The sequence below is a fragment of the Scardinius erythrophthalmus genome (genome assembly GCF_964197995.2).
Source record: "Scardinius erythrophthalmus genome assembly, chromosome: 10".
Lineage (NCBI taxonomy): Eukaryota > Metazoa > Chordata > Actinopteri > Cypriniformes > Leuciscidae > Scardinius > Scardinius erythrophthalmus.
In genome coordinates, this window is record NC_138230.1 from 8020586 (window position 1) to 8092674 (window position 72089).

The 72089-nt window shown below is 37.2% G+C and overlaps 2 protein-coding genes across 6 annotated transcripts; one reads left to right on the forward strand and one right to left on the reverse strand.

Annotated features, from left to right (window-relative positions):
* Positions 1–831: 831 nt before the first annotated feature.
* LOC308697503 (histone deacetylase 9-B) lies at positions 832–31697 on the forward strand. Of its 5 annotated transcripts, XR_014030946.1 has the most exons (12): positions 1043–1370; positions 6910–7121; positions 11345–11513; positions 12421–12541; positions 12671–12792; positions 21614–21745; positions 21924–22030; positions 24149–24271; positions 27624–27768; positions 28483–28700; positions 29433–29775; positions 30571–30881. XR_014030946.1 is itself a non-coding variant. In XM_081376801.1 (11 exons), exons 1-11 carry the CDS (start codon positions 1280–1282, stop codon positions 30880–30882), a joined length of 1752 nt encoding a protein of 583 aa, XP_081232927.1. In that variant the 5' UTR covers positions 832–1279; the 3' UTR covers positions 30883–31697. The 5 variants fall into 5 exon arrangements, 4 of the variants coding, with proteins under 4 accessions (XP_081232927.1, XP_081232929.1, XP_081232926.1 ...); XM_081376801.1 differs by lacking the exon at positions 29433–29775 and having other exon boundaries at positions 832–1370; positions 30571–31697; XM_081376803.1 differs by having other exon boundaries at positions 29433–30881.
* A 37841-nt stretch (positions 31698–69538) lies between these two features.
* On the reverse strand, positions 69539–71253 carry twist1a (twist family bHLH transcription factor 1a). Its single transcript, XM_081376425.1, has 2 exons — positions 70596–71253; positions 69539–69971 (listed from the first exon to the last, which is right to left on the reverse strand). The coding sequence occupies exon 1, from the start codon at positions 71148–71150 to the stop codon at positions 70626–70628; it is 525 nt and encodes a 174-aa protein (XP_081232551.1). The 5' UTR covers positions 71151–71253; the 3' UTR covers positions 69539–69971; positions 70596–70625.
* Between the last annotated feature and the right edge of the window lie 836 nt (positions 71254–72089).

Sequence of the window (72089 nt, forward strand, 5' to 3'; positions counted from 1 at the left end):
AAAGAAAGAAATCAAGAAATTTAATAAAATTCTAATTCAAAATAAGACAATTATATATATATATATATATATATATATATTGCAATGTGACATTATTGTGACAGCTAACCATATTTCTTCACAAATGATCATTTTCATTACTATTGCTTCTATTATAAAGTACAAAATATGTATTAAATTTATTTTGATTGATTTTAATTACACTAATAAAATAAAATGAATTAAAATACAAAAAGTTAAATTTCATTAATATTTATAATATTACAATTGATTTAATTTGAATATTTTTTAACAAATTACAGTTATGAGAATGAGAATTTTCATTGCTCCAATATCAGAAAATTGAATATATATATACAGTATATATATATATATATATATATATATATATATATATATATATATATATATATATATATATGGCTTCAATCATAAAGTACAAAAATGTGTACTGAATTTAATTCATGTTAAATTACAATAATAAAATAAAATAAATTACAATATAATTCATATTTTTCATTTAATTTTATTTTATTTACTGTAAAATAGATTACAATACTGATCAATTTTCTTGTTGAAGCAAAAAAAAAAGAAGCTATTTTTGCATTAAAGTAATGAGAGTCTCAACATTTCTCATGTTACACCAGTAATATTTTTTCACAGTCACAGTCATGAGAATTTAGTAGGATGAAATGTGCTTAATTTCCTTCCAGGCTTCCTTTTCTTGACGTTAAACCTAGTTGCCTGGTCCTTTCTTTTGGTTTTGTGGTGAAATACGAGCTGGTCGTTTTCTTCATGCGACTCACCCATGCAGAGATAAATGAAAGGAGAGAGAGAGAGTGCGCAGGGAAGAGATGAAGGCAGACAGCTGTGTTTTTGTGTTGCTATTTTGAGCGTCTGGCCGCTGCTCTACTCCCCTGGTCTGGCCCGGCCTATTTCTGTCCTGGGCTGGTCCTGCTGCTATTCTTGGCACCTAAGCGAGAGAAAGAGAGAGAGAGAGAGAGAGAGAGAGAGAGAGCGCGCGGTTAGGAAGAGTAACAGAGAGAGAAAGCGTGAGACAGACAGAGAGAGAGTTTCCTGTACAGAGGTTGAGAGGCAGGAACAGAGCTGACGTTCTCACCTGTGACGTCTCCTCACTGATCTACCTGATGAAACTCAGCAGGGACGGCTAGAAGAAACCACAGAAGAGACCCGGAAACAGCAGAACCCCTCTGCAAGAGAGAGACGGATCAAAGGAGAGGAAGCCGGGACGCTGAGACCGAGGTCTGAAGCTCAAGTTATGCTGCAGACCATTTATGAAGCTGACTCCAGCATCACTGCAGAGTGGAGGAGGAGAAGCCTGGACACACACGCCGCTGCCATCGGGTCAGGTACGACACCTGAACACACGTCCCAGAGCACGCTTACCTACATGAGCAACATAATCTCAGATGTTTCTCTGAGAATTCCATCATTAGAACTTTAAATCGATGTTTCTCTACAAGAGACATTATGTGTTGTTGATGTTCAGTATCGAGCTATTTTGTCAAGTGAAAACCTCAGACGCACGTGGTTAGTCTTCATTTGCTCTCCATTAGATCTGTCTATAATGCAAATTATTTGCTTAGTAATTTTACTGATGTTTTTAATTTTTAAAAAAGTATTTTTTTTACTTGAGAAGCAAAATTACAAAAGATTTAAGTCTTTTTTTCTGAGAAATTTATAATAATTTTGTGAGTTTATGCTTAAAACAACAACAAATATCTGCCAGTGGGGTAAGAAAAGTAAAACCAGTTTTCACCAGTTTGACACCATTGGCAGATATTTGTTCTTGTTTTAAATGGGCTATATGTAATAAGTTTCATGCATTAATCGTTTTTTTTTTTTTATTGACAATGTGTGAACAGCTTGAAATGAAACTTAAAAAAGAGACATCTTGTGACTCGGGACGTTTTTGCCGGGAAAATCAAAAGGATGTGAGCCTCTCTCCCATTATGTGCCACATGAAACGAATGCTTATCCAATGTTCAGATCAGGATAATGAAAGAGCCATTCTGTACTGTAATGTCAAAGTGCCATGTTTCATTACCTCATCTGTCGACATGATGCCTGTGAACTGCAGAACTGGAGCAAACATGTCCACATCGCAGATGCTCTTTGCTGTTTTCTCACCGCTGTCATTTTTGTTGTGTTTATTTTTGTCACTGAGAGGAAAGATCTCAGAATGTATTCACATAGGCTACTCATCTAAACACCGCTGTCAGCAGCGTGGACGGCGTCAGGGTGTTCGTTAACAGTAGGCCTGTATTGCTGCAAAGGTATTTCCAACTTATTTTTACTAATAAAGCCAAGAACGAAAAATAACTTCGCCGTTACGCGAGTATATCAGGGCTTGTGCGCGTTCACGAGCAGTAAGTGGCTGTCTGCAGTTCACTTAACGGCCACCAGTGTCGCTAATAACGACATAAGGGTTTCTGAATTCTACAACCGAATTCGCTTTTCCCCCCTTTTAATTATCAAGTAAATGTGTCTTAATTAAAGAAATGTTTAGATAATTATCCGTAATACTAAGTAATACAGTCATTTTCTGCAGTGTACCAGAAACAATTGAGATATTAAGGAGATGATCAGGTATGCCTGTCTGTCACATGTGAGGAGGAGCTCAGGTAGCCTAAATTGTGCTGCTCAAATGTTGCTACACACAAATAGTTGTCATATAGTAAGAGTATAGAGCTTTAAAATGAATGTGAAAAGCAGCTCAGGTCATGTGCTCTTGGGAGAAGTCGATGAGAAGTGTTTGAGTTCATATCGAGATCTCTGCAGTATTCAGTTTTTTCTATCTTGTGATGAGAGTTACTGAGAGTTTCACATCAGACTATTCGTAGATTCAACAGCTCTTGACCAGGTCAAATCTATATTGAGATGTCAGATAGTTTCATATGTCACATAATAATCAATTGTTTCATTTAACAAAAGCAAATGACTCACATCAAATGATTCGCATCATGTTTCCTCATGATGGTGTTGTATATAAACACCAGACACTCATCCGTTAGTCAGGCCCTTTACAGCTAAAATCCAGCAGCAGGTTGCAGATCTCTGATCAATAGTATCCTCATTTATTTCATGAAGATAGACTAAAAAAAGTCATTTTTGCTTATGTTTCTTACTAAATACTGTGCAGTATACTGCATTTTGCCTATGCGTTGCGTAATTTAAAAAAGTAGAATGAATCGTGCAATGATAAACATTTTAATCAGTTGCATGCTAAAGTGTTGTCACAATTATTTGCACATTGAGTCCCATCCAGCATTTTTATTCCAAGTATTTATGCAAAATCTTACTCAACATGTTTGTCTTGTTTCCCAGTACAAATATCTAACATTCCTAAATCAAGATTTACTTGAGAATCAAAATGGCTTAAGATATTAATATATTAGCCTATGTAATTTTCCTTCTCAAGTAAATCTTGATTCAATAATTTTTAGATATTTTTACTGGAAAACAAGACAAAAAAATAAAAAATTAAATTTGCGGTGAGAGCAGTACAGTATGCTTCCAAACAGAGTTATTAATCTACCAGGTTGGTAACTCTATGAGTTAGCAGTGTAAGAGTTCAACAGTGCAACTCCTGTTTTTAGCATGTGTGTCGACTGTGAGGAGAATGTTTCTCTTAGACACCTGAAGTCGTTCTGCAGGGAATAAGAGCTTGTCCAAGTGCGTGCCATTTAGCATATTTAGGCTATACTATGCACTAAATGTATGTACTTGGCTGGTGATGAGAAAGTACACACAAAGAAGGTAAAATTGATAGCACAACCCCCATTGTCACACACTGTTTGCATACGCATAAAAGTGCAAACGTCTAACCAAATTCATTCCTTTTGAACTTGCATTGCAAAGCTGGATTTTCAGCATCATTACTCCCTCCAGTCTTCAGTGTCACATGATCCTTCAGAAATCATTCTAATATGTTGATTTGATGCTCACGAAACATTTGATAAATATTTAGTTGTGCTACTTCATATTTTTTTGTGCAAACTGCTACCTTTTCAAAGGATTTTTTGAATAAATAGAAAGTTCAAAAGAACAGCATTTATTCGAAATAGAAATCTTTTGTAACATTCTTTACTCTCACTTACTGAAGAATAGTGAATATCAATAGATTTTCCAAGCAGAATCTAATGCTGTCAAGTGAAATCAGTGTTTAGCAGGTGGATGCGTGTTTACTTCATGCTTGATTTGTCGTTTCTGGGAACATCTTTTGACAGTGTTGTGTTGTGCTCAGGTGTGTTTGTGAGCGGCGTCCCGCTTTAGGAATGGCGTGAGAGGGCAGTTATTTACCCCTCTGCTCTCCCTTGCTGCCCGCGGCTGCATGGTGAATGTTCTGGCCTCTTGACTTCAAGCCTGACTATTCTTAGCCACCGTATTTTGGGCTTAAGGCATTAGGATGCTAAGATTAGGCCTGGTTATCGTTCCGTCTGAGTTAACTCCTCACGTAACTACATACCGGAAGGCTTTATTTATAACGCACGCTGTTTTTTTAATAACAGCAGGAGAAACAAACGATGAGATGTTTCTGAAGTGAAGGTTTTGAGAGTCGTCACATGGGTGTCTTTTATTGCGTTCAGAGGCACATGCCGCAGTATTTTTGGTGTCGATTGACACCTTTGGCCAGTGTTGTGGTTCTGTTTTGGTGGCCTGTGCTTTTTGTGGTTTGTGTATTCTGGGCAGGGGGCCCGGTGGAGTCTCTGTGGCAAGAGATGGTTTCACAACGAGGCGGTTTTTATTTCATCGCCAGAACGTGGACGTGATACTGATATTCTGAGTCGAATGCAACCGTCGCCTATTGCATGGTTACCCCCATAACCACCATCAAAGAATAACTGTGTGTGACCAGAGGGAGGTTTTATTGCACCGAAGTATAGAGTATTTAGAGTATAGAGCTACAGTGCAGTATCAAATGAATGTGGAGAGCAGCTCATATTGTTTGATCATTGAAGATTGAGTTCATATTAAGATCCCAGACTTTGATATCTTGTCAAACCCCAGCACATCATTGAGATCTCTTATAGAAGTCCAATTTCAGCCACATAAAAAAAACAAAAACCTTTATTTCGATGGTCCACTTTAGTCATTCTGCTAGCTACTAACACCCAACCCTAACCTAACAGTTTACTAGAGTCTAGTAGTACTATAATGACTGCTAGGTAACGTGTGGTTTCAAAGTTACGTACAGTTAGTAGAATGTCTAAAGTGGACCATCAAAATAAAATGTAACCAAAAAAGAATCATAATTATGACATAAAAAGTCAATTTTGACATACTAAAATTATAAGATAAAAAGTCAGAATTATGACATAAGTAAACATTATGAAATAGGCCTAAATGTCAAATTTATGACACACTTAAATCATAATCATGACATGAGATATAGTCGAAATTGTCATACTAAGTCATAACTATGAAATTAAGTCATATGACATCAAAATCATGAGAGACAGTAATAATAATGATAAAAAGGTAATAATTATGGCATAAAAATGAAAAGAATATGAGATAAAAGTCACAGTTGTGGCATAGTCACAATTGAGATAAAATCGAATGTATGACTAAGTCAATTATCACATAAAGTTATGGCATAAAAATGAGATAACAGTCACAATTGTGACATACTAAGTTACACAATTGTGACATACTAAGATAGTTGTGACAATAAGTCACAACTATCACATACAAAGTCAAAATTATGACATAATAAGTCATAATTATGAGGAAATAATGGCATACAAGTCATAACTATCACATAAAAGTCATAATAGCGAAAACAAAAAAATTATGACATAAAAAGACAAAATTATGACACTAAATCAAAATGTATGCACAAAATGTCAAAATTATGACATAATTTTAAATTATGAGATACTAAGTCATAATGAGATAAAAAGTCATAATTGTGGCATAAAAAGTATAAATTATGAGATACTAAATCGTAATTATGACATTAAGAAACATGTCATTTTTTTTTTCTTATTGTCTCGTAATAACTTATGTCATAATGACTCGGTATGTCATCATTTCGACTTTTTCATGTCATAATTTTAATCTTATAACCATAATTTCCCAAAGCATATTTGTCCTCATGTGCTGAAATGAGCTTCCATACATCTGAAACTCAGGAGGAGACATCGAAGAAACTATTTGAGATACTGTATATACTGAAACTGAAAGTCTATCTCATTGTTGTCTCATGCTTATGGTTGTGTCTGTGTGCTTTATAAAGAAAACAGCTCATGCAGTAATAGGTTTATTAGTGAGGAGATTGGAGCAGCAGATTAAGGTCATGTTTACGAGCGCATTTTTACAGCGCAGCTTTTTTAGGGCATGAGACCAGATCATTCTCTCTCTAAACACACACATATACTACACCGAACGCCTTTCCTTTTTTCACCTGTGTAAAAATACATTAAGTGCCTCTCAAACATGACAGTCACACGGTGTCTCGCTTTAGATTGAGCTCAAATAAGATTTCGGCCTCGAACGGGAGGGTTGTTGAAATACCTCTGTGTTTACGCACAAGGCATTTGAAACAGACCCCATAAAAAGACCCTCCCTGTAGATTATGCCTGTAATTGCCCTTGGGTTTATTTAAAGACCGTAAAGAAGGGTTTTAATTTGTCATTTTCATGCAGCTAACACTGCAATCCTTCACAAATGAGCTAGTCTCAGAAATAAGTTTGCGATCTGTAAAACTGAGGCATTTAAACTGTACTTGTCCACAAACCATTTGGCTGAAATGAATCAAACTTGGGCAAAGTAGCATGTTACTGGAAAAGCTAAACAGTTATCTAATCTCAAGTGTGGCTTTATTGCATTAAATCTAGTTTGACACTCTTTGCTGAGAGTATTTGCGCTGTCTCTCTCTCTCAGATTCAGAGGGGTTGTCCGCGTCGGGCACATCTGAGGTCAGCATGTTGGACTGGGACCGTGATTCGGATGACTGGGAGAAGCAGTTACAGCGCGAGCTGCTTCTGATCCAGAGACAGCAGCAGATCCAGAAACAGCTGCTCATCTCTGAGTTCCAGAAACAGCACCAGAACCTGCTGAGACAGCATCAGGCCCAGCTCGAGGAGCACATCAAGGTACAACCATCTAACAGGGAAGCTTCCCACAACTTTGTCACGGTTCTCTCAAAGGTATTATTAAGACATTGTTCAAGGCACTTTTTTTTTTGTCTTTCTGAACAGTTTTACCTGAATATTTTACTAACATTTTTTACTACTTGCTTCAGAATGTTCATTGAACATTGTTTGTGAAATGATAAAATGTAATGTTCCCAATGACGGGGACCCATTATGCTATATATATAAACACATGTTCATCTTTCTGTGTAATGTTGCTGTTTGAGCATGAAAAAAGTCTGCAAAAAAGAGTTAGTCTCTATATCCGTGTCAGTAGGCGCATTTCCATTACAGATTTGCACAAAACTTTTGCGATTTTTTTCTAAATGTCGACAAAAAAACGATGTTATGCGACTAAAACTTCTTTTTTCCTCTCGTGATAAGTCATTCCAAAAATCATGGCAACAGACGTTGGTAGGTTTATGTTTATCCCAGACACTGCACTGGCCATTGTTATTAATGGAAGGAGACGTATGTGTGTTATCCAATCATTAATGGCAAGGAAAGACCCTTATACTTGAGAGCGGCTCATATGATGTGTTTCTGGGTGTTTCTCACTCAGTTCTGCTTCGAGGTCTTGATTGTTGCATTTCTTTGTGGTTTAGAATCCAGTATTCCCGTAATTATTTTATCTTATATGAATTTAATAAAGAACTCTGTCTCGTATTCTGTCCAAACATGCCGCATCATCTACGTCAGGTGACCTGTAAATGCGCAAAAACTGTTTCTATTGCAGTTTCTAAAAACTGTTTCCATTGTGAAATATTTATTTTTCGAATTGCCTGAAAAACCACCTCATGCGAGCGTTTTTTTTTTTTTTGCGAAATTGACGTGTTTCCATTGGGCGTATTTTCAATTCGCAATTTCAATTTGGGCAATTTGAAGGGTAATGGAAACGCGCCTACTGTTTCTGAACTCCCTGAAACGCCTCCATTGTAGTCTTGAGTTTACTTCCGGGAACAAACACGTCACAGTATTCCTCATTTAAATAATTATACGCAGAATAAAGGGGCGGGGCCTGGTTGAGTTAGTTAGTAGTGTGTTGAAACTGGCGGTTATGGTAAGGGGCGTTGACCAATGGTTGACCAGTCACAACACACTGGTTCATCCGACCAATCAGAGCACATTGAGCTTTTCAGAAGGAGGGGCTTCATAGAGACAGGAACTAAACAGAGCGTTACTGGCAGACTGGGAAGAGAGGGGCTGCAACAATGGAGAATATGGGAAAATAATGTGTTTTTTGATCATTCAAGCATGTAAACCTATTCTAGTAGAGCCCAAAAACAAAATCAAGACCATGAGAAAGGACATATGGCCTCTTTAACATTTTTTTTAAAAAACATTTGAAAAACTGAACATTTTGAACGTTCAGAGAAAATGTTCAAATAACGTTTTCATAACTTAATGGGAACGTTCACAAAACGTTCTTTGAACATAATTTGGTTACACTTCATTTTAAGGTGACTGAACTAGTTACATTGTGCCCACTCAAATAATGAGTAATATTAATTAAATACATGTACTTACTGTAGAGTTACGGTTAGGGTTAGGGTTAGGTTTAGGGTTAGTTGCTTGTAATTATGCATAATTAACTGTTATTACTATGTAGTAACGTGTAACTACGCCACCTTAAAATAGTGTTACACATAATTTTGTTAGATGGGAATCAGCCTTTATTTACTGTGACCCCAGATGGAAAAACCACACACTGCAAATAAATATGCAAACTTTGCAGTTATCATACTGTTTAGAAAGGATAATCATAAATGGTTAAACAAAAGTGATAGAAAAATCACCAACCCTGAAAAACTTATTTTCTCACTTGGTATTTTTATGTACTTTTATGTTTTCCAGTATAAATATCTAAACATACATTTACTTGAGATGCAACATTTCTTAAGATATTATGTCCTGTTGTGAAAAAATGTATCAAAATGAAGTGATTTTATGCTTAAAATAAGAACAAATATCAATCAGTAGGGTGAGAGAAATAAATAAATGTAATTCAGTTCATTTTTCTGACCCTATTGGCAGATATTTGTGCTTGTCTTCAGCAAAAAAAAGAGACTTTTTACACATTTTACATAATTTTGTATCTCGAGTAAATGATTGTAAATGATAAATCTTGATTTAAGAATGTTTAGATATTTGTAGTGGACGAATTTTGCTGAGGAAGAAAATAATTTTGCAGTGTGTGCAAGTTTATCCCTGCTAAAAATACTAGTAAATACTGGTTACTTGTTATCTGTGTGAGGATACCAGGAAGTTACATGCAATGACGACAATGTGACGTATCTGTATAAAGCTCTGTTTTCATTAGAGCAAACTCCACCCACTGAAATGATGCCGTTAGTCCGTTCATTAGTCAAATCAAGACTCTGTTTGTGTCAGATATTTGTAGATCGGATGAAGCTGATCTTCCTTTCTGAAGCAGGTCAGTGGGGTTTAAGGTCACTTGTCTGACCTGCAGGAAACCAATCGATTTAGTCAGAGATGCTCAGCTGATCTCATTACCTCAGTGTGTGTGTGTGAAGCTTTGAATGAGTGCGTACATGCAGAATAGTTCAAATTGGACCACAAAAGTAAGTCACAAAATATTAAAAGTAATGGTTATCTGCACTATTTCATTTTCAGTGACTTTTAATCTTAATCTTTAAAAGTTTTGCATGTTTAGTTTGAAAAGTATGTTTTCTGATAAATTAGATTTAGATTGAGTCAATGTGCAGAGTACAGTACAAAGCCAATGAAGTACAGAAGCATCTAGCCAGAAGTGCAAATAGCAATAAGAGCCAAAACATTATGACCGGTCACAGGTGACATCTCCTAACAAGGCCATATATTAAAGTCCCCCTGTAGTCAATAATTTGATCTCTTAAAACCCCCCTTTGATCACCAATATGACATATTCAAAAGTTTTTTCCTTAAAATAGCTTGAATGTAACTCGACACCCTTGCCTCATTTAGTATATGCGGTTCTATGAATATGCAAATGAGCCCCGCCTCCACTCACTCACTCAGCTCAGAGATCCACTCGTTGTGGATCACACTTTAATCTGAAACACTAGCGATTTCAAAGCGTGTTTTTGAGACTGTCTTTGGTTCACTGCAGTTTTAAGGAGAAAATACTCAAGCAAACAATCAGTTTTCATAATCAATGTGTTGGAAATGGGCAGGAATAAAGAAATGAGACACCCTGATGAAGGCTTATTGGCATTTTAAAATCTAAGTCGTGAAATAATAAAGGCTTTTTATATTTTTCTAAAAGCTAATACTCGAGTGCTTTGGATTGTTTTTTCTTATGAAAGATATGAGACATTTTGATAAGGGCCAGATTATAGCAAGGCGACTGGGTCAGAGTATCTCTGAAACGACAAGACTTGTGTGTTGCTCCCAATCAGCAGTGTTGAGAATTTACCTACAGTGTCCAAGGAGGGACAAACCTCAAACCGGCGACCGTGTGTTGGGCATGTGGTCGTAATGTTTTGGCTCATCAGTGTATATGCACAGATTAAAGTTAAAGTACATTTAAGATGCAGTGCATTAAGATGCAGATGGGAGTCAGTGCAAATAATGCTCTGGTTGTGATGTGAAGGAGATGGGAGATGATGGTCACAATGCAAAAAAAATAATATTTTTTTGGGTTCATATTCATATTTGTTATTTAATACTACATTAATACATTGAGTGTGCACTAAATGTCCAAATACTTCTTGGGGACACTGTATACACTGCAAAAATGCTTTTCTTACTTAGTATTTTTGACTTGTTTCCATGCAGTCCAAATATCTACAAATCAAGAAGCATTTGCTAGAGAAGTAAAATGACATAGAAAAATGATATCTTAATTCCAATGGAAAACAAGAAGAATAATCTTAATTCAAATGGGAATGGGGTTTCTGCTTACCCCATTGGCAGATCATTTTAAGCAAAAACTCACTTGATTTAGATTTTTTGCCCCAGAAAACAAAATATAATTTCTTGTCATTTTACTTCTTACTTCAGTAAATGCTTCTTGATTTAAGAATTTTTAGATATTTGGACTTGAAACAAAGATTCTAAGTAAGAAAAGCATTTTTGCAGTGTATCGCCAGTATATCAAATCTGAAGTCAGTTTGATCTCTAAATATCAGCATCAGCCATGTTCTTTAACCCTGTGCACATGTCGGGTTCATCTGTGTTTTCAGCTCCAGCAAGCTCTGTTAACTCTACGGCAGCAGCAGGAGGTGTTCGCTGAGGAGCGTCGGCTGGTGTGTGAGGAGGAGAGAGAGGAGGTGCGAGAGGACGAGAAGGAGCTGCACAGGAGAGAAACACACAAACTCCAGCACCACAGACGGAAGGAGCGATCTAAAGAGAGTGAGCAAACGCTAGCAGAACAACCCTTCCCTGACAGTCGCGCTCAGTCTTTCCCACTTTCAGTTCAGAATTCCCCAAATTGCCCCTATAGTTTTTTCTTTAGGCTATACACTTGCAAATGAATAATGACTACTGTTTGTTATGTCCAGAAACTATTGGAAAATGGTTTGATTCACCACTAGGTGACGCTGTTTCTGCACATGTCTCTCCTTTCTGAGTTGCACATGTAACTTGAGTGGAGTGAGAAAATCAAATAATAAAAATGCACTGAATTCATTATATACAAATATTATGGCTTATATTAAGACACCTGAACAAAACTTTTAACAATATCAAATTTTATTTTCAAGCATACTTAGAATAGAGATAGCACGCAAAAAAATGAGATCTTTTAAATTACTGAATTGCAAGGAAAACTATTAGACTAATATATATTAAATAAATGTTTAATTAATACATTTTAATAATATAACTATATCATATTCAATCTTCTTTATTATATTAATAATAGAATAATTATTTAAATATTATATTTAAATTATAAAAATAATTAATAGATATATTTATATATTAAAATGTAAAATTATAGAAAATTACTGTTTGCTTGAGTTAATGAGATATTTGAAAGGGCTTGATTACAAGAATAAATATATATTTTTTTTTTAAATAAAACAGAAATATGAACAATTAAATTGAAAATACATACTTTTATTTGAATATATATTAAATACATATATAAAAGAAAATGAATTATACATTTATTTAATTATTTAAAAATAAATATTAGGTAGCTACATATATAAAAAAAGGAAATTTCACATCAGTTCCATATTAATTATATATCCATTACATATTAAGAGTCACATATAGGCTGACTTTAATTAAGTTTCTAACATGTTTTCCGCAGGTGCGATGGCAAGTACTGAAGTCCGTCAGAAACTGCACGACTTTCTGATGAGTAAATCGGCTAAAGACCCGTCTGTGTCCGGCGCCGGTTACCCTCTCAGCCGCTCTAAACTGTGGTACAGGTACATCATCACCCTCCTTATTCTGCACTTTAGACTTCTTTTCCATGTGAGTGTTTAACAAAATAGAATAGAATGTGAGTGGAATCAAAAGTATGAAAAGTGTAACGCGCTCTCATGATGTCACCACAGCTCCGCCCACCCGGGTCCGGCAGAACAGAGCTCCCCTCCTCTAGGAGAGACTCCGCCCACCTTCAAATACCCTCTGACCTCTGGCCTGGACTACAGAGAGGACTTCCCTCTCAGGAAGACTGGTAGGTCAGAGTTCAGAGGTCACGCTGAAGAATCCTGTCCTATGATCCTTACCAAATCAGTATAATCTGAGACACGTTTGGAGGCCTTCAGGTTTGGGTCTCTGATGGGAAGTGTGTGTGGTTTTGTCACAACTAATGCTTCTTAAATTTGATTTTATTCTGAAGGCTTAAATACTGTAAGTCGATGTGTTTTGTATATTATTGCTAACGGCTCAGTTTGATTATAGTGAGCTGCCTTGCTGTTTACTACCTACATAGGCAGCATGTAGAATGTTTGCCATTAGCGTTCTTGCTTAACTAACAATGCAATGTTATATATACTGTATATAATGGACCTAAACACATTCATTTGTCTTGTTTTCCAGTACAAATATCTAAACATTCTTAAATCAAAATACTTGAGAAGCAAAATTACTTAAGTCTTATTTTCTGAGGAATATATCAAAATTAAGTGAATTTATGGTTAATAATATGGTATAATATGGTGAGTTTATGGTAAATTAAGTGAGTTTATGGTAAATTAAGTGAGTTTATGGTTAATAATATCGTATAATATGGTGAGTTTATGGTAAATTAAGTGAGTTTATGGTTAATATGGTATAATATGGTGAGTTTATGGTAAATTAAGTGAGTTTGTGGTTAATAATATGGTATAATATGGTGAGTTTATGGTTAATATGGTATAATATGGTGAGTTTATGGTAAATTAAGTGAGTTTATGGTTAATAATATGGTATAATATGGTGAGTTTATGGTTAATAATATGGTATAATATGGTGAGTTTATGGTAAATTAAGTGAGTTTATGGTTAATAATATGGTATAATATGGTGAGTTTATGGTTAATAATATGGTATAATATGGTGAGTTTATGGTAAATTAAGTGAGTTTATGGTTAATAATATGGTATAATATGGTGAGTTTATGGATAATATGGTATAATATGGTGAGTTTATGGTTAATATGGTATAATATGGTGAGTTTATGGTTAATATGGTATAATATGGTGAGTTTATGGTAAATTAAGTGAGTTTGTGGTTAATAATATGGTATAATATGGTGAGTTTATGGTAAATTAAGTGAGTTTATGGTTAATATGGTATAATATGGTGAGTTTATGGTAAATTAAGTGAGTTTATGGTTAATATGGTATAATATGGTGAGTTTATGGTAAATTAAGTGAGTTTATGGTTAATAATATGGTATAATATGGTGAGTTTATGGTTAATAATATGGTATAATATGGTGAGTTTATGGTAAATTAAGTGAGTTTATGGTTAATAATATGGTATAATATGGTGAGTTTATGGTTAATAATATGGTTAATAATATGGTATAATATGGTGAGTTTATGGTAAATTAAGTGAGTTTATGGTTAATAATATGGTATAATATGGTGAGTTTATGGATAATATGGTATAATATGGTGAGTTTATGGTAAATTAAGTGAGTTTATGGTTAATAATATGGTATAATATGGTGAGTTTATGGTTAATAATATGGTTAATAATATGGTATAATATGGTGAGTTTATGGTAAATTAAGTGAGTTTATGGTTAATAATATGGTATAATATGGTGAGTTTATGGATAATATGGTATAATATGGTGAGTTTATGGTTAATATGGTATAATATGGTGAGTTTATGGTAAATTAAGTGAGTTTGTGGTTAATAATATGGTATAATATGGTGAGTTTATGGTAAATTAAGTAAGTTTATGGTTAATAATATGGTATAATATGGTGAGTTTATGGTAAATTAAGTGAGTTTATGGTTAATAATATGGTATAATATGGTGAGTTTATGGTTAATATGGTATAATATGGTGAGTTTATGGTTAATATGGTATAATATGGTGAGTTTATGGTAAATTAAGTGAGTTTGTGGTTAATAATATGGTATAATATGGTGAGTTTATGGTTAATATGGTATAATATGGTGAGTTTATGGTTAATATGGTATAATATGGTGAGTTTATGGTAAATTAAGTGAGTTTATGGTTAATAATATGGTATAATATGGTGAGTTTATGGTTAATATGGTATAATATGGTGAGTTTATGGTAAATTAAGTGAGTTTGTGGTTAATAATATGGTATAATATGGTGAGTTTATGGTAAATTAAGTGAGTTTATGGTTGATAATATCGTATAATATGGTGAGTTTATGGTAAACTAAGTGAGTTTATGGTTAATAATATGGTATAATATGGTGAGTTTATGGTAAATTAAGTGAGTTTGTGGTTAATAATATGGTATAATATGGTGAGTTTATGGTAAATTAAGTGAGTTTATGGTTAATAATATGGTATAATATGGTGAGTTTATGGTAAATTAAGTGAGTTTATGGTTAATCTGCCAGTGGGGTTAGAAAAAATACACTTAATTCAATGAGAAAACGATTATTTTTCTTACCCCACTGACAGATATATTTTTCATATTTTTAGCATAAACTCACTTAATTTTGATGTTTTCCTTCTCAAGTAAATGCATCTTGATTTAAGATTTTTAAATATTTGTAATGGAAAACAGCGCAAAAATACTTTTTTTGCAGTGCAAACTTTCTCAACGTTATGAACAAACGTCCAGTAACGTTAACAGAACGTTCGTTCAAAGTGATCTGGTCTTTAATGAAGTGTCCATAAAACCTTTGTTCCTAAAACCCTTTGTGCATCATTAGTTTGTTTGACCAAATGGATGGATGTTTTTAGTTTGTTTGCCGTAAATGCAGCATAATTTCGCTGCTGTCTAGGTAGGGTGCCGATTGTGTTTTGTAACAGAGCTCAGTGCCCTGATGTGTGTTCTTGCTCCGAGCTCGTGCAGAATCTGACAGCATTGCAGGAGTGTCACGGGGGCTCGGCGGAGGTGACACTGCCTAAATGTTTGCAGATGAATCTGGCCGATATTTAATCACTGGGGTCAAGGGTCAACTGAGCATGTCACTGAGCCCGGTGGCCTGTGGGCAGAGCTGAATGGGGCCGGTGAGTGACCCTGTTTAGCTTTAGGGTCAGTATGGTGAGAATGACCACGCTTGTGCCCGCTGTGTCCCCCGGGGCGGCCGGTGCGAAGGTTTGCAAACAATTACCCAGCGGAGGGGTTGTAGAGAAGAGATCCGGGCCGGACCGAGGGGTTCCTCAGGACGGGACGGCTCTCGGGCCCCTAATCAGAACAGAGGTTAACTCGTCCTGGGGGCGTAGGTGGCTTTGGGTCGCATGGTTGCGAATGTTCAGGATGGTCGTTGTGCGCATTTGACCTTTCAATTGTTTTTGCATGTTTTACTGTCGGACAGGTTAAAAAGTCTGAGTGCTTAATGTTTCAAAAGTTTGGGGTTAGCAGAAATATTACGATTATATTTGGGGGGGGGGGGGTATGTTTATGCTCACCAAAGCTGCATTTATTTGATCAAAAATACAGTAAAAATGACAATATTGTGAAATATTATTACAATTCAAAATGGCAATTTATTCAATTTATTTATTATATAAATGTATAATTTTCAGCATCATTACTCCAGTCTTCAGTGTCACATGATCCTTCAGAAATCAGTATAATATGATGATTTGCTGCTGAAGACACATTTCTGATTATTATCAATGCTGAAAACAGTCGTGCTGTTCATATTGTTCATATTTTTGTGGAAACTGTGATGCATTTTTTAGGATTCTTTGATAAATAGAAAGTTCACATGAACAGCATTTACATTATACATGTCTCTACTGTCACTTTTGATCAATTTCAAAAGAAAACAAAAGTCTTTTAAACGGTAAAAAGTAAAAGTGATGCTTGTCTTTGCAAACACCAGAAAAAAAGTACAACATGCTCACTTTTCCGGGAACTCGCATTTGAGTCAACATGATCTTCAACCTCGGATATTTTCTGCATATTTCGGCGTCTCGTAGCGAGGCTGATTCCGAGATGAGTTTGCAGAGGAAGGTGATACGCCTGACTCGATGATAAGACTGAAACCCTTTTCAAAGGAAATGTAAATATAGACCTGGTTTTCATCCAGGCACTGTTTTCACGGAATTTCCAGCATGGCCTGAAAACTGGGAAAGGGGGTCCTGAGGCTCAACGGGCCGGAATACCGCAAACCTCCTGGGAGATTTCTCCTGAGCGCAGGGGTTTGCGCCGCATCGAAGATCACGAAACCGTGGGCCGTCTTTTCATCCCCTCTCAATAACTCAGGTAACAGCTTTTAAAAAGAGGCCCGTCCGGTACATTAGGGGGGATACAAAAACAAAGACGCAAAAGCTGAAAAAACGGGAAGAAAAACAGCCTGCTTTTTTGTCAATGGAATAATTTGTCTACGCTGACAAGACAGTCTGCAGGGCCACTTCCCGTGGCTCCGGTTTCAGGCCGTAGATCAGAACGAGCAGAGATAGAGCAGGAGCGGCCAATTAAAACACAAAACACCTCCCTGTGCCTGAACAGAATGATTTTTATGACTGTAATCACTCCCACAACGAGAAGCTTTGCATCCAACATTCTAGATGTTTAAGCACGGCTAGTAAAAGATGTTTGAATTGAAATATCAAACATCCTGTATGTGGACTCTCCTTGATGTTCCGAGGCCTCATTCCCGGTAGATTCCCGCTCAGATTCGGCCAGGCGGGGTGATCATGAAGGTAGCGTTTGTTCTTTGCCCTGGTCAGGACCTTCACGGCTGAATGATTGACAGGTGTGAAGGGGGGGTGGCGGGATGCTGAGTGGTCATGATGTGCAGGCGACAGATCTGTTTGTGTAAGAGAACAGCGGGAGAGACACTGGAAACTGCCAGTGCAACTATGACTTACAACTAGTGATTTGGACAAACTCTTAATGCCATGTATTCATGTTTAGCGTTTACTACTTTACTAAGTGATTAGACGCACCATTTTCAGCAAAAAATAAATATGTTCAGATATACATTTTAAATATACTTCAAAAATGGTCAAAACATATATTATATATATTTTTTTGATTAATTAACTTATATTTCCTCATGTGTTGATATATTTTTTTCAATGTAAATATATTTATATTGTCCAAAATGTATTTTAAACAAATAGATTTTGTGCATTTACATTAAATTGAAATGTATTTTTTTATCCTTAAAATACATAGCCTAATACATTTAGCCATTTGATGGTTTAAATATATAAACATATTAAATATATTTTCTTAAACCATGCTGTTCACAACATTTATGTATCTTATACAGTATATTCTACATTTTTTGGCAAGAAATTGTTTTTTTGGCGTATAGAAAGGAGGGAACTGAGTCTAGAGACAGAGCTGTTAAACATCCACCTAGCAACAACCCAGAATATCCATGCAACCACATAGCAACACCCTGGCAACCACCAATAACATCATAGTAACCTCATAGCAACATGCTGTAAACAACTTAGAATGTTCTGTGTGGTTGCAGTTGCTAATGTGTTCTAACAACCACCCAAGAATGTGCTAAAAACTGAATAACACTTTAGCAACCACATCGCAACACCCTGGCAACCATCAAGAACATCATAGTAACCTCATAGCAACATGCTATAAACCACTCAGAACACCTTAGCAACTGCATAGCAACCACACAAAACATTCTAGCAACCACCCAGGAATGTGCTTAAACGGCTAAAGAACACTTTAGCAAACCACATAGCAACACCATGGCAACCATCTAAAACACCATAGTAACTTCATAGCAACATGCTTTAAACCACTCAGAATCCTAGCAACTTCTTAGAAACCACACAGAACATTCTAGCAACCACACAGGAATGTGCTTAAACAGCTAAAAAACACTTTAGCAAACCACATAGCAACACCCTGGCAACCATCTAGAATACCATAGTAACCTCATAGCAACTGTAAACCACTTAGAATACTTAGCAACCGCATAGCAACCACACAGAACATTCTAACAATGACCCAGGAATGAAAATACTGAAGAACACTTTAGCAAGCCTCTTAGCAACACCCTGGAAACTATCTAGAACACCATAGCAACACCCTGGCAACCATCATAGCATCATGGCAGTAAGTTTTGCATGGAAAAGAACCACTTACATTTTATTAATTTTTTTTTAAAACATTACTAAAATTAACTCAGTATCAGCCACCAGTGACTTTAAATTAAATACACTGTTTTAATGGAGATCCTTACGATTTCAGAATCGGAGCAATAACTGTAGTGACTAGGGTATTTTGGTGGGATCTGTAGTTCACATGGATTGAGTGCTCTGTTGTGAGGTGTTGCGGGTAACAGGGTGTGCTGGTTTATTAGCACTGGTAATGTATGCAGTGTGTATGTTCTCATTCCTCCCGCCATATGGAACTGGTCAGCCGCAGCTCAACAAGCCTCACAGGTGCACATGAGTTCGGTGGACGGACCCCTCCAGCCGTCACCCGCTCATGCCTTGTAACCCCCGTCCCACAGGTGTTTGTTTAAGGAAGCTTGAGTCGGGCAACACTGAAAATCCCCTTTAATGACGCGGCCCAGCGTAAACATGCCGACCGCTCTGCGTATTTTCCCTGCGAATTAAAAATGTGTAAATCCTTCCCGCTAATTGCTGGGCAAATATTTTTGCGGTATTTTTCTAATAGCTCTTATTCATCATGTGTCAGAGAGAGTAAATTACAGTATTTCGCCATTGCCGTAATCTCTGATCTCGGCCCAGTGCTCCAGAAACTCAAAGCATCCGTTTCATTATGATCAGCCTTTTTTTTTTGTCAGCCGTCTTCCATTTTATTAATCAGTGTGGGGCTCTTAAATTGCTTGTAACATTTTTTTGCATTTACAGCCAAACATGACCTGTTGGGTTTTCCCCGCACGACAGCCGTAGGACTGTGGGGTTACAGTAGTGCTAAAAACTTTGGGAAGTCAAAACTTGAAAATCAGTTGTATCCTTGAACTATTTGCATGATTGTAAAGTCAAACACATTCAAAAGGCCTCACGTTTAAGTTGTCTGTGCGTATATGTTCACTATTTATCCCCAAAAGTATAGGCAAGTCTGACAAAACCCACAAATAATTATTCATAATTTATAATATTCAAAGGAACGTTTGTTTTTGTCAACAGTTTATCTCTTAGGGGTAGGATGTAGTCACTTTATTTTAATTATAAATACAATTATATTTAATTTCAATTATATTTAATTATTTTGTTATACATTTTTATTACAAATACAGTTATATTTAATTAAAATGTTATATTATTTTGTTATAATTTTGCATTTTATTTGAATTATAAATACAATTATATTTTATTTCTATTTTTTTAGTAAATATTTATTTCATTTTTGTTATAAATATAATTATATTTAATTAACATTTTATTATTATTCTTGTTTTTAATTTATTATAAATACAATTATATTTAATTAACATTTTATTTTATTCTTTTTTATTTTAATTTATTACAAATACAATATTTAATTTTAATTGATATTGTTATAATGTTGTATTTCATTGTCATTATAAATACAATTATATTTAATAATTGTTATATTTCTATATTATTTTGTTACAATTATTATACTGTATTTTTATTATAAATGTTTAATTTAAATTTTGTTTAATATTTTTATTTTTATTATAAATATATTTAATTTCAATTTAATAATTTTGTTATGTTTTATTTGATTGTAAATACAATTATATTGAGTTTAAATTTTATTTTATTATTTTATGTATTATTTTATTATTTATTATAAATACAATTATATTTATTTCAGTTTAATTATTTTGTTATGTTTTTTTTTATTTATTATTATTTATTATTCTCACCGATAAGTCTTTGCAATAGTGTGTGTGTGTGTGTGTGTGTTTCAAATTCCTTCTCTCGTTTCATCTCTGTCCTCAGCCCTCAGTGTGTTGTAATCATGTCGGTCTCCTGATGTGTGTATCTTTGATGCCCACTCAGCGGTCAGACGGCGGTAGGTGGCGTCTATAGGGCGGCCTGAGTAAAATCCAGGGAATTTTGGTACTTCATAGGTCATAGTGGTACAAAAAAAAGAGGATTTCCCCTTTTTTCCCAAGCCAAATCTGCCTCTGTCTGTGCCGATATCTCTGTGTTAGTTTAAACATGGCTACCGTAGAGGTTTGTGGTTGGCAGGCTGGCAGGTACTGGACTCCTACAGCCAGCGGAGAGCTGTTAGACAGATTTAATGTCCTCCAGATGAACGATAGAATTGATCTTCCAGTTCTTACCTCATTACAGCTGGGAGACATCCCAGAATTCCTCAGTGTGGCTGGACCGCGGCCACACATTCACTCAGCTGGTTCTGTGAGCTGCCTCGTCAGACCACTTGTGTATGCATGTGAAAATGAAGTGACATTGAATTTAAAGCTATTTTAAAGGTTCCTAATTTTGTTTTGGAATCTCGAATAGGTTTACATGCATGCAAGGTCAAACAACACTCATAATATACAATGCAGCATCAGCTCTTTTCTCACAGTGTCTGAAACGGTTTGATCAAGGATTCAGTTTCTCTAAGCCCCGCCTCTCCGAGAGTCTGCTCTGCTCTGATTGGTCAGAAGGCCCAGCTTGTTGTGATTGATTGGTCGACTGCTTACAGCTTGTCGGATACCAAAACGCCTTTTACATGCATAAACATCTCAATTACACACCGCATGAAAAGTAATATTTGAAAAAGCTTAATGGGGAGCTTTAAATTTGACATGTATTTATGCAAAAAAACATGTTTATTATCCACTGAGAACAGTAGATTTTAGAACTAAAACTCTTGTTAATAGCAGAAAACCTCAAAATAGCCAAATATCGGGTAATTAATCGGCCTGGCAGAAATAACTAATGTAATCTGTTTTCTCTTTCCTCTCAGCATCTGAGCCCAATCTGAAGGTCCGGTCCAGACTGAAGCAGAAGGTTTCTGAGAGAAGAAGTGGACCTATACGCCGCAGAGACGGCAGCGTTCTCGTCACGCCGATGAAAAAACGAACTTTAGAACTAACAGGTGAGCGAACAACAGTTGCTTGGGCTAAACACATCCATCTATCTGCAACCTGAAACAGATAAACTGCCCTCCTGTCAGAAAACACAGATCTGTATGATTGATGTTTGATATACAGACCAATGAGCTTCAGCTGTGGGCGGAGCTCACAGTCAGTACTTCCTGTTTTCCTCTTGTCTAGATTCTTCAGCCAATGAGAGCCCTGCAGGTTCTGGACCGAGCTCACCCATTGGCTTGTGCAGCAATGAGAACGGAGCATCATACCGGTCCAGCACCAGCCAAATTGAGGTACCAAAACTTTTTTTTTAGATTATATAAAATGAATCTTTTGAGCACTGCACAAAAGTTTTACTTTTAATGGCTTTATTATGACTAACCTCTCCACATGGGAAATGACTAACAATACTTGTAGGATGCAAGTATTAATAAAAAGGTCTGAACATCATTGCATTGGAAAACAAAGTATCAAAGCAAGTGGCAAATCTGCAATCAGATATTGATATATTGATACAGATATCAAAGCTTTTCTCAGAACTCTGAGCCGTTTTTGCAGTGCAGTGTTTTTCTGTGAAATGTTTTGCTTGTAATGAGGATTTGTGATGTTTTTCTTTTCTCTCAAAATAAATGCCATTTGCTTTGTTATATTTAATGCAATGTCATTCTCACATTTCCGTAGCAGTGCTCTCTTTAAACGAAGGTTAACACCCTTCAGCACACAGAGGCAGCTGTGGAACGGGTTTCATGCACTTGCGTGCAGTTTTGAGCCTGTGATTGCATTTTTAGGAACTGAACCATAAACCCCAAAAACTGAAACTAAATAAAATCCTCCATTAAAGTCCCGTGCCTCATTACTCTTATCAGACTGTGAGGTGAATGAGTCGGGCCCCCCGAATGATTGGTTGTTTGGAGCTGAGCGTACACAGACCCGGTCCCGGGACGCTCGTACCATCAGCCTGACAAACAAACACATGGAAACACTGCGTTTAAAACCGCATTTGAAGTTGTAGAGCTCTAAGAAGTTTGAAGGTGTGATTATGTGTGTGTGTGTGTGTGATTATGTGTGCGTATGTGTGTGTGTGAGTGTGTGTGTGTGTGATTTATATGTGCGTGTGTGTGCGTTTGTGCGTGAGTAAGTGTCTGCGTGAGTGTTTGTGTGTGTGTGTGTATGTGCGTGAGTGTGTGTGTGTGTGTGTGTGTGTGTGTGTGTGTGTGTGGCAGTGCTGTGCTGAACTAACTGTGACAGCTCTTTTCCGCTGTGGTTTCTGGCTGCGCTGGCGTTTGGGGAAGGGGGTGAGGGGCTCTGGGATGGTGAGGTTTATTTCTCCTGTGAAGTTCTTCCCAAGCATTTCCTCATGGGCAACGGGCCAGCGTACTCTCCTCCTGTAGACACACACTCTCCTCCTGTAGACACACACTCTCCTCCTGTAGACACAGCCTATTGAGTTCATCCTCACACGAGAGACGGCTAAACCTACAGCTGGCCATTAGTGAGGGTGTGTGATCATGAGATTTCACTGCTTCAGCTATGACCTAAAGATGACATCACATCATTAACACAAACACACTGTTAACTGATATTGACTGACAAGGGGCAGAAGTAAATACCCATAACACTAGAAAACACCTAGCAACACCCTAGCAACTACTACAGAACATTTAAAAAAAACTCTAGCAACCACTAGAGAACATTTAGAACACTCTAGAAACCTTCCGGAACTGCATAGAAGCACACGGAAAAATTCACAACACCCTAGCAAGCACATAGAACACCCTAGCAACACCCTAGCAACCACTAGGGAATGTTCAGAACACCCTAGCAACCACTAGAGAACATATCCGAAACAGCATTGAAGGAGACTAAAAACCATTCAAAACACCCTAGCAAGCACACAGAACACCCTAGCAACACCCTAGCAACCACCAGAAAATATGTAGAACATTCTAGCAACCATCCAGAACTGCATAGAAGGAGACTAAAAACCAGTCACAACACCCTAGCAACCCCTAGGGAATATTCAGAACAGCCTAGCAACCAGCTTTTGTCGGATCAGTGTGTTACACCTGATTGAACATCCTGAATCGAAGTTAGAATGTCTGAGAGGTGGCGTGCTGTAATCTGGTCGGCGTTGGTCTGTGTCTGTCGGTGCAGTGTGAACTGACCTTTAGAGTTGTATGTTAGAATGCATTCTGATTGGCTGTGATGGTGGAATACGCACACACACACACACACACACACACACATCCCTCTGAATGCTTACGAGAGGTTACATCATAGACACTGCAGACTGGTGGCAATGTGACAGAGGAACCTTATTCAGATTTATTTACAGCATCAGTATTGTTTCTCTGTGTGACGCTGCATTATACGAGGTGATGTAACGCAGTCTGTCTGTCTGTCTCCTCCAGCGGTGTCTGTCTCAGAGCGGCGTCCTACAGACGGATGGGTCCCTGTCCCTGTTGAATCTCTACACGTCCCCGTCTCTGCCCAACCTCACGCTGGCTCTGCACCCGGCTCACGCACACCTCTGCGTAAGTTCCTGCGCATCATAGACACGCATGAACGATGAGGTCGAACACTTCATAAGATTCCTCATTTAAATAATTCCCGCCCAAGGCATATGCAGAATAAAGGGGCGGGGCCAGGTTGAGTTAGTAGAGAAAAAAAAAACTTTCTTATTCAGTATTTTTGTCTTGTTTTCCGGTACAAATATCATACCATAACATTCTTAAATCAATACACTACACTATATGTTTACTTGAGAAGCAAAATGACTTGAGTGTTATTTTCTGAAACAAATATTTAATGCTTTTGTGCTTCAAAGAATTGAATATTTCTTTCTGCTTAAAACAAGAAAAAGTATGTCAGAGTGATCAGAAAAATAAAAGTAATTCAAAGGGAAATTTTTCTTTATTTTTCTGACTCGATTTACATATTTTTTTCTTGTTTTTAGCATAAACACTTCATTTTGAGTTGAAAACAAGACTTAATATCTTGTCATTTTCATTCTTCAGTAAATTTATCTTGATTTAAGAATTTTTAGATATTTGTGATTGAAAACAAGACAAAAATACTGAGGAAGAATATATATATATATATATATATATATATATATATATATATATATATATATATATATATATATATATATATATATATATATATATATATATATATATATATATATATATATATATATATATTGGCCAAGATACAAAAGTATGCAAGAGAGATCTCAAACATTTTTCATCAAATGATTTGCAAATTCATTTACACTGTAGCTTTGTAGGTCAACTATTGGCTCATTCAATTTAGAGGAACATCTGAGACACTGTTGATTCTTAAACGAGACAAGCTTTGAAAGAGCAGCCTCTGAGAAACTCGGCTTTCCTCTGGGAATCAACACAAAAGCAGCATCGCCGGCTCTCGTTCTGCTGCGCAACAGATATGAATAGATCTTGCAGAAAGAGCAAGGGACTGTGAGACAGTATTTTTAGGAGACAGTGAGACACAGAGTCGCATCTATTTGCGGAGAAAGCACAAAACACTGTATGAGGAATGTGACGGGTGCATTAGGAGGCAGCGATGGGACCGATCGCCTTTACAGAGCGCAGAGATCAGCCGTGTTTTGAGAGAGATGTTTGCTGTTTGCTGAAGGTTTAGGTGCAGATCTCATTATCTGCTTTCACTGAGTGCTAGTGTTCAGTCCCGGCTGGATTAATGTACAGCCCTGAGGGCTCGTGACCTCTGACCCCTGGGATCTTTAGCCCTTGGGTAAATACGGCGCTCGGTTTAGGGTTTCAGAGTTTTTAGAGTTTAGCATCTCGTTCATCACGGGCTGTTAAAAAGCTCAAGAAATTGTGTTCGGAAAGCGCGTAACATGCCAACAAATCAAAACACGGATCACTTTTACCATCCAGACGAGAATACTTTCAACACTTTCACATTTTAAAATAGTTGAATGACTCACGAGGGAGCTCTAAATGCAGCCCGGCGGTAATTACGCGCACCTTGTGGACGCCGCCGACGTGAATGCTGACTGGATGTGTTTTAAAAAGAGCACAGTTATTAATATTTCATATGCATGAGGCATTATGTAAGTCTCTCTCATGCTTGAGTGAAAATTTGTCTTTAAATGCAAAAGTAGGGGATCATGTTTTATGATTTAGAGCACATGTCGTCTTTGGCTTCCTTAGATGGAGTTTAAAAGACTCTTAATATTCAGTAATATCATTATTATTTGACTGCACTGACACTCGGATGAACTGAATTAAGGTGAATTATGACACCTCTGTGGAGCTGCTTATAGCCGAATCCAGTTTGTTTCATAACTGACTACATAATTGACCATGAATAATGTCATGTCAAGCCAAGTCATATTTATTTATATAGCGCTTTTTAGCAGCTTTACAGAGATAACAGGATAATAATGCAAAAAAGTCTGTTTCCAGAAGAAAATAGCGTCACAGTCCAGCTTAGGTAAGTTAAGTGATGTTTCATTATTTATTTATTTTTAAGTTATTAATTTAGTTCATTTATATATATATATTTAGCCGCTCTGGAGTAAACCGTGATGTTATCGTCCAGCTCAGTTCAGTTCTTGTATAATAGTGTCAATGCAGGCAGATCAATATTATTGTTGAATACTAAATTAAATGTTAAATTTAATGTCCCCAACTAAGCAAGGCAAGCCAATGGCAACAAAGTTGGAAAAAGGCGACAGTGTAGTAATTGTACCTAGACAAAAAAAAAAATTGTCTTCAATAACACTCTATGGGTCTCATTCATGAAACACGAGCAGAACGAATTTTTGTGTAAATCGTGTGTAAAGTGGTTCTGGCGTAAATTTTCGGATTCATTAAAATGTTCGTATTTTCCAAATGTTAGTCGGTACGAAAGAAATCTACACCTGCTCCAGCCACACGTAAATAGTGCGTTTAACATCCGCTCATTAATAAGGCTGCATTTTAATTCACCTTAATCGGGTACATATTTACACAGTATTTTGAAAAAATATTATATATAGTAATTACATTCAGTTTTTCTTTTTACTTTTATTATGAGAGCCCGTGATAGCATCTGCAAACGGAACACTTTAATCAAATAATTAATTGCTTTCAATAGGGCTGGGACTCTTTTCACTTCTGGGACTGTTCGATTAACAGATGAAACTCCATTAACTGCATCTGTAATATCACGCTTCCTTTTTTTTAGGACCTGATACGCCACTATGTACGCTTGAAAATAAAATGTGGCGTTTTGAACGAACTTCTGATAATAAAACTTCAATTTCTGCATCTGAGAAATTTCTCTTTTTCATTCGCTTTTGAGAAGACATGTTGAAATCCTTCGTTTGGTGACATAATATGATGCCCATATATAGTTGTCAGTCGGATTTAATGGGCGGGATTTATGGTAATTGACAATGAGCGTGCACGCGCGTCCCATTTACGACTGATTGGAATTCATTAACACACACACACATTTCACTATCACATCTGACGTTTACGAAGTATTTGTGAATCAGGAGAAGAGTTTTCGGGAAGGTCTCTTTACGCGCAAATCACTCACATGTTTACTCGTATATTTACGAATGTTTCATGAATGAGACCCTATGTGTGCTTTGATCCATTGCATCTTTACTAAACTAAAAGTTTGCATCATCGATTCTATTACTGTGAAGCTGCTTTGAAACAATCTGGGTTGCGTTTCTCAAATGAATCGTGAGCTAAGTTGATCGTAGAGCCCATCGGTGGCAACGGTTCTACGAACTACTTACAGTGCTTTTGAGAAACGCAGCACTGTGTTTAGCGCTGCATAAACAAAGGTGAGCTGATTTGACCTGGAAGATGACTAGCGTTTGCCTGACCTCTCCTCTGTTAGACGGGAACGGCGCTGAAGGACCGGAGCACAGAAGGTCTGGCCGCGTGTCCCGTCTCGCTGGAGTCTAAAGTGAGCAACGGACAGCAAGCGCTCCTGCAACACCTGCTTCTGAAGGAGCAGAGACAGCAGAGGATGATCTCGCCTGGTGAGCAGATCTCACAGAACTGCAGACATCCCTTAACTATACAGACTTTTAAAAATGTTTATAATAAAATGGCAAAAACACAACAAAATCACACACAAAAAATATACACAACAAAACTTTTTTAATACTTTATGTGATTGGCCCTTAAAGTCCCCCTGTGGTGAAAATCCAGCTTTTAATGTTGTTTATATGTCTATGTGGTGTTTTTAATATGCTTCAAGACAAAGCGTGTGTAAATTCATAAGTCGACACCATTGCTGAGTATTTCCTCCTTAAAACTGCAGTGAACCAAAGACAGTCTCAAAAACACGCTTTGAAATCGCTGGTGTTTCTGACGTCACACACTACCTTGTAACCAATCAGATCAACGTGTGATCGTCAACCAGTGGATCTCTGAGCTGAGTGAGTGAGTGGAGGCGGGGCTCATTTGCATATTCATAGAGCCGCGCATACTAAATGAGGCAATGGTGTCGAGTTACATTCAAGATATTTTAAGGCATTTTTCAATATGTAATTTTGGTGATCAACGATGAGTTTTAAGGGATACAATGATTGACTACAGGGGGACTTTTATAGCTCTTGTGTTTTTTAAAAGTTGAACTCATTTTAACTTGAGAGACGCTGCTAAAAATGCAAGTGCACCGGTTAAAGGCGTCCGTCTAGCGCGTTTACATTGAAAAACGTGTGGCTCATGTTTGATTTCTGTCTTTCCAGTCACAGGCAGCGTCCCCGTGCTGTCCTCGTCTCCTCTGGCGATGAAGGAGCGTGCGCCGGCGAGCGCTCGCGTCAGGTTACCGCGACACCGACCCCTGAACCGCACGCAGTCGGCACCGCTGCCACAGAGCACTCTGGCCCAACTCGTGCTGCAGCAACAACACCACAACTTCGTGGAGAAGCAGAAACAGTTTCACCAACAGGTTCACATCAGCCAGGTAACTTCACCAGACACCCAGAAATAATGCCTCAAACCCCACAGTAAAAGCTTTCTACAGTAAACGCTCTACATGCATGAGAAACTTTACATTTTTGTACATATTTTCACATGGACTCGAATAAAGGGGAAGCAGTGAATGCTTTAAGTATAGCCTTTATTTCCATAGCGCTTTATACAATACAGATTATTTCAAAGCAGCTTCACACTAATAAACAGGAAAATAAAATAAATTCACTCTTATGAATGTTCTTATTAGAAGCTCTTATTATATGACAGTAGTGTTATCGTTCAGCTTGAGTCGGTTCAGTGTTGATTTAGTTTATTTCAATAACAGTGTAAAGTTCATTAATTATGAAACAAGTTCATTTTAGCTATAAAGCTAAATAACAACATGTTGATGTTGCAAAAATTGGTCAGTTATAAACCTATAAAGCCGCTTTACAGAAGACGTCATCCTCTCGATTCAGTTCAGTCTGATCGTGTCAGTGCGGTCAAATCAATAATATTACTGAATATGAAGAGTTTTTTAAACGCTGGTGATTGTTTAATGGACAGTACATCGTCAAAACAAAAGCACTGTCATGATTTATCACTTTGTAATAGATTTACAGGATCTTAAATATACCAAAAAAGACTTCAGTGTTTTGTTTGAAATGTCTTTAAATGAGTTGAGGTTTTCTTAACAGTTATTTAGATAGATGGAGTTATGTTACATAAATGTGTCTTTCAGAGCTGGTGAAGGACTGCAGCATTTTCACAGGATTCCAGAGTGTCATCTGGAGTGTGTGTGTGTGTGTGTGTGTGTGTGTGTGTGTGTGTGTGTGTGTGTGTGTGTGTGTGTGTGTGTGTGTGTGTGTGTGTGTGTGTGTGTGTGTGTGTGTGTGTGTGTGTGCGTGTGTGTGTGTGTGTGTGTGTGTGTGTGTGTGTGTGTGTGTGTGTGTGTGTGAGAGACCCTGCAGTGTGTCAGTGTTCCTATTAAGAGTTTTAAGGGTCCTTTTCTCTTAAATGACTGTGTAAATGGAGCTGACTGATGCCTCGTTGAGACAGGAAGTGAGTTAATACAAGGAGAGGAAGTGAGTAAATCCCAGCAGGATGTTTTACTGCAGCTGCTTTTAACTCATTTAACATTCAGACAGTCAAACATTCAAGATTTTTTATTAGAATTATTTATGTATTTATTTATTTGTGTGTTTTATTTTATTTTGGAAAATTGTCAGTAATTCAGTGATGAAGACGGCATATTTTGCAAAGCTGGGTAGTAAAACAAACAAAAAAAAAGCTTTATTTTTACCCCAGTAATACACCCAGTTCTTTATTTTAGTCTTTCTTTCATTTCCTGAAGGCCTAGGAGAGGATTTTGCAGGCAGACGCTGGCGGCACTTTAACACACATGTATCCGCGTGTATAATTTAGCCACTTTTCATTTTACACAAAACTTTTACAGCTGCTATTTTTTCGGGGTGGTATTATTTTACCCTTTTACAGCAGGACTGAAGCCAGACCGGGCGGCGTGTTCGGCGAGCGGCAGAAGACTGAGTTTATGACGGCTCTGACCGCATTTACAAGAACATATCAAAAAGAATGAAAGAGCATGTTAATGTGTAACTTCTGATTCATTATGATGACACATAACTGAACTCAGTGCTGGAATAGCAGTTGTGACACTGTTTTCTCCATAAGAATCAGATCAATTTCCCCATTAGGTTTTAAACAGTTAGAAAATCTGGAAAAATGATACAAAACTGTGTATCTAAAGTCTTGAATGTGTATTTAATGGAATGAACTACTCATCCCATGATGCTTTGCGAATGATGCAATTGAATCAGCATTATAAAACTCCTCTGTTTCTCTCACGTGTTTTCCTGTAGGCTCTGTCTCAGTCCATCGAGCAGCTGAGGAACTCCAGCACTCATCTGGAGGAGGAGGAGGAGGACGAGGAAGAGCACAGAGAGCCAGAGATCGCATCGCCCCCTGCTGGAGTCATCCACAGCCGCAGCTTCAGACACGCACACGCCGAGCCCAGAGTGATCCGGCTGAAAACCGAGCCCGAGGATGGAGAGATCGAGGAAGGAAGAGGGGACGGGAGAGATGCAGGTGAAGAACAGAAGGAGATTTCAGCTCAGCTGAAACGAAGCGACGCCGAACGCAGTCTTGAAAACATGACGGAAACTGATGTTTGAAAAAAAAAGAGAGAAAGAAATGAAGAAAGAAAGGGCTGAATCTCATGAAAATTGTTATTATGTCCAGGTCATATTTAAAAAACAAAAACTTTTTGCTTAAAGAAAATAAAGCCTTAAGATTTTTCATTGTGACTTATTTTTAAAATGACATTTTTTTAAACTTTTAAAACTATTATATATTTTTTTTGCTTTCTGACTTTTTTTTATTACAATTTTATAACTTAATTGAAACTATTATATTTTTTTTTGTGCAAATTGATTTTAAAATTACATTTGACTAAGAAGTTGGAAGATAATTACTGTAATACAGTAAAAAAAAATATTTAAGCATAAATTAAAGGCTGCATGATGCAAAAAATATTATAATGTACCATCAGTTTTGCATTACATTAATGACATTTGTTTTGCTTTACAGTAATGAATATTTGGGAGTGATGGCTTTGCAAAAACATCTTAAATCTCCACTTACTTTAAGCAAAATGTCATTTCTCTTGAGTGTGGGGTGAAATGTGACCTGGACATTTTGGAATTGAGATTCAACCAAAGAAAAAGAGAGATAGTAAGTGGAAAGAAAGAATCAAAGTGAAGTCCGATACTGAACAGAAAGAGAAAGTCCGCAGGTATGAGAGTGAAATGTGCTCGTCTGTGTTCTGTGCGTCTGGGATGTTCCTCGTGGAAACACTCACTCGGTCGGAGTTCGCCCTGTTAGTGTGACACTGTATGTGACCTCTGACCTCTGTCTCTGCTGTGATCTTCCTTCTCGGTGGTTGTTGTTGTTGTTGTTGTGTGTGAAGCTAAATAAAGAAAAGCAATGACCGCAGAGCTTCATTTGCCCCCCACATTAAAGCAACAGTAGCACAGCAGCTGTGTTTCCAGCCGGCCTCGTGTGAAGGGTCGTCTGACTAGAGGAAATGATGCGGCCAGCTTTTCTTTTCAGCGTCTGTCTGAAGGGTGACGCGCAGAAACCGTGATAAATGACGTCTTGAGATCACTGTGTTGTGAAACCGTGTGCCAGTACATACACACACCACAGTTTAGTGAAGGCTAATGAGACTTTCAATAGCCGAAAGTAAATGAACACGATGAAAACTACTGGGTTTCTCGATTCTGGCGCCTGATTGAGACGAAATGCTCCCTGCTGTTGTCTGGAGGCCGGATTCACCAAAATCTTCTTAAGAAAGAAGTTACGAAATTCGTAGGAACGCTCCTAAGTGCAATTGTTGAGAATATGTTCGGCGCGCTCATATGTGCTGAAGCTGCCGAAAAAAATGAGGTCCCTATTTGACTCGATTTGTGGAATTTCAAATTCAGAACAAAGTCACATGATGCATAATCATTACCGATCATTGTTTATCGATTACTGGTGTTACTTTTAGAGAGCTACTCGTGCACATCCTTAGTGGTGTCAAGTTTAGTTTCAGTGAGTTGCTATTATAGGTTTCATTTATATTTTGAATTCGTTTTTTTTTTTTTTTTTTTACTTTAAAGTTGTATGGTTTTTGTTGCATTTTATTAGTTTAAATGTATCTATTGTTTTTTATTCATTTTTATTTCAGTTTCAGGTATTTAGCACAACAGAAAATTGAGAAATGTTGGCATCTTGTTGAAATAATTTAAGGTTATTTTTTAAAAAAGTACACAACAGTGGCGTTTTATGGGCTTGAAAACACAAACTTTTCAAAACGGGTTAAAAAGTGCAAGTTTTTGAAAGTGATACCGTTATTGTCTAACTACTAAAACTCAAATTAGTGAAAACTAAGTGTATAGGCGCGCGTGTGTTTCTTTACAAAAGTGACATCGCCAACTACTGGCCCGTTGTGAATATTACAGTGTTTTTACTCGTTTTCGTGGATCCGTGAGAACGACGAATTAAAAATTTTCTCAGGTTTTGTCTTTGGACAAAAATTGTAAGAACTTTGGGAATACAAAATATTCTTAACTCTATTCTTAAGTTAGAAAAGAAGAAGAATGCTTGGTGAATCCGGCTCCGGGTTTTCTGTGTGTGTTTACATGCCGTGTGCAGTTCGACCAGTCAATGATTCAGATCAGTCAGCGTTGGTGTTTCGATGTGTCTCATGTCTTGCCTGGTGTTTGATTCTTGTTTGTTAGTGAAGAAAATAAATATAATCAGTGTGAAGAGCCAACGAGAACTTGTGTCGATGACGAAACCTTTTGTCCATGTGACGTTTGTAGTAAAAACACTGATATTTCATGTCCATATCATCGAAAGTTTTCATTTTCACGATGACGCCAGCACAGATCCTCTGAGATGTATAAAGTTTTGTGAATTTGCAATATCATTTTGTGATCGTACACTGTGTTCAAGGCCTGTGAGATGTACAGCACAGATGAATTAATCGCCGTCACTAATCGCACTAATGAAATGAAAGATTGACGGTTTCTTAATCATGTGGCCACAAAAGCCTGTTTTTACTTCACTGCTATGTAAATAAAGTTTATTATCCACTGTTACGCTAGATTGAAACAATAACTGCATGAAAAACCTCGGGTCGAAGGTCATGTTTACGCTGACATTATAGTTTTAAAATAAAACTTCTCTAAACCTCCTCAGACTCGTCGCATTATTGCCATTTTGAAGGGTGGGAAGGTGATTTCTGTGCTTTCTCTGGGTTTGACCTCGCTGTCTTTGCCTCTGCCACCCTGCACATATTTCCCACACCGCCTCACGTCTCAGGGTGATGTTGAGGGAACGTTACGTTAACCTCTTGTGCTCGAGCAGAGCTCAGGGATCAGGTTGACCCTTTGAAGTGTGCTTGATCTTCTGCCTGCTATCAAGGGAATGTCTCGGTCTCAGATATACGACCATCACATCACAGACCTCTATGGGAGTAGGAATGCTGCAGGTTCAATATACGTTAAGCACTATTGACAGCATTAGTGGCACTTTTTTAAAAAGAAATGAATACTTTTATTTAGCAAGGGCGCATTAAATCAATCAAAAGTCACAATAAAAAACATTTATAATGGTACAAAAGATTCTATTTCACATTAATTCTGTTCTTTGGAACTTTCTAGTCATCAACAAATCATTAATGTATCAGGTTTTCCACAAAAATATGAAGCAGCACAACTGGTTTCAAATGTTTCTTGAGCAGCAAAATCGGGATGATTTCTGAAGGATCATGTGACACTGAAGACTGGAGTAATGATGCTGTAAATTCAGCTTTGATCACAGGAATAAATTACATTTTATATATTCATATAGAAAACCGCTATTTTAAACTGTAATAATATTTCACAATTTTACTGCTTTACTACATTTTAATGATCAAATAAATACAGCCCTGGTGAGCAAAAGACGTATATATATATATATATATATTATTTTTTATTTTTTTTACTGTAGATTAAAAAAATAATCGACTCATGCCTCAGCTTTTAAAACAAGTAAAAACCAGAAATTAACTTTTCACATCCAAACTCTAAACACTAAAAGTTCCTCGACCTTTTTTTAATAAAAGTAAAACCTGAGCTTAGCCTTTGTAGTACGATGCAGTTTATAGCAATATATGCTTATATATCATCTGATCAACGACCTGTGATGACGGCCTAGCATCTAGTAAACGAAATATGCCATATATCTTTCGTCAAATTGATATTTATTTCCCAAGCAGGTCCACAAGCCCCAGGAGATCGCCTCTTTCTGCGGCTGCAAACCGACCCCTTCCTTTGCTCTGCTTTCAGACCTGCTCGACTCAAAAAGAGTCCTGTTTTCTGCCTTGCTGCTCTTATTCTCTGGAAATTGCTGTGGTCAGACCTCCATTTGACATCAGATCTCCATTTCAGCAAGGGGCCATTTGGTTCTCCACAAATAAAAGCAAACATCATTCATATATAGATTAGGAAATGCCTCAAAATAGAGGAATTATCCACCCGCCCCCCAATTAGAGAGCCTTCCACCTTCCCGCAGAGGTATGCCATTCATCTTAGGGCTCACCGGGGTTTCCCACCGGCAGCAAACAAGCCCACCTGCATCCCGAAGCCAGCTGTGAAAGCAGACTCCAGCGTTGCAGTTTAAAAGCTGCATGCCCTGCTTCAGTCTGCGGATATTCTGGCGGTTCCAGGTACAACATGTTAGGCCTTGCAGAACCAGGTCATGTTCACTTCAGTGCCAATACCAAAGACTTTATATACAAAGACGGTGCACTCATGAAGAGAGAGTGCAACGCACAATATGGCGGAATAAGTCCCGCCTTCTAAATAAAACAGACAATCATCAATCAATAAAGTCCATGCGTCACTGCAGCAGAGACGTAGCCTGGAAATCCAGACCTAAATCTGAAAGATTAATGGTCTGGCATCGACTAATGAAACTCGGCCAGCTCGAGGGGCGGCACCAAGCATGCATTTGAAAATCTCACTGCACGCAATTGGATAACACTACGACCAATCACAACAAGCCCCATACGCTTAGCCATCTTGCAATGTTTACTAATGATTTTGACGTCGCAACGCTGTCGTCATCTGTTTAGCTCGCCTCTGCCCCGCCTATATCAGATAACCCGATGTGATTGGTGCAGCTCGGATACAAGGGCATATTTAATGAGCATTATTACTCGACACCAGAGTAACTCGCTGAGCAAATTCAACTTGTGCTTTCGCAAGAACTCTGGATTTCCAAGGTAGCTGAGACACGCTTATGACTGCACATGCGCATCCAGCCTGAAAAATGCATTTTTTTTGTCATGATTTGAGTGTTTAGAAATAAAATGTCAGATTTCATTGGTGATTTTAAATATGAAATTTAATTGTAAGCTTGGTGAACAGCTTTGGAGAATTTAATGTTTCCCCATCCGAAGAGATAGGAGCTGTACTTGCATGACTGGAAACGCTGCCCGAGAGGCGTTTCAAAGATGGCAAAGATGATGTAAAATTCACTTTTATATTGTTTTTGAACATATGTATGTGTCTGCAGTCAGTGTGTGTACACAACCACCCTATTGTGATAAAAAAAGTCCATCCACTCCGTTTGATAAATCTAAAAAATGTCTCAAAATGAGCCGTTCAGGAATGTGCTCCAACGTGACATCACATATGCTTAGGCCCCGCCCACAACTGGCGACGGACTCCACCCTATTAGCTTAGCACCTCCCCTCAGTGAGCTGTACACAGTCCGCCATGTTTATCTCCTCGCCAGAGCATTTAACAGCAATATTCAAGTAAGAAATGTGTTCTTATTAAAAGTACTAAAGTTATTCACTCAAGAGCAGTGAGTGATTTTCTGTTTTTCTTTTGTTGTTTGGTTCATGTTAACAGCATATACTATTATGCTCTCCTGTCACTTTAATACACAGATCTAATATACACTTGTGATTTCTTTCCCTGCAGGTTCACAGACATAACGACTATGTTTGTGAACTTTGTTCACTCTAGTTTTAAAATAACCTTGTGTGTATTTGACAGTTTAAGTGCATTAAGACGTAGAGGAGAACTTAGTTTAATACTCACACGACACGCCGTCTAACAGGCAGTTTTCTGTGCGTGCGCTTCAGATGTTTAGACTTTAAAATGCATGCAAAATAAAAAATGTTAATGATGACAAAGAACTGCAACGTCATGTAAGCATGACTGCGATAGATAATCAAAACCAAACAGATGTTTTGTTAGATTTTGACAGCGTATCTGAACTGAGACACTGTACAGGCTCCGCCCTCTTCAGGGCAGCCGCTCATTTGCATTTAAAGATACATACCCGAAAACAATATGTTTTTCCTTCCACTCAAAAATGGTATTTACAACATGGCATAATAAATGATCTGTGGGGGATTTTGAGCTGAATCTTTACAGACACATTCTGGACACATCTTGTAAAAAGGGGCATAATAGGTCCCCTTTAAAGGGACTTTAAACTGAGTGGTAGAAACAACTGAAACTGAGGTTATTTTCACTTCACTTACAGTGTGAATTCAGAAAAAAATGCTTTCTAAACCTATTAGTCATCACTTTATTTATATAAGAACTACAGAGGCCAAACTGTACGCAAAATATTTAACATGACAGAGAGCAAATTTAATATTTTACAAATGCGTAAACATCAGCAGAAACGCTTGGAGTGCTTGGTTTCTAAACATCGGTTGAAGGTTTGGTTCCATGCTTTCAGCAGTCAATAATTCACCTCGCATTGCGATCAACACAAGCCATGTTTATCCTAGTCTGGGTTGTATTTATTTGTACCTTGTGTAGTTTTGTTCATGCTTTTGGAGGATGAGGACATTGACAAAGAGAACTGAGAAGTGTTTTCCTCACTTTTAAGTGACTGAAAGTGTGTGCTGGATCTAACAAGCACTGGACTGGAGCACATGCATGGCCTGGATTGACAAACAAACTGCCAATATTTTTTCTTTCCGGATGGTTTGGGACTATTTCAAGCCTTCATGATGTGTGTGGTCGAGGTTCCTGAAGAGAAACTTCCTGTCATTTAGTTTAATGATGTTGCTCATGCACACGGATCGACTCTGGCGGAGAAACAAAAACAATGTCACTCACCATGGAGAGACTCCACAGTCTGAGTAAACCTTAGAGGAACATAATATCACAAAATGACACACTTGTGTCAATTGTAATTGCAGTGTAAATGGATTTTGATGAAGTAAGATGGATTTTGTTAATACTGATTTCTTTTAAATAAACGATGATCAACAATATGTAACTTATCTTTTTATAAATATTTTATTTTTCACTTGAGCACCTGCCCCCAAAATGTCTGTGCACGGCCCTGAACCAGAGTATATCTGTGGAGAAAAGGGAGGCACATGAACCATAAACACAGGTTTTTGGAGACCGTACCCCCCTCCACCAGGCAAGTCCTCATGACAAACTGCCCGTGTTCGGTTTATGTGCACCTCGCAATTATCCTGGTTAATCTCGAAATGCCGTGGAGCTGATCATTAAACAAACAAAACATTTATCCCTGTTATTGCATTGACACTGAGGTCCCACGCAAAGTTTATTATCCCCTTCTTTTACTCAAGACGCCAGAGAGAGAAGAAAAAAACAAAAAGCAATGCACATTCTTGCAGCATGACCTATATGCTGCAGAGAAACCCTGGTGTGAAAGATAATAAATTTGTGTTGTGCATAAAATATGTGACATCAACACGTTCGGAAAGCTCAAAGACTCACCTTGCGGAGCGCGAGATGCTGCGTTAAGAGCTGCGCTGCCATAAAATACTGTAAAATGCATAAAACAGTTTGCTTTTATGCTTTGAAATAGGACCGAATCACTTAAATGACCTCATCCGAAAGCCCATGTCGAGAATTATGTGCCCCTAAAGATTCATAATGCAAGAAACAAATCCTGCATCACGGGCCACAGGGAAATATATTTAAGACTGATGAACCCTACCGCTGAGTCACTGAATGTTTGAAAATATTTCAAGCTCTTTTATAACAAGAAAAAAAAAGGTCTAGAACAGTGGTTCTTAAGGTTTGTTCTGTCAGTAGGGAAAAATAATGCTTAACGCAACTGATAAACTACAAATAAATGCATCTAACTACAATTGTGCATAGTTAGGACAAAGAGAATTAATAGGCTAAAAGTTGACATGTTCTATTTTCTAAATGTATCAATGCATCTGTGGATACATTAATTTTTTTAAAAAGTTTGTCTCTGTAATATTTAATCAGAATATCATAACTGGATCTTCCGGTGAAAATGACAGACTTCTCTCTGATGATGTGTGCAGGACTTCTCCAATCATTTAGTCCGCTTAAACCCCGCCCCTTTTGAAAGCCACACCCACATCTCAACATCCAATCAACAGACGATGCATATAACTCCCCTCCCTAATTTTTTAAATAATCAATTATACTCAGATACATTGCATAATAAAAAAATGTTCAGTCATGCTAAAAGTAAGGACAAAAATAGCCTATAATGTGTCGCATATATTTTCCTACAACAGATTAAAGATTTAAAGCTCTCAAAACTGATAAAACTACTTTTATGATGTTTTTTGTCCTGTTAGGAATGTGACAGACATGGTCACTGGTCTATACTGTCATTGAATAGAAAATATATTGTGGCATAGGGAAAAAAGCTGCATATCTGGAATGATATAAGGGCTTTAAAAATATATCTTTTTTTGGGGTGAGCTGTTAATTTAAGATACATCTGTTGGTTCCCCACGTGATGTCCAAAGTATAAGCAAAACCAGTTGCACCATTTAAAAGAGAAAAAAAAGGCGGGATTTTTACGTAGTCCACCTGTTGGCAGGAATTTTGCACAAAGTACTAGGACAGACTTCTGAAAGATGACGGGGTGTGTGTGAATCTGGTTTATTATTCTTCTTCCAGCGTTCCTGTGTGCGCAGGCGTTCGGGTATGAAGCGGTAATGTATCGTGGCTGTTATTCTTTCCGTACATTATTCCCGCATGGGCGGTGTGGGACAGCATTGGCAGCGGGATAAAGAGAAAGACTCGATGCGTGAGAGTATAAAACAGACCACCCTGGACTCAAACACAGGCCTGATGAAGCTTTTCATGGCGGTGTGCGTTTCTTAGTTTTGTCTGGTTTCTTGGTGCCGTCCGATTGTTCATGCAGTCCAAATGCTGGGAGAGACCCGTCTACTATAATACGTGGCTTTGTTCGGTTAGGCAACAGTTATGGCTTCAACACTGACGGAGAAAATTGAGTTTTACAGGATAAATGACGCAATAATCCGTGCGCTCGGGGCAGACCACCGCAAACTTTTGCTCCCCGTTTCATTTTTTTTGCAATGACTGACAGAACTGAAAATACTCGTAATGAAGTCTAACAGGTTCATTCTTTAAAAAGTCAGCATGAGTTTTTATCACTGTGAATTTTAAAGGCTATAATAACATAGCTGCAGCCACTAGACGAGTAATCAAAACATTTCGCTGTTTATAAATGAAAAAGGAAAAAACTTATGATCGTTGCTCTCGGGTACAGCTGTCAAAAGTCTCGTATTAAAGCTGGGAATCAGTGAATGTGAACCAAGAAAGGTTTTCTTGTGGTTTTGAGCGAGAGCAGGTGCAAATAACACCAGGATTTTAAAGGGATAGTTCACCCAAAAATGAAAATTCTGTCATCATTTACTCACACTCAAAGTCAACCCGTAAGACTTTCGTTCATCTTCGGAACACAAATGCAGACATTTTTAATGAAATCTGAGAGATTTCGGTCCTTCCATTGACAGCTACACAACTACCAATTTGACGTTTCATAAAAAGTTCATAAAACAAACCTCATTGGTTCTTGCTGAAGCTCAAACGTGCTGCGTAACGCGCAATGAATCTAGAGATTGCTTCAAAATATTTGTTCATTTGTGCAGATTATCAATGATGACTAAAACGTGTAAGAATCATAAACTTTGGTTGTTCACAGAGTTTATTTTCTGCAATAATCCAGAAGCCTATGGAAAAATCCTATTGGATTTTTAGTCGAGGAAACCACGTCATCTCCACAGCTCTCTATATACAAGTTATATTGGCTACTATTTGTCATTTTTAAGCTTGACAGCCTTGCCTTGACATGTTTTGGTATAGCAGAGCTGTGCGAAGATCTTCAAGAATTCTCCTCCACGGAATAATATATTAGCATACAGGTATGGAGTGACATGAGGATGAGTAAATGATGACAGAAATAAAATGATTGCTTTTAAGTTATAAATGTCCTGCACCGTGGAATTCAGTCAACCAGCATGCACACTCACGGCTCATGTATAGAAAGATGAATGAGCCTTTAGTGGAGCTGGTTTATGAGTTTGTCAGGCGGATTGCTCTTACGGTCCGCGCTGTTATCTCAACCCCTCTGAGGGATCAGCACTCCCTCTCAAGTTATGGGAGATAAGACCCCTGGAGGAGGGGGAACTCACTCCTGGAGTTCAAAAGACTAAAGTTTTATCTGCAGGCTGATGGAGAGACGCTTTGTGGATGGGAGGCAGACTCCAGATCTTCATCCATTCAGCTCTGATGAAGGTTTAGGTCACTTTCACCTCCCCCACTCCATCAAAAACACATCCTCGGTCTCTAGGCCAATGGCACGATTGCATCTCATCAATGTAGATCCGTCTTAAATGCAATGCAAGATTAGTGCATCCAAAGTGTTGAATATGCTAACTGTGCATGGTAAGGATTCACTTCATAAAACTCCCACTAAAGCTGCTTTGTGAATCCAAATTATTGCAAAATTACAGCTATTGCAACACATTTCTTGCTCATTTTGTCAATTTTTATTACATGCAATCCATTTAAATTTGAAAACTGGAAGTTTTCTTAATGCATGAATCATTTTTGTTGGCATAACTTGGCTAGGGAATTGCAGTTCCCAGTGTGCTTTGCATGGGACATGATGGGGAGAGTAAATGTTGAAATTAAGTCTTATTTTTAGCATTTTTGGACAAGATGGAAAAAAAGAGGGAGCATTTATAGTGTTTAATATCCAGTATTGTTGGGATTTCGAAAAGTTTCTGTTATGTTGCTTCATACAGTGGTGAAAAGTGAAAAAGAGGAAAAAATAGCACATATTTGCATGCTAATAGTAAATGCTCATTGAGTAAAGTAGCATTAAGCTCACTTTTTTACTAGCTGGTAAAATAAAAATATATATAATTAAGTTATGTGACAAAAATGATGAAATTAATTATTTTAGGGACACATGTAAAATCACATTGATTCCATTTAATTGGCTCACTTTCTCGTGTTTTAATACATTTTCAGTAAACATTTTTCTCACGCTTGTCTTCCTTTCTTTAAAAATGAAACACGTCCCGTATCATACAGTCTCCCATTTCTTATGTTTAAAAAAACCCAGGAGGGAGGAATTCAGTTTACAAAAATATTGTTGAAACTCCCTATAATTTAATAAAAGGCCTAAAAAAATGGAATGAATCTAATTATGCACATATCTCTTGGAATCAACTCTGCTCTGCCCTCTGTAATACAGCCATGTTTGTTTTTCTTCATTGAAGAGCCACATCAAAAAATGAGTTTTTTTCTGGTATGCCGAGGCTAAAGAGGTTATACTTAACTTACTTACTAACACAAATAGCCCACAGCAAGGTAGCGTTTCACTGGCTCGCTCTCGGCCCGTCCCGCTCTCATTCTTTGAGATGCTTTTTAGATTGTGTCCCTCTTTATTGGAAGCAGATACAGCTTATGTAATCTTTACTTATCTCTGTTAGTTGTCAATTTGTCACTGTGATCAAGACGATGGCCATTGAACATTTGTAAGTGTGTCTGCAAAGGCGAGTATCACTATTCCTGTGGTGTTTTGAGTGCTTTTTAACCTTGTTGATACTGAATGTGGTTGCTAGGGTATTCTAAGTGGTTGCTAGGTGCATTCTTAAGAGTCCAGATGTTTCACACACCCTGTTCAATATGATAGTCTACATAGCAGGAGTATAAGATGTTGCAGTAGATCACAATTCAAATAAAAGTTGCAATATTTATCAAAATAATGACAATATGACTTATTTTTTGGCCAAATCATGCAGTCTTAATACTATCCGCTATAGGCCACGTCTCCGTCTAATTTGTTTCTGCTTAAGAGTCATAGAGCAATGACACGCTCACATTCACCAAGATAATCCATCCTGTCACTGCTAGAACAATGACTAATTCATCTCACTTTTCATTCAGGCGTTTTCATCCAAGGAACGGTCACATCCATGAACTTGAAGACTCAAATCAGTGGCGTTATCAGGCAGTGATGTCACTAAAGCTTTATTTAAAGGAATTCTGGGAATCTTCCTGCTCTGGTATCCTACTGAGATGAGGATTCAGCGTCTGTTTTCTTTTTTTTTTACACACTGTGGTTTTAATCAGAAACTCGATCTGCTCTTCTAATCAGTGCATTGATTTCCCTCCTGCTAACGTGGGTCAGACAGAGCAGATCTGCTTTCAAACGTGACCACAAATCAAGCGCCGAAGAACAAATCCCCTCTGTGTGTGTATGTGTGTGTGAGAGCAAACGGAAAGCCCTTCCTCAGACCGTCGCTTTGCTTTTTGATCAGGCGCTCAGGACGGTTGCTATTGCAGTCTAGCATTTGATTATAGCGGAAAGCTCTTTTTTTTTCAGTGTCAGATGAAGTTTTTGGGAAATCTGCCCCTTGAACTGCGACTGCATGGAAACCTCAATCTGTGGCTTTTCCAAGTTCATCACAAGCGCAGATGTTCAAAGCGAGCTTGGCCGTGGTAAAGTTAGAGCGACTGGACTACATGCAACACTCATCACAGCTTGATTGGCACTGAAGAAGATTTGCAGGGTTGAATTCTACATGCATTATCTGGTTTAATCTGGATTTTATCTGGTTTATCTGGAGTGCATGAAGTCAAGTTTGGCTGCATGGTCAGATTATACTCATATCTGATGTTTAGCATTTAAAGGCAATTGTCTCTTTTTCTTTCTAAAGAACATTTAACTCATGTTGGAATGATTGTATTTACAATGCTGATTTTTTAACAATGCAATTTTCTTTTTTCAGAGTGCCAACTAAAGTCGTTTAGTAGCCTATGTATCAAAAGACTGCACAATTTAAAGTGTACCTACTCTTTTATGTTTTCTCTTCCTATACTGTTGCTGATAAAACTGGCCAGAACACAACACTCGTTCAGCCAGTTTATAAGGCACAGGTTTGCATCACTAAACTACATTTCCCATCATTCTCGGAGGCAGCACCAGCTAAAATACGTAGATTTATGCTGCCTTCACATGCTTTCAGAAGTATCATAAATACGAGTTTCCTAGTCGGAAATTGGACATGAACGCCCTCTCAAGTCATATTTACTACTGGGATCATTTCATTACCCTTGTTTCTGAGTTGGGCGGGAGATGAACTTTAAACATGGCGGAGGGGAGAACAATTGGTTGCTCATTTCATAAAGTGATGTTTTTTTTTAAATCTTATCGGGGTGAAAATGTGTGTTCTGGTTAAATAAGGCCTTTATCAAGCTGCTTCATTTGACTGATCTTCCATTCTTGAGGAGTTAATATTTCATTTCATGTGCTTCTGGATTGAGCCTCCCTGTTTTTATAACTGTCTATTGGGGCTGCAGATAAAGATGAGCCCTGTAAACATCAGCCAGAGCAAATCTTACCGAATATTCATGCCTTTCAACAAGTACAATTTACAGTTCTCTCAAATATTGAGCTGGCTTATCTGGACGGCGAAGACGGAGCGGTGTGGAGATGAATGAAGTGGTATGAAGAGAGCGCGACAGATAGACGTGGAGACAGGCGGAGAGATTCGGGTCGGTGGAGACAGACTCTGTGACAGCATAACCCGGCATGATGAACTGGTTCATTAAGCTTTCAGTTGAAAAACAGCAATTCGAACATGGGCAACTCCAGCTGTGAAAGAAATTACCAAATAATTCCACAAGATAAATCTCTCTAAATATGAAACCACTTGACTTCCCAGCACACACAACCTCTTTGCATGACTAAGGGTGCTTACATGCTAGAAAAACAAAAACGTTTGATGGATACGCAAGATCCATTTTGAAGCTTTTCTAATTTCAAAGCACCTTGCGTTTTTACATAATGGCAACTTCAATTTTTGTTGACTCAATCCATTCAAACATGGTCTTTTATTTATTGTGCTCACTGTAAAAAATGATCGTGATTTTAACAGTAAAAGACTGTAAAAATGCTACAGTGAAAAACTATAGTAAGTTTCCTTACTATATACGGTAAATAACTGTGATAGATCTAATGGTACATTTCATGTAATTTTACTGTAAAATACCGTTAAATTGACAGTTTTTGGAAGTGAAAACGAACAAGTCATTTAATAATTTACAGTGAAAAACCGTAAATTGACATTCCCACAATTCCCTGCGTGACATTTCACATTTGATGTATTTTTGTTGAAATAACTATGTTTCGTCATAGTTTTCTTAGTTTTTTCTAATCAGTTATGTACATTAAGGTTTTATGTTACATTTAATGTTGTTAAAGTAATGTTTATTGTATTTTTAAACTGTCATGTGTGTTACCATGATGGTGTTTAATGTTAGTGTGAATGACACTGTGCAGCTTCTGTATATATTAGTATTACCTTTCCTGTGGAATGCTTGTAATGAGCTTTGATTGATCATGTGAATTATTACTGCTGTGATTGTTAGTTATCAGTGTATTTCAATGGTACAAAACAGATTTTAAAACTTCAACAGATCAGTAAATTAACATTATATCAGATAATGAAATACGGTTTATTACTGTATATTTTAAGTTAAGTCTGTAAAACCTAAAATGTTGCTACCGTATTCTTTACGGTAAATTTCTGGTTACCAAAGCTGCCAGTTGTTTCCGTAAATTTAACGGATTTTTTTTTTTTTACAGTGTTGAGCACGACTTGATGAGCATCAACTACGTCCTTTCGTGTTTGACATGAGAGAGAGAGAGAGACAACGATTGATCCAGTTCTGTCTGGATTGTTTCAGGCTTTAAACCGTGACGGCCATCTGTGTCAAAACTCAAGCCAATTCAACTTTTAGTCGAAAAGAAACAAAGACGACTGTTTTTCTTCCCGTTTTTTTCAATAGGAACTTTGAGATGATGAATAAATATTGTTTTCCAGAAAGGTTGTGAGTCAGTTTTGGGCTGGTGTTGTTTAGGGTGGTATTACAGTGAAACTGTATGCTTTCTGTCTTGGTTATTTCTATTGGCATTTTGTTTCTAATCCAGCAGGATTTGGGTTTGTTTCATGTGGATTTGGAGGTCCAGGAACCAGAGGGTGGAAAAACTCCTCTAGAGAAACACGGCAAAGAAAAGAGCAACAATAAGGTGGACTTCACCGCAAACATTTCTGGATGTATTTATTTATAGGGGAAAACTCACAAATCCAATTTGGCTCCAAAATTCAAAACAATACAATCACTTTTCTGGGTTTGTACAGGAAATATTTCCGCCTTGAGGAACATGATCATATTTTTGAACATGTACAGGTTAGTGGAGTTTAAACACACAGTATAAAGGTTGATTCACAAGAGAATATACAAAACGTTTGGGATCTGTAAGATTCATCAAGGACACATTAAATTGATCAAACTTGACAGTAAAGACATTTATAAGTTTACAAAAGATTTCTATTTCAAACAAACGCTGTTCTTTTTAACTTTCTATTCAATCCTGAAAGAAAAGTATCTCAGTTTCAACATTGATAATAATCAGAAATTTTTAAATATATACATATTTAATTGATTTCTGAAGGATCATGTGACATTGAAGACCGGAGTAATGATGCTGAAAATTCAGCTTTAATCACAAGAGTAAATTTCATTTTACAACATATTCTCATAGAAAACAGCTATTTTGAATTGTAATAATATTTCATGATATTACTGTATTTTTGATCAAATCAAGGCTTGCTGAGCCTAATTTAAACATGGTCCAATTCATCCCGACAAAGAAAAATTTTTCAATCTGTTCAACAACATTAGTCAATGACCAATAAAATGTAAGCTTTCGGGTCACGTGTCCATATTCCAGATTTATCATCACTGATCTCTAATTGTTCAATTTACTCTACTATTATGAATATACCATATAGCATATTTCCATATCACACCATCACTATATCAGTGCTTTGAAGTACATAGTGAGTGAACGTTCTGCTTTTTTGTTTCGTGTGGCGCCTGTGTTTGATACCAAGGGTCTCTTTGGCTGGTGTGTGAAATAAATGTGCTTCTGTAGTTAACTAAAGTCCAGGAAAAGCATGAAAGCAGAGATGTGTGTGTCTTGACGTCCTGTCAGCGGCCGGCCGGACTCAAAGGACTCCCGCTGTGTGTGTTGTGCTTTGACTGACGGAGGAGCTGTGGATCTCAGATGCCTCTGAAACATCTGCAGAAATGCACAACATGTCGTCCGCTGCTCGGTTCTGCTCGTTCTCTCTCACCGTCGAGGGTCTTTTCGCCAGCCTAAAATGTCCGACCTGGATCTGAATGCTGGAAAGCACGAAGTGGCGTTCGAAACCCACTTTACTTTCTAGAAACAGGACACTGAACAGCAATTAATGTCAGTGGTTCTTAATCAGGAAATAATTGAATGATGTCTTTTAGGGCCGATGTACATTTTGGCCGATACCGATTACCCATAATTGTTTATATTTGAAAGCCGAAAACCGATATATTGGCCAATAAATTTAAATCCAAATTTTTCATTTTGAAGTGATTCCAATCATATTTCAAGCGATTAAAAACCATCATGGTGAACAGTGCACATCTGAAGAGTCTCAGCTGAAGGAAATAATACATTATTTATCGGCGTAAATATATTGGCCAAATTTTATTATCGGCCGATAACAATAACATTGAAAATTAACATATATCGGCAGATACCGATTTGGTGGCCGATATATCGTGCATCATTAATGACTTTATTACAGATTGAAAAAAAAGAGGGCTTGATGTTTTCTTACAGTTTACATTTTGATGAAAAATTAAGACAAACATTTTTTTCTTTGGAATAATACAATTCTTAACTACTACAAACATCTCTATAATCTAATCATGTTAATTCCCATATAAACTAATTTATATAAAGCGCAGAACATCCAAACATAATATAAAGGTACAGAATCAAATAGTGCAACTACAGATGATTAAATCTGGTCTGTCAAAAATTTGGAACAACAATTGGGAGTTTTGCAGTTATGGAAGCTACAGAACAAAAGACTAAAAAAGGTCATTTCCAGTTTATATATCACAATTTAGATTTTAATTAATTTAATTTATTCTGAATTGCGAGATATGAACTCGATGTTCTGCCTTTTTCCCTTAGATTTGTGAGTTTATATCCGCAATTCTGACTTTTTTTCTCAAAATTGTGAAAAATGGGCCACACGATTTTTTTTTTTTAAATGAAGACCATCTTTCTTTTGTTTTTTTTTAATCCCAATTCTGACATCCAATGGCACAATACTATTTTTCTCTCATTCTGGGGATCTTGCCCTGTTTCCTCCACAATTAAGCGAATAAGAACAAATGTAGAGAGGGACTTGATTTTGTCCATGAGGAATTGATTGGATGGTTGTGGTTTGCTATTGGCGGATCTCCTGTGAGTGACATTGCCTGATGATGTGACAGGTAAAGTCCTTCAAACATGAAATAACACCTGCAGATCACCAAGGCTTTAAGGAATCATCCAAACATGAGGTAAAAACAGCCACTGAAATGTTTTTCGTGTTGCCAGGGCAAACATCTAGGCTGGGACTTCGGCTCGCAGAGTTTGGTGATGTTTCTTCATTCTTCACTTCCTGTAACAGTCGTTTCTCTTCGTCCTCCGTCTGTCTGTCATAACCCCTCTGTCCTCATCCGTCTCTCTGTGACAGCAGCGTTTCTGCCCACACACACACACACACACACACACACACAGGGCCGGATCTAGACATTTGGAGGCCCTAGGCAAAATTCATGTTGGAGGCCCCCCACCCCCAATAAAACACACTTGAAACAAATATGATTCCTAACCTTTTTATTTATACAACATTTAATTTTAAATTTAGTATATTTTTACTTACACAGTACATAAGTTTGGACAAATTACTATTTGTAATGTTTTTGAAAGAAGTCTCTTATGCTCATCAAGCCTGGATTTATTTGATCAAAAATACAGAAAAATAATATAGTGAAATATTATTACAATTTAAAATAATGGTTTTCTATTTTACTAGGCTATACTTTAAAATATATTTCTGTGATGCAAAGCTGAATTTAGTGTCACGTGATCCTTCAGAAAACTTTATAATATTCTGATTTATTATCAAATGTTAGAAATGGTGCTTAATATTTATTTTATAACATGTGATACTTTTTTTCATGATTCTTTGATTATTAAAAAGTTGTTTTAAAAAAGTCTTCAATATCACTTTTATAAATTTAACACATCCTTGCTGAATATTCCTGTTTTTTTTCTGTATTTTTGATCAAATAAATGCAGGCTTGTAGCATAATAATAAACTTCTTTCAAAAACATTAAAAATAGTAATGGGTCCAGACTTTTTACTGGTAGCCTATCAAACTTTATCTAAGCTAATCTCTTTTTTTGTTTAATGAAGATGTTATTGTTATTGTTGTTATTTTGCTGTTTTATTCAGTTTATTCACAGTTCCAGAATACCACTTCAGTAGATGAACATGAACGTGCTTTTATCATTTTTCTGCGTTATGGGCAGGATTTTTCCCTCCCATTTAATCAATATTGACTGCAGATATTGTCATATTATTAATATCAGTAATATGTTATTATGTATTGCATTGCTACCTTAAATATGCTATACACAAATCAAGTGGAAGAGAAAGACACGATCGCTACTGAGCAGGAAAAAAAATCTAAACTAATATTCCTATAGGCTTTGATGTCAGGGTATTATCTAATCATCAGCATCAGAATATAGAAGATAGACCCATATGAGATCTTTTATTTGAAACATTTAAAAATGTTGCAGTGTGTTGGTTTTTTAACTTTGAATACAAACGTCTTGTCTTTTACTTTTGTAGCTTTTTTACTAGTCAGCTCTGGACGCGATGTTATTCATTGATTGTACGCGCAAATTCAAAGCGTCGCGTCTGGGCACGTTAATGACGCTCGCGCTCTTTTAAACTCATAAAGCGGTGAATGGTTTTTCCAGAAATGACGCTGATCTACAGTATCCCACAAGTTTATATTTAAAATACATTGCAATCACACCAAAATCGATGACCTGCATTACGAGCTGTGCTTCTTTGCGTGCCTATTTCTGCTTTTGCTTCGCACTCAGCACCTGATGGATGCGTTCGTTGACCGCCTCTGATCGCCTCTGACGTCCCCTCGGACTAAACTGGCTGGCGCCTCTACAGTCATGGGCTGGCGTTAATGTGACGTAATGTAACAGTCTATGGTTAAGATAAACATCGTCACTATTTTTAGTTGATTAATAGGCTACATTTTGAAATAAATTGTAGATAGGACATTTAATTTTTTTTTTTTTTTTTTTTTTTTTTGTCCCTCTGTCTGGGCCCCATCCCGCCAATCGGGCCCTAGGCACGTGCCTAGTTTGCCTTTGCGTTAATCCGGCTCTGCACACACACACACACACACACACACACACACACACACACACACACACACACACACACACACACACACACACACCTCTTTCCTGTTTGCTCAGGTGGATGAAGCTGTGGTTTGGAGTGAACCAGTAGTGACCCTCGACTTCCACACCCACACACACACACCTCAACCTTTTAACTGACAGCATCACTTAAGGTTCATGCAAAGTCAACAGATCGCATGTCTGGATTAGTTAATGAAATGTGAAAAAACGGAGTAATCCTGAAGTGACTCTCAGTGCTCAAATCAACAGAAATCAAAACTGACCCTTTCAAAATTGGAGTTTTGTGACTTTTTCGTCCATATCTGTTAGCATCTACTGTATATGTGAGCGTCACGCTCAAAGCTGTGCACAGAAAAGCAAAACCAGCAGCACTTGTGGAGTGGAGATATTAAAATCAAAATAAAACAGCGTTTCGGGGCTCAGGCATTCATCAAGTCTGAAAGACTGCAAATGGAGAAAACTCATGCACAGATTTGCCAATAAGAGATAAAACAATTCAGATATATCATCCACCAGCCACCAAACCAATGTCAAACCAGTCTCTATTCTTCTGAATTTGTAGACAATATTTTATATAAAAACAATGCGTAAAATATAATTGTGCATTTATATTTTTACAAATACATGCACATCCACAAACACATTTTAAATCGTATAAAATATGCAATATACCCACGCTAGCTAAGTAAACGTGTATCAGTCCACCGAGGGTGACAGAAATACCCCAGAAACTCAAAATATGCCAGTAAAAATGTGATCATTTATTTTTGTATAAACTATGAACTGATGTTCATTTAAACTGATATGTCATGCACTCAAGTTTCATGTAATGCATTGATTAAATTCAGGTGTTTGATAAAACTGCATGACATACAGGGTGTTTTTATATAAGGAATGCCCCTGAAAATCAGATCCAGGGGGCAAACATGGGCTTTTTATGTTTTTTTAAGTGAAATTCTGCCACTGGAATGTGTGTCTGGAAGGAGAGCTGCACACCTGCAGGGTCTACGGCCATCATTACCCAGACTCCCCCTCTCAGAGAGTGACACGCCAGACCCTTGCAGCACATCCAGCCTGGAACAGGATATGACATCGGACAGAGCGCTGGACTCGCCACACATGGAAACCATCAGAACTCATAGTCATTTGTAGAGACGGTGGTGCTAAAAAACTTTTAGACAGAGCTCTCTCTCTCTCTCTCTCTCTCTCTCTCTCTCTAAGACCTTCAGGAAGTTGCACATAAATAAGATGCATTGTGAAGCTGAAGATATTTTATGTTCTCTGCATTTATAGTATAAATTTAGCTTTTACTTCTGCTGATTCAACCATACAAGTTGACCAGTCAGGTTGTGAACGTATCCCTATGTCTTTAGGTTCAGTGTTAAAATGCAAATGTGAACGCTAAGCGGACCAAGATTAAATGTTTTTTTTTTAGTCAGAACCAAGCAAACCAAACTAGAAGTGTGAACACACACCGAGATGAAGAAATATCTTAAACCGCACTTCTTGGCATAGCCTGATTTGTTTAGGTTTTGCCATTAGACATGCATTTGCAGTATTACACTAGTTTGGTCTCGCTTAAAAACAAGACGGTCTTAAGTGGTTTAAGTTGTTGTTTCCCCGCATCCATCCGTCTCTAGTGCAATAGGTCTTTGTTCACGTCTAGCATGAGGTTTGTTTTCCTCTCATATTCAGCCCCATTAATCAAACGTGGCAGTGAATCTCCTCAGAGGGTTCGGGTTGGGAAGTGTTTGTTGTTCTCGGGCAGTAATCACTGTATTTCGTGTAGTGTTCAGCTCTATGAATTGAAAAAGTTGTGTTGCTGTGGAGAGAAGCAGCATCGTGTGTGTTGCACGACCTGTCAAGGCATCCGACGTTATCGCTCGCGCTGTGTTTATCTTAGCAGTTTCCTGAATGGGGAGCCGATTAAACACGCCATTCTCTGGGTCGCTTCGGTTTGATTGTGTCACGATTCATTACACAGAATTACCTCTTGCGTGAGCGGACGTCTGTGGAGGTTAGCGAGCCCACTCTTTCCTCGTTGTTTATTTTCTTCTGTCTTCTTCACTGGTTGGCTCATTATGCGTCATTCGGCTGAATCAGTGCGATGGACAGATATTTGAGGAGGTAAAGTATGAATTAGCAGAGCAATGTCTTAAAGGGACAGTTCACCCAAAAAATACTAATTCTGTCATCATTTACTCACCCTCAAGTTGTTCCGAATCTGTATGAGTTTGTTTCTTCTGCTGAACACAAGAAGAAGATATTTTGAAGAATGTCGGTAACCAAACCAACAGGCCCCATTGACTTCCATAGTATTTTTTTCCTCATACAGGTTTGGAAAATCTTGAGGGCGAGGAAATGATGACAATTTGCATTTTTGCGTGAACCTAATATATCGATATGCACTGATTAAATGACAAATAATATGATCTAACAATGCACCACGTAAAAAAAAAAGATATATATTTTTAAGATGCACTTTTATTTTGATACTCATGTTGGCCACATCTTAAAGTTTGTCACTTGCTACTTGTTTCCCTGACCCCTGACTCTATGATCGGATTTTTATGTATATGTACCTCTATCTATTATGTTATCCATCTCAGTTTATTTGTATCATTAATATCGTCATGTTTATTTTTACTTTATTGTAAAGTGACCTTGAGTTTTCTGAAAGGCGCTATATAAAATAAACGTATTATTATTAAAGAAAAACCCCTTGAAAAACTTGTTCAAAAAGATGTCAAATTGCCTCTAAACTGTCATCAAATATTTGATAAGTTTTAACAACTTATTTTTCTGTATAAATGTGTTTCTCAACACCTAAAGTGCCTCTTTGTGTTGTGTATAATCAAGTACATACAATATTATCAAAAGAATCAAAATATGCAAGTATTCAAATATTAATTGATACTGGTCATTTCAATTAAAGTCATGCAAAAGCATGTTGCTATGACTTACTGATCATATCATTTTTACAGTGTATTATTCAAAAAAGTGTATTTTATGTTGTCAATGTCTCATGTGGGATACAGGATTTGCGATTTTCAGAGAGATTGAATTAAATGTTCATGCTACATTTTGGTTGCATTTGTGAGCCAATAAAAAAAAAATATGGTTGTGAATAGGCACCTATATGGTCAAAAGATTCATAAGCCCCTGAATCTAATCAAATCGCATGCTTTGAGAAGTCGCCAAATATCGTTTCGCTAGCTAGGAGAATCGAAGTTGTGCATAGGCAAGTACCGCTTGTATTATCTTTAAAAAACAAAATGCAACACTTAATATTTCAATATTCCAAATAATTAAAAGTGTCATTTTTGAGCAGTAAAACACAGTCATATTTTTCTTCAAATGAGGTTTGCTGTGTTTGTCTAGCCTTGACTGACACTTCAGATGCTGCAGAGTGGAAAGATCAACACCTTCACTGAAGAACATTACACAAATAAACTTCAGCTTGTTCTCAGAAACGCCACGGCGAGAGACAAGCACTTTATTTCATATTTCAGTGAGTCCCACAAATAATCTGACATGGCACTTCTGAGTAGCACTGAAGTTGGTTTTTCTCTTTCTGCAGGTACTTGTGCTTCAGGTATGTGCTCATGCAGCGTTTGCGTGTGTGTGTGAATATGCTCGGCGTGTATAGTTACACACATGTGTGTGTGTGTGTATTAGTGTGTGTCCGGACCAGCACGCCCGCGGGTCGCTCCACAGATGAAACAGATAAGGTAATTGGCTCTAATGAAATCCAGACCTAGCAGTCCAAAATCTCTCTCCTGTTCCTCTCTCTCTCTTTTCATTCAAATCCATTTATTCTTCTCCCTTTCCTTCTCCCTCTCATGCTCATGTATGTCTGTTTGAAGTTTGTGAAACTTCAGGCTTAAGCGAAATTTTGAAGCAGAACTTCAGGCCGCTGGGCCCGTTGCCATGTACAGAGGGTCTAATTATCGCCCTTTTGCTGTCGTGGAGTTTACGGCACAGGAAAAGAGTCATTATGCCTTCTATCCATATTCTTTTTTTTAATGCGGAGGGAAGGTTGAAAGGTCGCCAAAAGGAGGTGCAGAAAAATGACTTCGAAACTCGCAAGCGGGGATGGGAATCTTGCGGAATATAATGATTAATGATAGGTGATGTGTGTTATGTTTTTCTAAGTTCAAATACTTCCCGTCTCGGTTTAATATGGAGAGATAAAAGGAAGCCGTTCGCAGGTTGAAACTCTGTGGTGATTTCAAAACATTGTTCTGTTTGTTTGAGCAGCAACACAGCGACTGTGGCTCAACCAATGGCGTGAGATGGGGGCGGGACCACTGATCGACCAATGGAAGGGCTATATAGCATATCTCAACTGCTTGATTATTTATATCATTGCAAAATATAAAGTATGTTATTATCACCCAGCTCTTTATATAAAGGTGGATATATTAGTATATGTCCAACTTTATCCAAAAACATACAGTATACACACATAGGCCTACATATATTATACTATATAGCCCAAATCTCTGCTGTTTGATTGCTTGTATTATGTAAACTATATTAAGATATTATAAACATTAACATCATGAATTTCTGTAAAACTGCTTTGAAAAGTATGTTGTGAAAAGTGCTATGTTTGACTTGAAAGCTTGTATGTAGACTCCACCTTTAGTGATTCTATTTGTGCTGTTGTTTTTTGATAAATTAGTGTTTTTGAATGATTCATTTAAAAGAACCAGTTCATAAGTTCAGTTCATGAATCTGAATTTGACATTGCAAGAGAAAAATGTTTTAGTTTACGGTCTTCGCATTGAATGGAGATGCACGAAACACTGAATATTTTGATGCAGTGACTATTTTACAAAAAAAATGAATAACTGTTAATGCAACTGAAAGCTTGGGTTTTCCCTCATCTGCATTTTACTGTTCATAAAGGAATTCATAAGGCAGCGTTGGCAGAACAGTAGAGAAAGGAAAGTGGAAAAAATGAAGGAACTTTTTTTCTTTCATTAATTATGGTTTGGACTTTGGCTTAAATATTCCCAAACAGGACGTAATTACAGGTTTTAATGAAGACGAGGTTTAATGTAACAAATCTTACAGATCCCCAAGCAACATCAGCATGCTAGAGGTTTCCATGGTTGTTTACACGTTGCTATGGTGGGCTGTGTGGTTGCTAGGTGGTTGTTTAGTCAAAAGAGGTATCATTCATGTCTGTAGCACAAATGGCACAACGTTTAATTCTCAGGGTTAGGGGTTTGACATCTTAACTCTTAAGTATGAGCAGCAATGCTTGACTTAGCAAAGCAAACACTACTAAAAACTAATTTAACACGCAAACGGATCCCTGGGAAGAGGGAGGAACGGAGACCTAATGAGGAAGGATTTACAACGCCCCACTGAGACATGAAACCCCAGTTTGGGCTGTTAAAACCTCTTATCTGTCCTCAACTTTTAACTTGAGCTTCACACTTCTGTATAGCTGGGCTGGGTTTGAGGGTGCGAGAGGCTCTTTTACCCCTGCGGGGGGGGGCAGAAACGCAGGGGTGATGAAGTTGTTGTTGGTTCAGACTGCATGGGGCGATGGACCATCTGTTTCAGGTTTTCCGTCTTTACTTTTCTCTTTCTCTGTGGCGTAATGGTGCATGCAAAGCAGCAGGAGATACCTGCTCCTGACCTCCAGAAACCTCAGACGCTAACTTGGTTTTAGATCACAGAATGAACACAATTACTACTGAATCGGCCCATTTTAACCAAATGTTCTCATGCTGTATTAAAAAAAAAAGATGTGAATGATATTTGAATGTTTTAACTAATGAATGTCACTTCATTTCTATTTTCTGAGTATGAAATATCGTATGCAATGCAAGCACTGTAAAAGGTTTTGCCACAAACTCCGTCATGCTGATGTCGTCACGAGACAGCTTTTCACCTCAACGATAAAATATCGTCACGTTTTAAATATCGCGAAAGCTCGTCACAACCCTAGTTCTTCTGGATGCAGCAAGTTTAGGGTTCATGTAAACAGAGATTTCAGAATCTAAAATCAGATTGGATTCATTCGGATTCACAATAAATAGTGTATGTAAACATACCTAATGAAATCAAATTTAATAGAATGAATATATAGATTATATTATTATATAAAAAGAGCATTATTCCTGCATGGACATATGGAGATAAGCACACTTCTGGCAGTCTAAAAGGGATTGTTCACCCAAAAATAAAAATTGTCTTCATTTACTCACCCTTATGTTGTTCAAACCGGTATGACTTTCTTTTGAGGAAAATATTTTGTGAATTCAGGTTGATTGGGATATTTTTTGCCATTGAAATGACTGGAAAAAAGTGTCCCAATCAACCGGAATTCACCCTATGTGTTTTTTTTTTTTTTTTTTCCCATACAATTAAAGTCCAATGTTATATGGATCCCAACGTTCTTCAAAATATCTTCTTTTCAACAGTGGAACGAGAGAGCAGATTCAATCTGACTTGTGAACTAATTGTTCAGCACTGCATTTCCCAATAGCATTGTGAGCCTACGCAATTGGTGGAGAGCACTTGTCCCAATGCTTTCTACAAATATATAGGCTTAGGATAATTTGGGGAAATTTCTGGTTCAATCGATTAATTGAAAAGATCCAAGTCCAAAGAATTATTCGTTTACGAATCAGACTAATGTGAAGCGTTCTCAGTGACCTGTCAACTAGCAAGACTGAATTTTCATTTGAGAAGAGCAATCAAGCAGAAATGCAGAGCGAATCCGATCAGAGTGACACAGTTTGCAAATGAATCTGGATCATGAATGAGGATTAATAAAAGTTGAACGGCCACTTCTCAGGAATGCTTTTGAAACATGAGAAAACCTGCATTAAAACTAAAATGAATGTTTAAAAACTGGCCAATCATTCCTCTTTGAATGCAGCATGTGGAGTTTAATAGTTGCTGGTGGGTGGATTGCATGCAACTCCATTGATGGTTTTGACATTTCGTGAATCACGTTGCCATTCTTTAGCGATGACATGCATGTGTACACAATATTTTCTTAAAGGAAAAAAGAAAAATCAAGCTCACTCATTCGGAAAGATTTTTCTTTACGATTTTTAAAAGCACAGAGCAATTTTCTTGTTTCCTCTAAAGTGCTCAGACAGGATGTGAAACTGTTTGAATCACTTTTACAGCGAGTTCAACAGTTAAAACGCCGCAGCCATGACTCAGCAGTGAGTTTCCTTGCTGTCTACTGTCTAGCAGCTCCCTTCTAAGGGAGCATCATGACTGACATGGAGAAGCCTTCGGTTTAAAACTACATTAGCAGAAACTATGAGCATCATGTAAACAGCTTAGTGAAAAGTGATCATGGAAAAAGCCTTGACATAACGCATGTACCCTGAGGAACCCTACGCTGACACGTTGAAAAGAAGCAAGCATCATGCAGTCATGATGAACTTTATACACTTGTGTATCTGTTTAGCATTTCTGTCAGGGTGACAGCAGTCAACGAGGCTTAATGAAGGCCTGAAGCTTTGCCCTGGAGGGGGGCAGTTGAATGTTTGGAGGTGTCACTGAAGGCTAATTACCCCCCAGGGGGATGGAGGTCTGCATTTACCCCCCACAGATCCCCTCCAGGAAAGCCTGACAAAGATGCATTAAGCAGATCTTTAAAAAAAAAAAGGAAAAACCCTCTCTGAAACGTTAACCTCCCCTGACGACACGCCGAGCGGGACGTGCTCCTTAGTTTGATACACACACACAGTACTGAAGTGTATTGGTTACACTTTATTTTAAGGTGTCATTGAGTAATATTAATTAACAACATGTACTTACTATTGGGTTAGGGTAGGATTAGGATTTGGTTGAGGGTTAGTTGCATGTAATAATGCATTATTTACTGTTATTGCTATGGTAAATGTAACCTGTAACAAGCATACTGTAAAATAAAGTGTCACCAGTGCATTTGATGCTACAAGTTAAAGAGCCGATTAAGAACAAATCACAGTCTTTATCTTCTGACTAACTTCAATTATTGATTGATTCAGAAAGTATATTCTTTTAGCTTTGTTAATGTTGTTGACTAAACAGCACTTGTCGGAATATTATGATGGTGAACATGATTTCACCAAGCATAGCATGTTCCTGGAACAACATTACAATATCTCAATCAGCTTTGAGAGACAAGTTTACGGTTTATGTCAGGTTTAGGCTTACGACCAGGGTTCGGTGCTTCTACATCAGTGTTATGTCTGTGTCTGATTTTAGAGATAAGTTATGGGTAGGGTGACACACAGTTTGAAGTCCATTTATTTTTTGGTGGTTTATGTCCCTGGCCACCAGGCTGGTTTCCACTGGTCAGACTGGTCTAGTTCGAAGGTTTCTGGGCACATATCTGACTGAATTCATCATCTCTCCAAACATTGACTGCTTGCTGAACGTAGTTATTTTATTGTTTTTTATTTTAATGCTTACATTTAAAATAGCACTTGAACATTTTGTGACAACTCAATTCCATTGTGTACAATCAGTTTAAATTTGTAAATCGGAAGTTTACGTTATCCATTGGGATTACAAGAATAATCTTATAGCAAGATGTATGGAAATCCAGATCTAGACCAAATCGGAATAGATTTAAAAAAAAATATTTATTTTTTTAACTTCATCCATTTGTTTAGTCTTCATATTTTTATTTATTTAGTAATTTATTACCTTACTAAATTAAAACATAAAATGCTTTATTATTTTCATAGAAAAGTTTTCCTCAATTTACATTCCTCAAATTACATTTTTTGGGAATGTATACATTGTGTGTTTTAATTTAACTTAAACCAGCAAACCCCCTTAGGCTGGTCTAGGCTGGTTTAAGCTGGTCTTTTCAGCCAGGAAATTTGATTTTTGTCACTTTTTATTGATAGGGTTGAGAAATGTGAACATTCGAACTCCATAACCCGCTCCAACAAACTCACACTTTTCTAATAGCTTTGGATCAATCACCAGATGTCCCACGCTGCACAAATCTGTCTTTAAAACTGACTTGACATGTTAAACATCCAGATCGTACCACAATTATGTTAATTTGTGCTGAATCTGTGAATACAAAACCAAACCGTGGACCTCGAGAACAATGCGCTGTGTTTGTCAACCAAGAACAAAAAGTGTGTGTTTGATCCAGCCCATCAGATTTTCCTGGCGAGTGGCGTGAAAACGCAGAGGGCTAGTTTCAGGGACCAGTCTAATTAAAATATTTCACTTATAAAAGTTTCCAGTGGATAGATTTGACCTTGTGTGCATTCCAGCTATTCAGGGGAATAAAGCAGGGCAAATGCATGCTCATAACTTTCTGTTCCAAGCAGGGATCTCATCCAGAGGAGAAACAGAGGAAGTCAGAGGGGAGTTGGCTTCATACATCTTAGTGAAACAGGTCAGTAAGTGACTCAGTCCTTTATATTCTCTTGCTCCTCCAGAACATCATTCTTCAAATGGGGGTGTTCATCAACCACAGGCACTTTTTGTTCCAGTGGGTGATTTTGATTAAAACTATCCGATTTCAGCTTTTTCTTTTTGTTATATGAAGGTCACATTAAACATTTCTTGTGTACTTAGCAGATGCTTTTATCTGAAGTGACTTATATTGCATTAAGACAGTCAAAGTACACTCTCAGAAAAAAAGCACAGCTGTCACTGGGGCGGGACTCTTTTAAAAGGTACACTTTTGAACCTTATTTACCCCTAAAGTATATTAGTACCTTTTGACTAATATAATTCTTCTAATAGTTTTTTTTTTTTTTGAGAGAGTGTACAGTATATATATATATATGTTTATCAATTCATGCTAGCGCTGTGTTAAAACCATCTTGGAAACTTTTCGTAATCATTTATTTTGTGCTACTTTTCAAATGTCTTTAAATAAAAATATTTTATTGTTTTGCCTAGATTACTTTCAATCTTTGAAAATTCATCATAAAAATATGAATTATTAGATTTTTAAAGGTATGATGTTCTGGGCTCATGACATGGATTTTTTTTAAAGATTTTCCTTGAGGTTTACTCATAATGTTAATATTAACAATAAAACGAATATATGTGGAAAAATGATTGTTTTCAACCTCATCTTGACCCTCTGTTAGAAATTATCCGTTTTTAAGGTTTGGAGGAGACAATGGGGTTCAACTGTTTGGTTACTGACATTCTTCAAAATATCATCTTTTGTGTTCAACAAAATAAAGAAATTCATACAGGTTTGGTTTGGAACAACTTGAGGGTGAGTAAATGATGACGGAATTTTCATTTTTGTGTGAACTGTCCCTTTAAGGCTTATCAGTAAATGGTCACTGTTATGATTGGATAATGCCATTGCATAGGAAAACATATCACACATTTTGAAAACATTATCCATATAAAAAGCATTATGCATTATAAAATTGTTTACTTACAGTTTGCAATGAAGGCCTAGCTGCTGTCAGATCCAATACGGTTGCTTCATCTTTCAACAAAAGTTTCTTTGAAAACTCTCCATTACACTGAGCATCGATTATAATAAAACAGTCTGCAGTCAAATGCTCCAAACAAACATAATCCTCTGACGCGAGTCAGGACGCCATCGTAAATAAACCATCACCTGTTCCTGACGCTGGTGTCCTTTTGAAGTCTGAACAGCAGATATGCATTTGTCCAGATGTTAGGCCGCAGGCTCGTGCATGAAGTAGGTCAGAAACTGAACACATATGTATACTGTAGTGTAGACAGCGTCAGTGATTAGAATGTGTTTTATTTGCTTTTGACTCGACGCTTGTGTTGAAGACGAGCCGTTAAGCGATTGAATGCCAGTGGGCGGGGCTTATGGTGCAATGATGTAAAACTATTGGTCCATGTCTTCATTTAGAGGCAGTCATATGCAAATGTATTTAAAAAAAAACATTTCAATATTTACTGAGTGATTACTTTACTTGACATGAAATATGAGATGTGATGTGTGAAGAAAATATTTCTTAATCAAATTGTAGCATTTCCATTTTCTCAAGCTGTTATTTTGTCAAATTATGCAAAACGTTTACATTAATGGTGCCTATTTAGGGCACATAGAAATCTTGTCAATATTGTCAATAACCTTGTCAAGACAAAGGAGTCGACCATTTTATTCCACAAATGTTACAATTTAAATACATTTCAATTTGGAGGTTTTGTTACACCTATGTGTGCATTATTTTTCTAATAATTCGATGGACATGAGTCAATTATCATATTCTATGACTATTTTAATTTCAATTTCCCAAAGTGCCTATAATTGAAGAAACATCCTCTATATAAAATCTCCCCATCACTGAAATCTTTTGGACAGCGGCACGATGATTTAAGGTTGAGTTAAAATTGTTTACCCCCTTCAAACGTATTTCAGGGGGCAACTGGCAAACATCAACAAACATCAGACAAAAGGCCTTTTATTTTGCATGAAAGTTTGTGATGTCTTTGTGTACACTGATCTGCGTTCTGATTGTCTGTTTATTCTCATAGAAACCGCACTGATGGGCAGGTAGATGTGAGCTGGCGGTCTGTAAACCTTATTGTGTGCCACATGTAGGGTGGCACAGTGATGCCAATTCAGCTGCCTGGGTGGTACACATATACACAATAACCCCACTATTGCCAAACACACATGGCCAGCCACTTAAAGTCTGGTATTGGCGTAATGCCTGGGATGTGAGGCACTCTTGTGTTTTGTGGGGCTTTATAAGAAAGATTCTTTATTTATCAGACGCATTCAAAGTGATTTACAGAACATTTGACCACATAGACAATCTCCTGCTGAGTAAAATCTATTTTTGGGGGTTTAAACCTACAACCTTTTGGGTTACCAAACACAAACACTTGTGTAGACGCAACATGCAACATAAAGTTGGGTTCAATTTGCAGCTTATTTTGGCCGACGTGTAAAGAAACCGACAACTTTCTGTTTTGTTTTTAATAGATTATACCATACTATGAGATGGACGTGGGCAAAACTGAATCAAATATGCCTACCCTCAAAACCTTGTGCAACCAGTATTTCACATATTGCTCAAGGCCGCTTGATTTCTGCAAATATCTTGCATTCCTGTTATTGTGTGGGATGACTTTTAACACCAATAAAATGTCTCGGTTACGTTTGTGCATTTTTAAGGTTTCTTATTGAGGCATTTTTGCAGCAAAACAGCCGACGATCAGAGCGCCTTTAAACATCAGAGGGAAAGTATGCCTCTGAAATATGGTTGTGTGAGTTTTTAGCATCCCACTAAAAAACGAACACACATTATCACTGCAGAATTCTGAATATTGGACAATATTAATCTCTTAAGGGAAACGGCAGCATGCAGGTGTTGTAGTTCATCAAGGTCATCCATGCATACATGCTGTGCACAGCTGCATATTGCAGTACTATATATGCCATTCCAAGCACAACCTGATATAGGGATGAATTATCTGCAGCTCCTTTTCCCTTGAATATGAGCGAAATGTAATGCGCTGAATCTCTGGACACAATTAAAACAGGCACACACGATCTGGCTGCTCATAATAATTTAAATATGATTGGAATCTGCTATATGATCAGAGCTGCGTGGCATGAAAGAGCTGAATCCATGTGGTTCCGCTTACAACCCAGAACCCAGTAAATCAGAGATGAAAAGGCCTTCGCTCAAATCAAATCATATATTAATCTAGTCTTCCAGGACGGACATGCTTTGTTGAGCTGAGCCGTTTAAGGTATCGTGGTGTGCTAGAAGTTTCCATTGAGCAGAGAAGACACGAAATGAAAGCAGCATGTCATGAACAATCTCACCTCAACTAAAGCCACAACAGTCAAGAATATCTACAGCCGACCCTTGACCTCACTGCTGAATCAATTGGTTTTTCATGCGTTTAATCAGTATTGTGTTATAAACTCTCTTGATCTGTTGAATCTGATTTTAGTTGTGCTTATGTTTGGGATCTCAGAGACATTTAATATTATTAGGATGAAATTAGGGGCCCATATGCACATGTATACCCTGCATACAGATGCTATACGCCACTATAAAAAGGGTTAAAGGCCCATTTACACCAAGAACGATAACTATAAAGATAACTATAACTATAATAGCGTCCATTCTGATTTTTTTTTTAAGTCACTTTAATGCTAAACTTAATAATAATAAATAATAATGATTGAAAAAAACTTTAAATGCTCAACCTTGTTACAGCAGGATGGAATCTGATTGGCTCAATGTCAATGTTTTTATGGTTCATCAGCTGGATAAAAGTCGTTCTGAAAGTGATTCCAACGAAATCGTTTCTATGTGCCATTATCGCTAGTTGTGGTGTTAACTATTCTATTCTTAAAATATTGGGAACGATTTTCAGAAATATCTTTATCGTTATGTTTATAGGCTAGTTGTTGTCGTTGGTGTGAACGGGCCTTTAGGTTACGATAACGAAAAAATATATAGTTCTAAAAATTATAAATGTAAAAGAATAGTCCACACACCATGATAACGGCACAGAGAAATTACATTGCTGGAATCATTTTTTAGAACGATTTTTTTTTTCAGCTGATGAACGATAAAAAGATTGACAGCCAATCAGAATCCATCATGCTTTAAAGAGCGGCAGACGATAAAACTGCAGCGCGCGCCTAAAATAAACAGAATTATATCGTCCGCTGGTGTGAAGCTAAAGTACACTGTAAAAACTAAAGGAGCCTCAAGTATCCTGTCGGATACTCAAGGAACTTCAAAATGTAATTTTGGTGCCTCAAAGCTCTTTTTCCTATAGTAGGGTTACTGGAGGACCATTGACAATCTTTGAGGTTCTTGCTGGAACTTATGGGATCCTTTAAGCACTTTGTATTTACTTCAGAGGTTCTGGAGTCACCTTTTCATTACCATGAGACCTCGAAGTGCTTTGGGGGAAAATAGAGGAACCTGAATGCGATAAAAGGGTTATTGGAAGATCTTTTAACATTCAAGTGGTTCCTGGAAGATCTCTTATGTTAAAGCCAGCATCTGGAGGAACCCAATGGTTCAGTGAGGCCCGAATTAGATTATTATTCTATTATTATTATTATTATTATTATAGGCTACTTAAGTTTGATTCAGAATACATACCCAGGTGAAAAAGACGTACTATTAAATGTATTAAAAATGTACTTGAGTGTGTTTTTAGTAGACCTACAATACAAATATAGCCTACTTTAATGCATTTTTATTATTATTATTATTATAGGCAAGTTTGATTCAGTATACATACCCAGGTGAAAAAGATGTACTATTAAATGTATTAAAAATGTACTTGAGTGTGTTTTTAGTAGACCTACAATACAAATATACTTTAATGCATTTTTAATACATTTAACAGTAACTATAGTCTTTTTCACTTGGGTAGCTTACATATATTTAGTATAGGCCTATTTTATTAAGTCATTTAAACCTTAAACAACAACACTAAATAATAATAATATTATATGAAGAAGAAGAAGCAGGAGGAGAAAAGTATTATTCTGTCACGAAACTGCTGCTATTCCTCTGCTGTCGTCGCTTCAGTGATGCTCGCGCTGCTCGCGCGCAACAGAGCTCAGCTGATCGTCATCAGAAAGTAACGGCTCCTCTCATCAAAGCTTCCGCAGTTTGTTCGGCTCTCCATTACAAGGTTTGTAAACTCGCCAAATAAATATAAATACAGAGTCTACTCACTATTCAAACACACACATATATCTAAACTAAATTTATTATACATTACTACGTTTTTACAGTGTTTACCACTCGTTTATTGCACAGTATCTGGTATGAAGGTTTTAGCCGCGATGCTAACTACGTTGATCTAATGAACAAATGGAAATGATTGACTTATTGTCTTACATTGATTTAGTCATTCAATTCAACATATTTTGTACAACTGTGTCTTCAAATTGCTGATATAGCCTAACTAATTTAGAAAATTCTCTGATTCTTGGCGTTTGTTATGAATAACAAAAACAGGTTATAGTTTGGTCTGTTTTTGTTTAGCCTAACTTTACTACAGGTGCCCTCATTCTCTCAAATACCATTTTAAAGCCATTTACTGGTCAATAAATATTATGTTGTGAATAATCAGCTTTGTTCTTTTGTTTCCCCAGAACAACCATTACATTTCTAAAATAATCTGAACATTTCAGTGGCAACATTGAATTACAGTAAGTTACCTGCACCACATGCAAGTACTTTATTACTATGAACTTTCTCTGTGTGAAATTGTATTGTTTGACTGTGTACTTGTGTTTTTTAATCAGTTACTCTCTGAAAATCTTTTCTCATGATCTCAAATCTCATTCATGTTACTCAGAAAAATAATATCACAGGTTTGATTCACAAAAAATGCTATAGACATTTTAACTCTGAATTATAACTTCAAGTTTAGTCTTTTTCGACAAAAAAATAAATAAATAGGAAAAAGCTATTAGGCTTCAGAAGACTTGCAACACAACCCATAACACATGAGTTGTGAACTCATTGATTATTTTTAGGATCTTTTCTGGGACATTTTTGGAGCTTAACCATTTTTACATAAATTGTTGCATTGAATTGAACTAGACAAGTGTGCATAAGAATGGTTTCATGAATGATTTACACAATTGTTTTCTGCTTGTGTTTCATGCAGTGTCAGCGATCGGTGACTGGGGTTGCATTATGCCTGAGATCTGCTTTTGGGTTCCACAGACAGAAAGTCAAACAGGTTTGGAACGTCACAAGGCTGAGGAAATTATTAAAATTTCACAACTATCAGTTTAATAACCTTACTAACAGTACATTTTGTACTTTGCAGGGATCTCAGTAAGCTGAAATACAAGTTTGATCAAGAATAAAAATCCTCCTGTAGACCTGAAAATCATCGAAGTGCCTGGACCATCCACCAGAAAAGAGGGAAACCAAACGGAAAACGATGCTGTACCTTTTCACTTTTCTAACTCGTTAAGTACCTCACACCAACTTGGTCCCATAGTGACATTTTTGACCACAAACGAAATTGCTGATCGTGTGAATTCATCTTGAAATGACTGAATTCACCAGTGAACATTCACAGAACAACAGATCATTTTACTGCACCTTAACTCTGTTTCCGGGTCGAAGCCTCTACTTCCTCTATCTTGTTTCATGAGAATACTCAACAACCATTTATGAACACTGTTGATTCAAGTCACACATTTAAGCTTTTCAAAAGCCATAGTGTACATTACAGTCTCCAGTCTAACGGCATCCCAGACTTAAACATTTTATGATTCAAAATAGCTGAATAACTAACCATCAGAGATTTCAGTATAGAGATAAAGGTTACAGCACAATGAGTGTATATTAGCACTGTTGTTTGTTTTTGGTATCTGATAGAGCTTTTGGACTTGGAAACAGTGATGTCAGACTAACCATCGGACTGAAACACAAATGTTTTAAAGTTAAGTAAAGATGGACATTTTTAATTAGTTCAAATGTAATTTTTTTTCATTGATTTATTTAGTGGAACATATGTGTTTCCATGCATTTTGTTGAGATGTCTTTTCTTGTTTATCTATTGTATATACATGGTTGATTATTCATGTTGCTTATGTATTATACTATTTTTTTGTGTAGTCATTGATATTAATCTGTAGTTAGCTTTTTTCCCCATGTGCATGGAAGTGTATGTATAAAAATGAATATCAAATATGTAATAAACAATTCTTATTTTGTATTTGGTTCAATTTGTTTATTATAATAGAAGTCAAAGGTAACCATAGTAATAACATGAAATTAAATATTTAAAAAAAAAAATGAAATTTGGTTCCTGGAGGCACCCACAGTGGTTCCACACAGTGCCTAATATAAGAGTTCCTCAGGAAACTTGTGTGGTTCCTCAGAGAACCGGCCCTTTTTAAAGGGTGCCTAGAGGATCTACAGACGGTTCCGCCGGTGTGGCAAAGTGAAGAACCCCAAAAGGTTCCTCCAGGCACCTTTTATTTTTACAGTGTTATCATTATGGTTATCTTAGTTATCGTTCTTGATGTGAACGGGCCTTTACTCTTGATATTTATACATACAGTGAGTATATGTTCATTTCAACATTAAAAACTTCACCATGAACACTCGGCACCTGACAATGTAGGCCTACAAATGTTTTGCTCTTTTTTCTACAAAAACACCTGTTTTTTTTATATAAAATTTAGCAAATCTTATATTTTTTATATATAAATATATGAAGTGGAAAAATGTATGTAAGATATTTAGAAATGTCCGTGTAAAAGTGACGTTAAACCTTATACTTGTCGCACTTACCCAACATCAAAGCATGACAAAATAAACAGTAAAAATTACTTTTAACTGTTTTCTGTTTACTATTCTGACACTGAATATTATTTAGTGCTGTTTAATAGCCTGTTTATTAGTGCTGTATAACCTATTTTTACATTAGTCTGCCAAAACTTATAATATAAAATACAAATATTACTGTTAAATTAAGTCAAGCACCTTTATACTTAAAAAAAAAAAAAAAGTAGGCCTACATCAGTTTGGCAAATAGCTGTAGCAGCTCAAGCTCTTACAATTTGCCCAAATGCTATACATGTGATCTAACAATCTGCCATTTATAAATTTCTTTTTACACATTATTTCAATTTTGTAGGCTTCTACTTTGAACCGAGATCAGATGAGCAGTGCATTAATGTCTTTTGGCCTTCGAGTTTTAAATCATGATGTTAAAGTCATCAGTTCGAGCGGCTGTGTGCGCGTGCGTGTGCGCGTGCACTGCTGTACAATTCACATGGACCAGGAATTTCATGCAGTCAAGTCCACAGAGGTGAGAGTTCCTCAAGTTCAACACAACACGGACATGCTCATTTGAAGATGGTGAATCGAATCAGCTCGGCGAATCTCCACTGCCCTACAGGTCAGAAGCTTTTACATCAACATTCGTCAAATCGTTTAACTGGACAAGCCTGCTTCACTCCTGCTTTTACACTTCATCTTTCAAACGCTCACGCAGAAGGCCCGAGTGCATGTAAATAAACGGCAGTGCTTGATTTGGTTTTCTTTTCTTTCTGAACATACAATAAAAACAGGAACATTCGCTCCGATTTCATAATTCATATTGCCTTTATTTTCATTCGAAAAAGCACTGAAATTAAAATGATCACGAAACACTCTCCAGCCATGCCAACAAAAGCAAAACTGCAGCATATCCAGCTCAAGTTTTAGAGAATTAATTACCAGAGGCATTCTGCAGTATATCCTCAACGAGTGATGAAATCCCTGCTAAACTCCAACACAATCCAAAGCAAAAGAGAGAAAGACAAATCCTAGACTTTTCCAGCCGGTCAAAGTTTGCGCGCGCAAACCCTTTCCACAAACATCAGGTTTATCTTTCCATCATTATCCCATCGAGTCTGACTTCTTTTAAAGAAACTCAACGCATATTTGTGTCAGACTGAATGCGTGCATGTGAAGGCGGGTCTGTGCAACTCAACATCTGTTCTATTCACGTGACGTTAAGCAAAATATTAACAACATCTGGTAAAAATAAGTTTGATTCAGGTGCTTGAGCTCCCTCTTTCACTCGCTCTCTTTCTGCCTGTCCAATTCCCCAAACCTCTGGATTTGAACGTGTTTCTGACTGGAAATCGAGACCAGTGACAGCAGAAACAATCACACCCTGCGTGCTTGTCTTTTAAAACTAGACATCTCAATATTCTATAGGCCTACTAAAAAATATACGGAGGATTTTTTGTGACGATTCATACTTTACGATAATTATCATATCAAAACCTTTTTTTTTCTTCTGTATAGCCTATTCGTTTGCCTCATTTAAATGTAGGCCAATTTTTTATTAATAGCCTATTATAAATCCTTCATTTTTATTGTTTGATAATTTATCGGTTGATAATATTTCTCTCTGGATCGGTAAAAGTCTCTCGGTTGTAAAATGCTCGTGTTTGGCTGTTTTGACCCTCTCCGTGACCTTCCCGACCCTCCATTTTATAGACATCTGGGAATTCCATAGATGTTTGGAGCCGTTACACACCTTCACATGATTCTTCACAACATCTGAACGCTTTCCCAGACCTCCTGTCACATGCTGTCCTTTTGGGTTCAAGAAATATGTATTCTTTATATGTTATTCTTCCCTGATGTGTTTTCATTTGTTATAGAGGAAAATAACATGCAAATATATTTTGTGTAGAACAGTTTTTGTATTTAGTTCGTCTAAATGTTTAAAATCGTTACTACTAAATAAAATGACGAAAACCACTCGAAAATATTTATTATAATAATAAAGATAAATAGCATTATATAGTTAGAATTATCCTCTTAATTTAATGTTTGAAATATTTTCCTTGCAAAATATCTAAATATGTCATTTTCATAACAGCATCTTAATACTTTAGAAAAACAGAACTGTAATATATATGAGCTAAATATTAGAACGATTTTTTAAATAAACATAATTTATAACAACGGCAACTCATGCAGGCAAGAGAAGGCTACCTATATTTTTATTTTTAGTTGTGTCTGTGTACAAACTATTTTTCGTTTTTTATGTATTTTTGAAATCCCTTCATATTGCATAACTGCAATAAAAACATGCTAAAATAGGTACGTTTCAAACCATGTTTTATTGCAGAAAATATACACATATGTACATCGTATTTAAAATAGAAAATGCATGTAGACACCAGATCTCTCTGCATTGACAATCATTAATAAATAAATAAATGTCTTTTCTAGGACCAGTCAAAGAAAGTGTTGACGCAGATATGAGCCGATTCTGTTCTTTCTTTCAGAAATAAATACGACGACACGTCAGATGTGCAGTGAGTCTCTGTTGCTCGACAGAAGCACATGTTTTCCACATTCCCCCAGATCTGACTGTAATTCCTGCTCGCATGTCGTAGTTCACAACTGTAAGTGCTTGCAACGACGTCATGATGCTCCAGAAGTTTCCCTTTATAATCCTCATTTTCGCCATTGTTTTCGTGTCGCTCCTTCCAGTGAGTTCAGCCGAGTTCTGACTGCTTATGGCGGAAAACCTGGAAAAAACATGAAAGTGGGTTAGATCCATGCAACATTTATCTAATAATAACATGCATTTAATTCCTTAACTTAATAGTATTTATGACATAGACAATACCAGAATACACACAGTTTGCAAAATCCCCCCAACTTTGGTTGCACGAGAAAATATTTCCAAACTATACATGATTATTGGTGCTGAATTGCCTTTTTGTTAATGCTCCTCAAAGAACTGTGTTTTGAAAATGCATTGAGAATATTTGAATCATAACAGGTTCTTTAGGAATAGTTTATCAGCCAAAGGTTTAGACACATTTACTCATTCTTTATTAGGCCTATCACATTAAAACTAACATTGAGTAACACAGAATGAAGCATGTGGATGACAGTGGTCAAAACATGTGAAAGCTGAAAATGAAATCTTTATCCTGGGATGCTTTTAAACGCTATTGTGGGAAGAGAATTTGATGATGAGTCCTTATCATCCACTCAAACTAAAGAAAATATATAGGCTATGATTTGTCTACGAAACAAATGTGAAACATTTAAACTTCTTGAAGTTTTTTAAGACAAGTGTGTCCAGATATTTTGACTGGTAGACTATCATCCGAAAACCCTTGATTTTAAAGTGCATTGCATACCGTGCTGCATCAGAAGCGCGCGTCCGTGCATTAGTGTGATGTTGACATGGACCACGCGCCCTCCATTCTCCACACGGAAAACGCGTAACTGAGTCTCTCGTGCGCCACATAACTGCAGCTGGACATCTTGGAGTCCAGCTCGTCGCTCTGCAGAACCTGGCAGAGGAAATCAATGTACCGGGCGGCCAGTTTGAGAGTCTGTATCTTGCTGAGTTTGTCCGAGGGTAACGTGGGGATGATTTTGCGCAGAGACGCGAACGCCTCGTTCAGAGACTGAGTCCTCTGACGCTCGCGCACGTTCGCCATGACGCGCTGCGTCTGCAGGTCCTCCAGAGACTGCGGGCTGTCGTCGCCGCTGTTGCTGAGCTTCTTGCTTCTCTTCCCGGGAGTGGGACTGTCGGAATCCTCTCCGTTCTTCCTGCTCGGGCGTCTTTTCCTGCCGCTGCTGCGTTTCTGCTGTCGCCTGTGGTCGAGCTCCTCCTCGCTGTTCCCAAGACTGTCCACTGGAGACTCCGGGGAGCTGGACTCCTCGTGCATCACCTCTTCCTCAAACATCACCTTCACAGTGAGAGGAAAAGCTCAGAGATATGTCGTGGGTTCTCGGTCTCCAGCGGGATGGGGTCAGGGTGTCTCCTCGTGCGTCACGGAGGTGTTTCTCAAACTTGAAGGGAACTTTGGAGGCTCTTATAGTCTGGAAGGCGCAAACTTTTTGGGGTGGCCTGCGATTGGACGAGAAGCGGCGTTGCGTAAGAGAGGAGAGGCGGGAGAGAGCCGAGATCCAAAAGGATTCCGTTACACAATAAACCGTTCTTTAACTCGAGCATCACGAGCCAATCACGGCGCTTCGTCTGAACTAAACACAACATACACACCGACGATGACATACCCTGTCATACATCGATGCTGATGTTTCTGTAATTCAAATCTAAAATAGAGTAGAATAGAATCTATTTGGGGGATTTTCAGAGGTGGTGTGTGCGCGTTGCTGTCATACGCCAACCATATTAAAATTATAACATCCATCATTCCGTCAAAATAGTGAACTTATGATTAGTATGATCCAACGAAAATACTGAAACATTCAATACTGAGACATGTGTTGACAAATTTATTATAGGCTGGTGATTAATTTTGAGAAATGAGCTGCTGAACTGAATATATTTTGCCTGTTAGTCTGTAGATGCAGTAGAATACAATAGAATATTTGGCATTGAATGCATTTCTTATATAACAACAAGCACACATCAAACACTAACAATGTCATTATGTCAAAATATTAAACTACTGAAACATTTGATATTGAAATGGTGGTGATTAATGTTGATAAATGAGCTGCTGAACTGAACATATTTAGCCTTTTAGTCTTTAGAAGTTGTACAATACAATACAATACAATATAATTGAACAGAATAGAATATTTGGCATTAAGTGCATTTCTTATATACAAATAAACACACATCAAACACTAACAATGTCATTATGTCAAAATTATAA

Excerpts from the sequence above, each read along its gene's own strand:
- twist1a (XM_081376425.1), bottom strand. The coding sequence starts at position 71,150 with ATGTTTGAGGAAGAGGTGATGCACGAGGAGTCCAGCTCCCCGGAGTCT.
- LOC308697503 (XM_081376800.1), top strand. The coding sequence starts at position 1,280 with ATGCTGCAGACCATTTATGAAGCTGACTCCAGCATCACTGCAGAGTGG. Across the intron at positions 27,769-28,482 it reads GCAGAGGATGATCTCGCCTG|TCACAGGCAGCGTCCCCGTG; the intron begins GTGAGCAGATCT and ends CTGTCTTTCCAG. Across the intron at positions 28,701-30,570 it reads AACAGGTTCACATCAGCCAG|GCTCTGTCTCAGTCCATCGA; the intron begins GTAACTTCACCA and ends GTTTTCCTGTAG.